This window comes from Psittacula echo (genome assembly GCF_963264785.1).
Source record: "Psittacula echo genome assembly, chromosome: 1".
NCBI classification, from domain to species: Eukaryota; Metazoa; Chordata; class Aves; order Psittaciformes; family Psittacidae; genus Psittacula; species Psittacula echo.
In genome coordinates, this window is record NC_137735.1 from 47,213,548 (window position 1) to 47,274,888 (window position 61,341).

Below are 61,341 nucleotides of genomic sequence, written 5' to 3' on the forward strand. Positions count from 1 at the left end.
GAAAATCAAGGAAAAACAGTTTCATAAGGGTTGCTCTCTGGCACTGAATAAATTTTAATCTGAAGCACAGTTTTTCATCATTAATTTCGGACTCTCTCCACTGTCCAGCCATCTATTTTCAACATTATTTGAGAACTTTCTTTCTCCGTCAAACGTGCCTGAAATGTAGTTATACACTGAAAACACATTTCCTAAACAGGCTACTTAAGTCTTAAAATGTCCTCTGAACTGCAAGATTATAATCTTTTAGGGTTCTTACAAGGTTAATATGGTTGGCATTGTATAATACAGTTCTATTTTCATCACCTCTGAAAAAGCCCAAACTCCTTCCAAGACCCAAATACTAACCTCTGCAGAATACCTTCTGCAGTGCGTTTTCCTTTTTGTACTGCTTTTGGACCTCCCACTGGACAGACAGCAGTAGCTCTGAAGCCATCAAGGTAAGTGGCATTTACCTGATGATAAAGGGATTATGAAATTACATGGGATTCAGCACTGATATGCTATTAATGCTCTCTGACAATCATCCACACATAATGCAGAAGCAGAATAGAAAGGAACCATCAACATCACCACACGAATTTACTCTTATTATCTAAAATTCAGAATTGTATTGCAGGAAGAGTCAAATCTGCAAAACTCTGGAACTTAGAATCACTTCTCATTGTTATCCTTAAATTCTCCTGTGTTTATCACTTTCACTACATAGAACACATTCTAATGTTGAAAAGCTGAATAATCTATGACAGTAAAATAGATAAGATGTAAGTTTCCCAGAAGTATTGAAGTAAATATGGAAAAATATCACATACATATGAACACACAAAAGAACATGCTATGCAGTGCAAACGTTGATCTAACAGGCATCTTACTAGACTTCCAGTGCTATAGCTGCTTAATTGAGCTCTAATACAGTGAAAGTAATAACCATAACGCATGGCCATAAATGGTAAAAAAAAAAAAACAAACCCCAAACATTTTTGAAACTAAACATCTTTTAGGAATGTGCTTATAATTTACTTTTAATTTATTTGTTGTTTCAAACACAACAAAAATGTTATTTTCGGATTAAAAAGACACAGATATTCCCAGATGCAGATAATGCAGACACAGACTCAGAAATGAAATTTACTGTTCCAGCATTATGTAACTTGAACTGTTGGAACTAAAAATTCTGAGGAAATGCAAAGAGCTGACAAGACAATATTGTACTGAAATTGTAGGCTGCCTACCAAAAAAGAACAAAAATCAATGCTTCGTTAGATGACAGTTTAGAAAAACTCACGTTCAGATTACACTCCCACAATACTTTTAAAATAACAAGTCCCTTTTTCATAAAGCTGATACAGAACTGAAAAACTGAGGTCATAAGTAAAGTGACCTGTGGTGTACTACTAAATTCTAAAACTGCTTCGTGAGTATGCTTTAATTACCGAGTCTCTAGAGAGCTCTTCCATTCGGCTTTACAAAACCCAAACCTGCTGTGGTGACATTATTATTTATTTTTTAAACACTGCATCTTTTAAAAACAAACTTATAAAAAAATGGTTTTAAGAGTGTCAGAAATATTTTAAAACTGCAGTGAAAAGTTTCAAAGAAAATTATACTCAGGCACACATTATATTATTTAAACATAAATATTAGCACAGTTTCCTGCTTAGGTGAACTCATTTTTGATATGGCTGTACTAAGCAGTTGATTTCTGATCTCAATCTTGCTTCTGTAAAAGTCAGTTTGACACTAGTTTAAAGAAGAAAAGGACCCAGCCCTACTGGTACTTCACTAGACCTGTATTACTTTATCATTCATTCAGGGAAAGACCACCACTAGAAGACTATAGACTAGAAGACAAACAGACAACTTCACGATTTTACTGGCACTGCAGTTTTCTTTCAACAGAGTATTTCAGGAGATGATCTGTCTCATTCTTAGTTGCTCTCTTGACAGATGTAGTTACTCATCACTGGCCTTTTGAAAACTTGGTAGATAAATTTCACAAGGAAATGGAATAAAATTAACACACCAGTATAAAAATCAACAAGTACAAAGGTGTTACTGGGCTAAGATGTTTTAAAAATTATTATTAGTAGTACAAAAGAACAATCCCAGCCTTCTCAGGAGGTTTGTGGATATGCTTATTATATGAATTAACATTTTTTTTATGTATCAAATAACGTATTTCTTTGGCAAGTGGAAGGATGAGGATTTTAAAGTGGTAACAGTTTATGGTAGAAAATACATAGAATTTTCTCCAAAATACAAAATTTTCTAAATCAAAAATACCTGCCATACAAAGAGATAATACCTTATAAAATGCTGAAGGAGGTGATCCTTTTGCTCCGTGAACTTTCACTGCCCCACCATCAAAACCTACAGTGGTTAAAAAATCAGTATTTAAGCTTCTTCAATATAACTTCAAAGACATTCTTCTGTGATACTTAATAAGCAAATGCACTTAATTAAAAAGCAAATCACTGATAGCTGCACTGCCACAGAAGAGAGAACCTTTCAAAAACAGTCCTCTCTGCCTTAGAAACCCAAACAATAAATTAGTGACCGAATTTGTGACTTCAATGAGGCTTTTAACAGAATGATTGAAATGTTTATTCATGTACTTAAAAAACACTTAACAAAGAAAGCTGCCTTAGAACTTCAGGCCCGACAGTTATTCTCCACTTAAAGTTATTGCATACACAGAGAGCAAACAATTTACTGTAGTTGGTTGGAGTGGAGATTGCAGTCCTTCACTTGGTAAAGAAACAGTACAACAAAGATGAGAAACCAAAAATGACAGCTTATTTGCTGATAGCTTATTAAGTGAAGAGACAACCTTAGCCTTTTTGTCAATAAGGGAAACAGAACAATCTGAATGTAAGTTCCAGGGCAATTACCATGTTCAGCATTAGGAATATTAACGCCAAAAGGGAACCGCAGAAAATTGCCATCATGGCATCAGGTTCAGGCTTGAAGTGGAGAAAATTAATAGATGCAGCTCCTTGAAAATCAGCCGTACAGGATCAGCACCTCATGTCAGACAGACAGCATTACACTATAGTTCACCTGCAGTTAACCTGAGCTTGCAAATATTGAGGAAGCAGTTCAAAGCTTTACATAAATACTCTGAAAAGATCAAATCAGAACTTATCTGAAAAAGTGAATGTGACTAGCAGAAATCTTACACATCACTCAGATAACATCACTCTCTCTGCTAGATTGACATAAAACTAATTTAATTCTCAGTACAGAATGATATCCCTACAGTCAGAGTGAAAAATCTGGAAGAGTTTCACACAGGTGAAGGAGTAATACAGAGTAAAAAAACCCGTACAAAACAAAATGCATAGCATGCATTGACAAAAAGAAAACAGAAGCACCTCTCAGTTCAAACATTGCAAGTAATCCAGCAGGACAATAAAATCAGCAAAGTAAACAGCAAAAACAGATAGCTTGCTTGTTTTTACTGGTGTACGTGTCAAAGCACTTCAAACTAAAAATATTTAAGAAATCTGCCCATTTTCCATCTGTTATATTTCTAAGAGGGCTAACTGAAAGTTCATGTGGAAGTTCATTTTAAGTTCAAACATGTCATATCAGGTCATTTGCAAGCTAAAAGTTCATAGAAAGGTTAGGGTTTCTTTTTTAGTTTTATAATAAAAACTAGTGGCTAAGAGCAGCAAATTGGTCTTATCAGACTGCCATTTGGTTCACAGTGCAATTTTACAGTACTTTTATTATTGATGCAAAACATTTTTGATGTAAAACATTTTTGATGCTACAGTGGTTTGAGTTTTATCACAATAAGTTTTTAATCTAAGATATCAATTTTTCTAAGTTTTATAAAGACACTCAGCATACTGTCACAGGTAATTTCCATTAGAATGAAGGAATACATGATACAGATCCGGTAAAAAACAAACGTCAAATGACCACAGCTAAGCATTTTTTCCAAGCCATCTTATCCAATCAACAGATCTTCAAATCTGTTAAGCCTGGGGTCTTTTTGTTTGTTTTGTTTATAAAGCTAAATGCAGAACATACATATCTACCTTTAGTCTACCAGCTTTTGAGAGTTTCAAGAACAGTAAATGGACTTTTTCGAACTGACATTCTTTGGTGGAAATCCTGTACCTCAGCACTTAAGAAGATGCACCTAAATGCCTCAGAAAAACACTATTACCAAGTAGTACTTTGAAAGACACAACTTTTCCATTGTTACTAACATTTCAAATGCCATATGAGAAAAAAAAAAAAAAATGTACAAAACATTTTTTTTCTTTTTTTTTTCTTTTTTTTTTTTTTTGAGCAAAGAAACTGAGCAGCAGTTTAAAAAGAATACTGAAATTATAGTGGAGCTGTCTCAATGTTGCTTATCCAGAACACAGTTTAAAGACTTGGTAAGTGCAAGGCATGCATTAAGAAGTAAAGGAAAAGGAGCAGTGAGCAAAGATTTAAATTAGCCAGCCAACAAGACAAATTAAGAGCATGCTCAGAATTTCTAAAGAAATTTCTAGCAAAAGTCACTGAAAAAAATCAGTTAAATACATATCAGACTTTAAAGAATCGATTTAATAAGGAATATGCAGAGAAAACATGGAAATTAATTGCTTTAGTTTGATAAAGCATGGAAATTCTAGTAAATGCTTTAGTTTGATAACTCAGTTCACTGACACAGATCTTTTAACATACAAGGGAACTAACCTGGAATTTCAGTGATGGAAACTTTGGAAAAGTCACATGTGACATCTGGTAAGAGATAGCGCTGAGGATCACCCAATTCATACAGCAGCTGTTCAGCTACAGTGCCGAAAGAGATGAGTCCTCCAGTGTCTGGTGGTTTGGAAAGAATAAAGTCTCCTTCAGAGGAACATTCCACAATAGGAAAGCCTATGTTGTGCCTAGAATATGAAAGACATTGAAAAAACCCTATAAATACACAGGGAAAGTGAAAAGAAAAATTAGTAACATACCAGAATTTTACAGTAATGACTAATTAAATAAAACTGATCAAGATTTGTAACATATCTGGTTGTTTCTGCAGAAAAATACGTAAGAAAAAAGCACTGACCAAACTGCTCAACCAAAATAATACGAGGACACATTTATGTCTTGGCAAAGACTGCAGATGTAACAACAGATACCAACAGCAAACAGATAGCAGTGAAACAGGAAATGGAGAAGGACACTAACAAAAATAGTTAAAGTAAAAAGAAACTTAAAGAATTAGAGAACTATGATTAAAGAGGTAAATTCAGAAGAGGCACCACAATTGCTAATTCTAGGCTAGTCTGGCTATGGCAGCACACACAGCATGAAGGTGAAGACATGTAAATATATCCTGCACTCTGGATTTGAAAAAGCCAGTCAAAGCAGGAAGAACAGACTGTGCTGGAAGTCTCAGAGATGAAGGGAAGTAGGAGACAGGAGTAATCACACTTACTACAGGCAATGTCACATGTTAATAATAATTTATACACAGAAAAGTTATAATCAGAAAGCAGAAAGACATACAAAAAATTAAGATCTTCAGCCCAGAACAATAACAATAAAAGAATGAACAGAAAATTATGAGGCATAGCAAAAAGAAAAGCAATAAACCAGAAAGTTATAGATATGTTTGTAAATGAAAATACTCTTTCTCCTCACATTCGCACCAGAGTAATATACAGAAAGTGACCAAGTAACTCATAGCTTGTAAGAGGCACATTTTGGTCATTACAGTAGCGGAGCAGAATTTCATTCAGGGTTACGTGGATGAGATCTAAATATCTGCTTTCCTGGATAAAAGGCTTTTATTTTATTTACAGAGAATCTGAGCGAAAGTAATGACCTAAAAATAATGAGGTGCCTGAAAATTAAGAGAGACTTAATATTCTTCTAAAAAGGCCACCTGGCTCACTCCCCTCTCACAAGAAGCTGGAAATCTGTGCAGGTAAAGTATCCCAGAGACACAAGGAGTTAAGGAGATACAGCCCCTCGCAAAAGCGAAATTGTTCTAAAAAGTTCCTAATAATGAAAGGTGATGAACATCACGATTCTCATAAAAGAATGAGATTAATCAATAACCATCAGGTCCATTGTACACACTTAAAGTTAGCCCATCCCTGAAATTAACTGGTTTTGGGTGCTAGTGGTAACAATGTGCTGAACATACAACCAAATTGGTTATCAGCAAAGGTTAGACGAACATAGTTTGTATAACATAAATCCACAAAGTTCTGAAGGAAGTAAGCAAAGAAACCAGTGAACTCTTCAGTGACATTTGTAAAAGTTCATGGGAGCTTGAACAGATTCCTTATCATTGGGAAGCTTCAAACATAACCCTGTTATTTAAAAAAAGGATTATGAGACAAGCTCTGTTACCAGAGATCAGCAATTTTAATACTGATAGTGTACAAAACTTGCAGAGTATGGTAGCTGGAAGACACCTAGAAAAGCCCATTTCAAATCAGTAACGATTATACTTCATTAGACTGGGCTTTGAAACTATTTAAATGACTAAACTGATAAATGTAAACAAAAAAACCCCAAAACTCTCACCCTGCTGAATACAAAGAATTGAATGGAATTAACAATTCCTTATACTAATTATTCTAGGGTTGGAGGGGGTTTTGAGGGGAAAAGAGCAAGAAAAATGGCTGCAAGAAGTATGTAACATTCAACATTTTAAAAGTCTGACACAGAAAAAAGTAACACCCCAAACCCCCCCTCAATTCCTGGCTCTCAGTATTAATGTTACTGTAGTAACAGACTAACATGTCATTATCTCAATTTTACAGGTAAGGAGACACATACAAGAAGCATCACAATTTGCCCAGTGTTACACAGCAGGATCTGCGAATAAACAGTAATGCTAGAATTAAGAAGCTTTTACTCTGTTGGTGCCATGCCTGTGTGTTTGACCCTACCATCTATCTATCTATCGTGTCTTAAGGCAAGAGCCTCAGGTACCTTGCCAGCAAGCTCAACGAAGCTTATTTGAATCACCCACCCAAAAGTGAAACGACTTCCATAAAGACAGATTACCCCGTGTAGTCTATCCCCCTGCAGTGAAAACTGGTATCCTTGATACAGCCCACTTTGACCCAAGTCACCAGCACATGCAACTCTTATTATACATTCCTGAACCTATGGCCCAGTGATCTTTGTTTCGAAGGAAAAAGAAGTGAACTGTAGACCCTTAACTTTTTACTTTGAACCACTGAGTCTACCAACATCAATTTAACTTCAGTTTGCTCAAGCTCCACTCTCAGAAGACCCAAACCATTAAAAAACAAAAAACAGCAACAGCATAGTGAAGAAAAAAAAAAAAAAAAATTTTCAGTCCCTAAAATGGTTAAAATCTGGCAAACACTTAAGTCATTAAAAGTAGACCAATCATGGAAGGCAAGAGATAAATAGTATCAGTATAAACAATACTATTATTCAGGTCTCTTCATATGCAAAAGGAAGGACAGACTCTGATCGTCCTGTTATCTTAGGACCATCAAAGTCAGAGGATCTTTATGGTAGAATTTTTTATGCTGCCAGAGTTCCTGGAAGGAGACCATATAGGTACAAACATACTGCCTGCAACCACTTCTAAATAACCTCCAAGGCTGAGACATACCTGCTATATAAAAATTAAATGCAGTTCTTAACACTTAGAGCAAAGTCCTGACCCAAAGCTTGTAAGAAAATCACAAGGAGAAAAGCCATTTTAACATAAAAAAAAAAAAAAAACCAAACCCAAACAAAAATCCAAACAAAGCCAAACCCATACCAGCCTTTCCTCCCCCACCCTAAAAAACACCCCAAACAACCAAAACCAAAAGGTGACACCCAAAGTCTTCCTAGGAAAGGCATGCCTACATAGCACATTAGTATGTCCTAGCATAAGAATTTTTATGCTATACTTAAAGCATTCTGAAATCCAAGACCCAGACAGTCAGTGAAAAGAACACTACAATCAGTGACTTACTCTTCGTTCATTTCTCAAAATGTTCATTTACATCATTCATGTTTCAAAAGTTAGCAAAGGTATCGAGGAAGATGTTTTGCTTTTGTCCGAGATAAGCGTGAGGGATATTTCCTCCCCAAGGTACACCATTACCCCATTGAACTTCCTCGAACGTTCAGTTAGTTCAAAGACGTGTGTTCTCCCAGGTCACATCAACCCTGAAAGTTTCCCTCACTTTTTAACAATCCAAAACACAAAGATCAAATGAATTTAGTAAGATGCCCCTGGATTCTATCTGTACTGTAACTGGATGACTGAGAAAATACATACATCCTATACTGCCTTGTAGCAGATGCCAGTAATAACCTACATTAACATATGCATGCCTAAGAGAAAAAGGTCTTTTGTGCATTGTTAAAAGACATTAATTAAAATAAATTTTCAGCTTGGAAACAAACTGGGATAAGTCACTCCTATGGCATGATTCAGTCAAGAGACAGCTACTTAAATTTGTCATTAGAGCTCACCAGCAGCAACAGCTCCCTGGATGAGGTATTCTAGCACATACCAGCAGTACTTTGATCTCACCATCACCTTGATCCACATTTCCACTGAAGGAAGTAACTCTTTGCCCAATTCACTAGTAGGTTTTGCTGGGTAGCGACACACTATAACATGCGAGCTTTATGCTGGCATAACCCACAGCCATGTTGCAATTTTGTACAGTGTAGCAGGGGAGTTAAACCACAGACCTATGAACTTAGCAACAACTACAGTCATGGCATCCAAAGTGGCACAGAGGCCAAGTGGTTTTAATATGAGAATTGCATCAGTTCGGCCATAAAATCCCCTAGTAGAATGGGGCAACATCAAGCAATATAAACAATTCTGAAAGGAAACTACTAAAATGAATTCTAATCAAATTATATGATAGTGTGATTAATAAAATACTAGAGAAAAAAATTATTATTTTTAAAACATTTTGAGTAGCTCTTTTAACACAGAGTTCAAATACAGAAGTAGCATACATCAATTTGTGAAAGGAGACGACAACTACCATTCTTTCATCCAAAACAAGTTTTGGCTTGTGTGTTCGGTATTTAAAGAAACAATAAATTATATGCATTAGTAAACCAGACCACTGAATAAACATAAGCCAAGATTAAACCTCAGAAACCTCCTAACAGTTCATGCAAGTCCTCACTGACTACAGCACACAGATAAAGTTCTAAAATAGGTTTTGTTGCTCAAGCTACCTTTCTCATGGACCACCCACAGCTACTGCCCCACTCTAATACGAATCAGGACTCTGAAACAGAGTCTCCTGTCCTTTCTCTGCCTGCCAATTACTTACTCTTGGATTATTTTTTTCATGTAAAATGCTGGTTTTTCTTCCATTCTGGCTGTTAGAAATGTTACAGTTCATGGGCATGTCACAGGTGATAATGTGAACTGTCTAAGCAAAGATCTGCCTACTCTGCGATAATGCATTATTCAATCTCTGCTAGCTATGAAGACAGCCTTCCTTCTCATTTTGCCACAAATCTTATGCCATCTGTATTACCAAAAAAAGTAAATTCCATTATCAGTATTGGGTCCTGTTTGGCTCAAGGAGAAAGATACTGAGATAAAATGGGTATTTCTTCCCTCATAAGGTGCCAAACCCACAAGTATCTCATTCTGGTCACTACTGACAGACCGAGACTACTGGCAACAAAAGATGGGACAGCTGGTGTAGTACATTAACTTGCAGAGGAAGATGCTGCAAGAAAAAAAAAACAAAAAAGCCACAGCAATGCACATGACATGGAAGTGAACCAGGGTCCAACTAGGCTGTGGTATGAACTTTTAGCTTCACAATTAATGCTGTTTCCTGCGATATGACTCAACGAATGTCATGCTGAGGACAGCTCTAAGCTGACCTTCTCAACTCCCTGGGCTTGTATTTTAACCACTATGCCATTAAGTAAGAAGCAGAAACTGCTACCACTTTAGTGGTGTTTTTACAACCAATTCCAAACTGCTAACATGCATCAGGCAAGATCAGCACAAACTTATAGGTAAGGTATAGGCATCTCTTTACATGTAGGTACCAACATGCTTCCTAACTTCAGCTGCAATTCCAATTTAGGCAAAAACTATTGCATCACTTATCTCCTCTGACTAGGGCATTTCAGAGTACGCATTGTACGTAAACACTTAATGCCCAGGCAATTTCAGGCCAACCAGACTGGATGCCTGGAATAGATGGCATTACATAGGAAAAGGCATTCCACATTGCTGATTGGGACTCACAAGCTTGATTCTGTTCAAGTCCCAAATTAAGCAATCTGGGTCCAGCCCTTAAGAAACTACAACTATTGACTTACCCTTTTGGTCATCCCAGGCCAGAGGATTATGCAGTCTCAACCATTGTACGCTCTTGGCTTAGGGCAAAATGTCAGTGTTTATCATCTCCTCAAAATGATTACTCTACTGATCAGCATTAGTTTATTCTCTCCTGCATTTCAAAACAAAACAAAACAATGTACTAATCACCCACTGGCACTAAATAATAGTAAGAGACAGCAATGTCTTGGGTTAAACGAAATTAAAAACAAAGCTGTGCATTATGAATATAGGTCTGGCATCACGGTTCATTTTTGAACATTACACGACTTCCCTACGGAGTGCTGCACACTAGACAGAAAATAGGGAGCAGTGATGTATTATCACTTCTTCTGGCCATATGCTGACATATATTACTACACAAATAACAGGAGTAAGTGCTTTTTTTTGACAACATTTATTTTAAATCAGTCATTTAAGAATGCACATTAGTCCTCTATAAGCTGTGAACTAATAGTTTCTTGCATTTTCTCTGCTAAACACGAAAGAATTCACACAAGAGGCAAGTCAAGCAGCACTCTTCTCACTGGAAAAGTAAACAGCATCTAGCCCCTCTATCTGTCTGACCATGTTCATGCAAACTGGACAAAACCTTACAGCTTCAAGATCCCTGCCTTTAAGTCAAATACATTAAGGAGATACTGCCAGCACAATTAAAAAATCCCAGTGCCTCAGTTCAGCAGACAGAAACCAATTAAGTTTGGCTTCTATCAACTGAAGTAACTTGGAGAGTCACAAGTTGGAACATATACTTTACTTGTTTTACCTTAAAAGCTTACTTTAACAAGACAAAAAGAAAGAGGTTTTAACAGCTAATCATCCAATGGCCACAATATACCCACATGAACATTACTGAGGCTTAAAGCACCTTTTTGCAGTGGAATTAAGTTCCCAGAAGTGGTATGCATCAAACATTTCAAGAAAATTTAAACAAACAAACTCCCACAAAACTAAAAAACTATGGTGGATGAATGAAGTGGGTCTAATCCAGTGCCTCAGTACTCTTAAAAACATGATAATGTATGCACGGAATATGAGCTCTGACTCTGATTTGCCTAGCTTTACTTAATTTAAAGTGCTCTTGTTTACACAGCTGATTATTTTTGCTTATACATAAACAATAGACAGATAAGGCTTATAAGCCTAAAATTGGATAAATTCTTCCTTTTTTGTTTATGAGTTAAAAGAACTCACACCCATCAGTCCTTCTTTATAGTACACTTACACCTTTTTCAGCAGCCAAACACAGAACAGCAATGTACACTACTGTTCTTGGGGAGAAATAAAAACCAAAAAGAGTCAAAATATGACCTGAGCCTAATCATAACCAAATCTACCCTCTGCAATAAGATGTGACAAAAAGACACATTGACCTCTTGTGTTTAGCCACCAGAGAACAGCAAAAATACTGTGAAAGGTTCTCTTAAGCTCTAGTGTAAAGGTCCAGAAAACATTTGCAGAGCTGAATGCTAAGTAGTCTTGGCTGCGTGAACACACTCACAGCAGTGGGAAATTTATATTTGAAAGGCACTCTAATGACTAACAGAAATTTGACTTTGCTTCTTCCCCCACATTTAATAACTTTGTTGGGCTGATCTGGAATTAACATTATGTATCACAGACACTATGATTTATTAAGATCTAAACTACATACACTTACTTTCAGGAGACTGCTAAAAACGCAGCTTTTCCTAAACGAGGAAGAAATCATTAATAAAGCATACTGAAGTAACTTCTGCAAACTCTGTCAGAGCTCTGCTGACCTATTGGCAATACAACTGATGCTGGTGGCAGCAAGTATTGCATGTTTTGGTCATTAAGACTACGAATTACCATATTATTATTGTGCATTATTATACAATGCATTCTCTGCATGCATTGAAAGAAGATTCAAACTGTCTAATAACAAAAAAAAAAAAACACATGCCATCAAGTTTCTTTAACTTAAGGAGCCAACAGGTTACTATTAAGCTATCAGATGGAAAATGTGGTTTAGTACAGACCAAAAGCCTTCACATTTCCTCTCCATGCATTTGGGCCTAAATACAGTAAACAACTATTTATTGGGGTGGGGGGAGGAGAACAGCAAAGCTCTAATAGATCTCCTCCCCTGCTTCCTTCCTAAATATATGTGCTGGACTACAAGCCCACTTTAGTCAGTCATCTACTCTGCCTCTCCAAATATAAAATTAAAGCTCATGTTACTTTGGTTTTGACTAGATTCAGGAGTTTATCACACAGGCTGACACATAACATGCTTTTATTTCAAGAATTTCATCAACTAAATGCTTAAGACTTACTGAATTTGCAAACAAACCCATTAGTTTTAAAGCACCATGATTAATTCTTTAGTAGACAACCTGAAAGTAAATAAATTACTGTTATATTAGCACAGTTACAATCATGCATAGCTCAGAAGGATGCAATGGGGACAAGGTAACAGAACCGTATTAGGTCCTGACCTTCTATATTATTTAGCAGCAATAGAGCTGACCAGTACTGGCTTCTAAGTCACAAGACTACTATGATTTTAGATACAGTTACATGATTTTTACATATACCCACACAGGTATTAGGTAAGCATATCCAGGGTATGTATACTTGTCTGTAAAATTAGGTACACCCTAATTTTTATGAGCTACACCAGTAGCTCATAGCTTAATAAACTCAAACTTTCTTTTTTTTCTTTTTTTCCCAAACCAGACTGCCATTTCTCAAACAAAAATCCTTAAAAATAAAGAACTACCACACATTTTAATATGAAAAGCAGCATCTTCCAAGTTTCTGTTTCTTCCTTTCATTCTTTTATAAAGCAAGGTCTTTTGGATAATACAGCATAGTTAAGTCATCAAGAAATACATCAGAATAGGAGTAAAATTAGCACTTAGAAACTTCCAAACTGAACACTGTCTTGTTACTACAAACTCTCTCATTTAACTTCCTATTAAATACAATAGTAAGTCCAGTTTGTTCAGGGCTAGTAGCCTGACAATAGGTGAAAAGAAATGGTCTGACCTTTCACCTATACATCAGCAGTGTTCAGGAACTCATGAGAGCAGAACGCACCTTTCAGGATCACACTCAATCTGAAACAGTCACTACAAGGAGAAGAAAAAAGTCTTGGCAGCCCTAGGGAACTACTCAGGAGAGCAGCTCTTCAGATTGAAGGGCCCAGTGTCCTGCTGGTTCATGCACCTGGACTACAGGTTGCTCCCAGTGGCCGTCATCCCAGAGTGACGTTAGAAGCAAGAACACACAGGATTAAAACCACACTTCTCTCCTGCATTTATCCCACTGCTCTTCAGCACTCTCCTCAGTCATGTAACGGCAGCGCTGCCTTTTATGTGACACGGCACAGGACAAGATTCTTCTCTCTCATCCCAAGGACAACAGGGATAAACTGCAGCCAGAATCACTCATCCTACTAAAACATATTCCCTATTTTTAAACTACTCTTAAAAACAAGTTGGTCAAAAGGAGGCTACATTAAGTCCTTCCTCAGCAGGCAGAAGGACCTACCTGTGTGAAAATCCAATTCAGTAAGACTGAACATAAGATACGTAACTTTTTGAAAGGACTTGTGATCTCCACAAATGTGTTGAGCTACCTCATACAGCAAGAGAGGACTGTGGTATACATTCATCTCTACCAAAGCAAATTACATAAAATTTGCGACTGAACAGTAGGCAACTGATCTAGCTGATGACTGATGCATATTGTCTGTCCCATTACAGTAATACATAAAAGCCAATAACAAATCTTTCAAAAGAGCAGATGATAAATGAAAAAAAAAAATTAAAAAAAATAAAAATCAAAGGGATAAATTTTTTTTCAAATCATCTGCTTAAGTTAACAAAGCAAGCCCCCAGTTGGCCAGAAAGGAAAACTGCAACAGGGAGAATAGACCACGGAAGAGTAACATTAAGTTGGAAAAATATCAAGAGGCCCATATTGCTTCCTCCAAAAGAATAAAGTAGAAGCAGTTATCACAACACGTATAGTAGGAAACCTCATCTTTGGTCTCCTACAGACATACATGCTGATGTCACAATTACATACCAGTCTGGTACTGCATGCCAATCAGTGAATATTCCACCTGTACATTGAGCACCACATTCAATGAGATGACCTGCAAGGCTGGGAAAATGACATTCAAATAACTAAGTATTCTGTAAAATCAAGTTCCACAAATCCAGCTTTAAAAGTGTAATAGTAATAACAAGGGATTCTGAAAGATGAGTGTAAGAAGAGTTGAAAGGAATAACTTCTACATGAAGAATCAAATTAACTTCCAAGGAAATATGAACACTTACAAGCTTATCTAAATATGCACAGCCCATTTTTAAATCAAGAGATAAAAGATCTCACTTCAAATGTGAAGGACAGAATGTATTATGATTATGTACTATGATTTTCAAATCTCTGATTGTGATAGTCCACAAACACTCAAGAGAATTAGAGGGAAAATCCCCAATTCAGCGGAGACAAAGTTGCTCTCCACATTTGTTCTCATGCAAAAGGAGACCCAATCATATTATTACTAGGTGTACTCAGGTACCTATGCAGTCACTCATTTCTATGGACTTCAACACAGTCCTATTACACAGAATATTAAATTAGGTGACAGAATTTTACCCTATGCTTTTTGCACCAGATTCCTAACCTGAGGGCTTACAACTAGGGTTTGCAAAGGGAGTACTGACACTGAGCTTCTGCAAAACCATACAGTGATGCTGACCTCTGACTGAATCTCTCGCTACGCATCTTTGAGGATAAGACCTGCTACCATTTCAACCATCAACAGCGATGGGAAACAGAAAAAGCTGGGAATCGCTGATCTACACTGTAAGATTTCACCTCTTGACACAATATGGAGAGGAAGAGAAAGTTAAGCTGTTTAATAAAATCATTAACTCCTTTCCTCATTTTGTATTTTAAGTTGGTTCCAAAATAAAGTTTCTATAATTTCAGTTCCAAGCAATAGTATTAAACAAGCCTTACAAAAGAACCCAAAACCAAACAAAAACATTTAAATAAATGATTTCAATAATAACATTCAAAATCACTGATTAAAAAGTTTTGTTATCCTGACATTATGCTATAAAATATAAATTTACCCGTTTCTTCTTATATCATTTACCTTCCCGCAGCTAGCAAGTCAAATTCATCCCTATTCCAGCCAAACTAGAAGAAAAATACAAAACTGTTAAATATAGAAACATTTCATACAGTACAGCAAACTGCATATAGTATGTTCACTGCTTTGAGTGACAATGCATTGGATATGTTTTTACTTAACTGCAAAGATCTAAAGAACAATAACTGGCAGAGGCTGTAAGTGGATTTGAGTTGCTATACAGTAAGTTTGTAAAAGAGCTCTGATGTATTTCAGTTTTCCTCTTATTAATACACTAATAAAAATTCCCATAGTCACACATTCTTTAAACAAACTGGAAGTGAAATATTATTAAATATTTGCATGACCCAGAATTTTAAAAGTCTAGCATCTATTCTGTGTCATGTAAACAGACCAGTACGTATTTTCAGTTTTTGAAGATTATCACTTCCTGGAGTACTACCACTCATCCTTCACAACTGGAAATATGTTTTCTGTTTAACTAGAAATTATTTTTCCCCAAGTTCAACACAGTGCAAGAAATATATTCATTGTTTCTTATTTAGACTATGGCAGAAGACTCCCTAAAACCTTTCAGTTAGATAAGTCTACTCTGGAGTAGGTAAAACACACTGACAGCTATTTTAAGAATGTGAATAGCTAGGAATAAAATAACCACCCACAATGGCAATTACAAATGGGAAAGTTTAATTCTAGATTAGGTAATGTTGGGACATGGATGAAGTCAGGAGAGTATGAAGTTTTAGAAAGGACATTTGTAATCAGACATTAACATATACCCGCTTTTTTTCTTTTTTTAATGTGCACCAAAAGAAAGCTTGCATATTTCACATTGTGGGGTCACTCACAGAAATGTATAACCTATTCAAAATACTTCAGAAAACCACATATCCTGCTTGTATAACTTAATGAAATTCAAAGAATTTGATAAATGTTGCACTGAAATTCAACTACTTAAAATAATACTGCTTACCCATTAAAAAGAGACCAGTGTTTTAGACCACCTGACGTTCCTCCCCCCAAAAATGAAAGTGAGCTCTACTATCGCCACCTTGTGGTAAAGAAAAACATAGTTTTTCTTAATCTTGTACATCAAATTTTAAAAAGGGGGAAAGGAGTGAAATGCTAGTGAAACATGGTAAGATTCTTAGCTTCACCAAATCCAGCTTCATGATAGTCAAGTTCATGAATATCCCTGCTATAAGTTTATAAGTGAAAACTGGCAACTTTTCATGCATGTAAGGAAAAAAATAATTAAGGTGCTTACTATTTTTAATTTAGTATCTACATTTTAATAAGGGACAAAAACTGGCCGACAATGATTGCTGAATATTCATTCAATTAAGTTCCTTATATGGGAATTGACTTGTACTTACAGAATGAATGAGCGGTCCTAATACAATTCCACTGTTGACACATCTACCTGTCACAACAATATCGGCTCCAAGGTCAAGAGCCCTGCTTATTGGCCTTGCTCTAAAGATGACAAAACACAACAGCAAATACTTCATTTTTTTAATTATTAGTTAAAAAAAAAAAAAAAAAAAAATCTGTTTCCTGCCATATACAGGATAAAAATCACTTAAAAAAAATCCTGTGGGAAATCAGTAAAATCAATTTGTCATTTTGTATATACACCAAGATTATTTTAAAAAGCAAATACCAGAACACCTTATCAAATACAGGCACCTAAATGGCATAATTGAAGCACTTAATGCTCACAGAAACTGTCCTGAACACAGTGCACAGAGGGTCACTTCTATCATCAGTAAAAGAAAATACTATGTGTTTTTCAGAGATTCATTACTCTTACTTCATATGTAGATGAGTATATAAAAAACCCCCAAATATTCTGCACAGAGAAAGCTTGGTGACTTTTCCCCTCCAATTTTAAAACCCTTCAGATGAATTTCCGTAAGTGTTTTTAGAACTTGCAACATCAACCAACTTCAAAGAAGATCACTGTGCAATCATTATTTCTGAAGAAACTCAGACCACAGATTTTCCAGATTCGTCAGGTAGGAGTCAGCGCAGTCACAATTTGTCAGGCTTGAAAATATTCACCCAGGTGAACTGCTCAAGTTTGTATACTTTAGTGAGCAAGCTTTGACCAGAGTGCATGGCTCCTGGCTTCTAAACCCATGATATCTGCTGGACCCTTCTATTCTTCATCAAATAGGCAGCCTGAAGACACAAACCACATAAACCATGTGCCTCGAAGAACAAAACCAAGTGCAATGTTTTTCCAGTTTCTATAAACTTAGCCTTGTTTTTGTCAAGAGGTAATTTAGAAGACACAGAAGTTCTTAGTCATGCAAGCATTAAGTACAGTGGTTTGGTTTTGGATTTGTTTTTCCAATACTACCTGAACCAAAGGATACTAGCTAAAACGACAAGCAAATATACAGTATACAGAAACAATTTATATCTCTGGGCACAGTGTTAAGTAACCCTCATAGGTAAAAAAACCAAGTGGAGTTTCTGCATACATATCAGACACTGACAGAAAAGTTGCATAACTACCTTTAGAAAGCAGTAAATACAGCTGTTTGATTCTTATTGTTAAAAATGCATGTGAGCTTAGTCCACAGAACTCCTAACAGCCCAAATCAGGAGAGACAAAAGAAACCCTTCAGGACTGATACCCATCTGAAAAATTTCATTGGGAGTTTACACACTTGAATCAAGAATCAAACTGTAAACATCATCAGATTCAGGGAATGAAAAGTGAATTATGTACAGAACTTACAGATTTTACCCAATTCACTTGGATGTTGACATGTTTTACAGGTGCCTATATATAAATCTCTCATTTATTTTATGAATAAGCATCCACTGCTGATGCTATCAAATAAAAAATGTAACTTCAGAAACAACCTATTTAAGAGGCTGGTAATAGTGTTATGTGTCAGTGCAACTGATTAAGGTGCCCATAAAGAAATACCGCTTTTATCAGAAAACCAGGACCACAAGTCCACTGTTCTAGAATCTGTTAATGAAGCAGAGGTAGTGGATTTTTAAAATACCTCATCCTCATACTAGCCTGCTTTAGTCCCCTGTGCTTTGATGTGCATTGCTTTTTTAATCTGTAATAAATCATAAACCACCGGGATTGGAATGAACACTTTCTCACAACTGCAAATCTTAAACATTATTTCTTTGATTTCACGTTGTTACCAGGATCTGCAAACGTTGCAGGTCAAAGTTTAACAAACAGAAAATCCAGCTACAACAGAAAACGCTAAAGAAGAATTTTAAAAGACTCATCTACTAAAAGGTTTTATTTTACGAAGAAAAATACAAGCTGTTTTAGGTACAGCCATACCCTGTTACGTACCAGTGATATTTTAAAAATGCAATGATAATAAGAAAAAGAGCATGGCAGTTTTTCCATGAACATTAACGTAAAAGAAGAGGCACTGTGTGCAGACTCTAGAAAAACACCGAACAGAAAAACAGGAGGCATTATATATATGACATGGAGGATGCAAAACCAGGATCACCAGGATCATCAATGGGGAGAGATGCTGGCTTTTGGGAACACCTGACCACCTTTGAGTAGTGCATCACCAGCAAAATCAAAGAAGTCATCATCCCACTTCAAACTTGTCAGGCCACATCTGTAATACTGTGTTCAGTTTTAGTCCCCATTGTACTAAAAAAGAACATGCACAGGCTGAAGAGGGTCCAGAGAAAACTACAAAGACTATGAAAGGACTGGGAAGCCTGCTGTACAAGCAGTGGCCAAGACAGCTGGGTTTGCCCAGCTTAGAGAAAAGGCAGCTCACAACAGACCTTACCACCATGTCCCAGTATTTCAAGAGTGACGACAAAGAAGACAGAGGCTCCCTTTTTACAAGTAGTCATATGTAAAATACAAAGGGTAATGGGCACAAGTTACTGCTGAGGAGATTCTGACTGGGCACAAGAGGAAAAACTTCCACAATGAGAACAATCAGCCATTGGAATAATCTCCCCAGCGAAGTGGTGGATTTCCCAGCTGAACACTTTCAAGATTCAGCTGGAGAGGGTGCTGGGACATCTAGTCTAGGTCATGCTTTGCCTAGAAAGAATGGACCAGAAGACCCCTGAGGTCCCTTCCAAACTGGTATTCTATGATACTAGTGATTGCCCCATTTCTCAGTTCTTTTCAGAACCTGGTAAGGTTCTAAATTAAAAGCTTATTTACAAGTTACAAACAACCTTTTTTTCCAGGTTGCCTTAATAACGCAAAGGTGAACCTCACATACTAAGTGGTTGTAGTCAATGTGTAAAAAGTATTTTTCCAGAATAAAAACAACAACAACAACCTGTGAAATAACTCACCCAAGATATGCATTCATGCTATGAATGCTCTCCGGAAATTGTTTGCCACTCTCTGTATCAGTGATACCAGCTCCTTTTAGGTTCTCCTTCTGTTAGAAAACAAACAGACCACCACATCAACGAGCATTTTGTAGTTATCTGCTCCAAGCCTTTTATTAGTATCAGACAACAGGTCTACTTCATGGCAACTCTAAGCAACGCATAATCATTAAAATTAGCAACAACACGGATCAGCTGAATGGCTAAAAGCCCAAGACACACTTTTAACCACAGTTTTCCAGCACACAGAAAAGTAAGCCAGTCTTTAAAGAATCCTAGTTTATTCACAGACAATCAACTAAAATGAACTGGTATATTCCCTGGGCTTTAAAACTATCTTTAATTGCTGTAGAACTGAATAAATCAAACCCTGAAAATAGAAATTTGTCTGCCATAACAGCAGGGGTGGCGTGGCCAGAAAACAAGACTAATTCTGCAGCTCCAGGTCATACCTGGGATACATTGTGTTTCCAGAGAGGTAGGCAGGAAGGGGAGGTGGGCATTTTTGACCACGTATTGGTAGCTTGGGAAACCAGTGGATCCAGGAGCCAGCGACTGCACAGACTCAGTATCTAACGCTAGTTACAGGGGGAAACTATAGTGTGGAAAAAAAATTTCATGTTGAATTAATTTGGTATTCTACTGAAATCCTCCAAACAACAAGTAACATTTCCTAGTTTTATTTATGATGTCTGGTATCAACAGTAGGAGTTGTCTGTAGACAGTAAATGCTGTCTCTTTTTGTTCCTGTAAGTTATGTACTGACAACAGAAAATCCATCTCAGATCAGAAATGTCTGTGCCAAGCTCAAATAATTACTATCTCACTGTCATACCAGTAATGAAATTCTGGACTGTGAATGCTAAAGTGATTTCACTAGGACAGAAGTTCCTTGAGAGGAAGTCCAAGCACTGCACATAATTGGCAAATACAGAATCTTACTTGACCATCTTCCACATTTAATAGCATGCAAGGAGGAAGAGAGCCTACACAGATAAATAATTTTCCAAGTTAAAAGCAGAGATCTAACCACAGCACAAACCTATCCCCTCTTAACCATTATCAATGTATAAACTGTTTTCACAGTATCTTTTCAGGTACGGCCAATGCTTTCTGCAGAACCAGACTTTATACATAAAGCATCGTCCTTTAGTTCTAAAAAAGCTATATAGTTCATCTTTCAAGTTTTGTTTGTTTGGGTTGTTTTTTTTTTTTTAATGTTAGAATTTCAATACTCCCACTTAATATTATCTTACCAGCCATAAACTAATTACTTGGAAATAGAAATTACTACCTGTAAACAAAATGACATCAGGAAATGCCTGTAAATTACTAAAAACAGCTAGAAGAGATGAACATTTGAATATGTGGTAACTACATCACATTTAAGTCCAAGAGATTTTAACAGTCAGGATTATTAAGTTTAGGCAGAAACAGTAACACCCTAGCTTCTCCTGAAGAGCAAGCAGCCCTTAGATCACATTCAGTTCACTTAAAGATAAACAGCAGACCCAATCATAAAATTCACCCCCTATGCACACTAAACATAGATGTGCCAATAAATGTTTTCATGCATAAAAAAAAAATAAAATGAAGCAACAATTTTTAGATACCTTTAATGGTAGAAGGCTACTGCATAAAGATACACAAAATAAGTTCCTATAGGACAGTAAATGCCACCTTCAAGCTATACAGACTAATTTTCACAGTGCTACTAAGCCTTAAGACAAAGTACAGTACCTCATTCATCAGGTCATCTCCAGCAACAACAGCTATTTTCAAATCAACATCTGCTTTCTTTGCCACCTCCTGAAGGGCAGCTGCACAAGCAAGCGGATTAACTCCACCAGCGTTACTGATGACACGAACACCTAAATAAAAAAGACAAATCAAGTTCAGCAGCATCAACAATCACCTATATTTAAAAAAATTTAAAAAGCATGCTGGAACACAAGCAAGGTATCATCAGACATCTAATGGAGTACTAAAATCATGTTAATGTATGTACCTCACTTAATCTGTCAAAGGATCAGAGTAAGTCAATGCAGAACAGTTTACAGAAAAGTAATACTTACAGATACTTCCCACCTTTCCTTTATACATGGAAGAAAAAAGTGATGAAAACCACATACATGATGAGGCAGACAGCATCAAAACAACTCCTACAGAAACACTATTTGACACCAGTCACTCAAGAACCCATGCTCTTCAAACAACTGCATTTTAGCAGAAATCCGCATCTACCTCTTATAAACTCCAGACTGCGTTAGCAAGGTACCGGGTACTTAGAAGTGATTCCCTTTGTCGTCTCAAGCTCAGAAAGCTGTATAGTCATACTAATGTAAACAGAGGAAAAAGTAATCAGAAAATATATGATATTCTACAATTATATGGAAAGGCTGAAAAACTTTTACACTGCATTGAAAATGTCTAGCTCTGATGTTTTAACAAAGACCTGCAAAGTGATCTTCCATTCACAGATTAAAGCTACAATAAGAAATATATGGAGATGTCTGTACATATTTATAACAAGCATTTCAAATTAATCAAATTTAAACATTGCCATCACACTGCACTTCACAGCTACTATGATGGGGTTTTGCTGATGCTTAAAGTGTTATTCCAGCAAAACACTGGGGTAAAAACCATCTGTTCATAGTAACAGAAATCACACAAAACCCATCTAAACAAGTGAATTTAATTAACATACAAACTCATGTGAAGAGTAGCATACCTTTCCTGTGAATATCTTTTATATAGGGAGCCATGGCAGCAGAGACAAAATCTGGAGTGTAACCTAAAACCTGAAATAATTAAAAGCTGTAACCATCTGTTATGGTTAACTCAACCCAATCCCCTTCCTTGGTTAAGAGAGAAAAGAGGGAAGAACAACTAGTTCTCAAGATGTCTGGATAATGCTATGGAAAAGGATGTGAACACTTCTACTAGGTGAAACTGAATATGTAAAAATAGAGCCCAAGTTTGATGGGGCTTTGAGCAACCTGATCTAGCGGGAGGTGCCCCTGACCATGGCAGGGGGTTTGGATCTAGATTATGTTTAAGGTCCCTTCCAACCCAAACCAGTGTATGATTCTATGAGACGAATACATTTAAGTAACAAGTACGCAAAACCAAACGTGCCCCCACAACCTGACATGTCCTAAGCAAACCCAGAGTATCATCTGGATCGGAGGAGAGCTCGGAGGCACGGGAGCCTCACCCCACCCAGCCCGACCCCTCGCCTGAGTTAAGCCTGACATTCCAGGGCTAAGCCGCAGCTACTTACGGGAGACCGGGCTTGGGCAGCCGCCAGCAACGACATGGTAATCTCGGAGAGATAATCGAAGACGAGGAAATCCAGCTTCCCTCCGTACAGCAGCTGCGGCACTGGCGGGGCAGGGAAGAACCAGCCGTGAGCACCACGGTACCCCGGCCCGGCAGCGGGGCAGAGCTGAGGCGGGGCGCGCCGAGCCGGCCCACCCCTGCTCTCGGCGGCTGCTATGGGGTCAGCCCGCCCCGCCCGGGCGTGCAGCGGCAGCCGCTTACGCAACAGGGCTGTTTGCGGCGCTAGCAGCCGCCGCGCGCCCTGCCGCGGGCCTTTCCAGGCCTCCGTGCCCCACCGACAGCCCCCACTGCCCAACCGGCTCTCCCCGCAACCCCCGCAGGCAGCTGCCTCCCCGGCCCTGTGCCTATGCCTACCTGACATCGCCGTGTCTCCCCAGAAGCCCGAAGCGCAGCCGATGCGCACCGCGGCTCCCGCCGGGGGCTCGCAGCCGGTGCTGCACCGCCTGCCCCAGCGGGGCGGCCGGGCGACGGCCCCCAATAGCCGCGGTCCCCTCAGCCCCAGTAGAGCGGCACAACTCATGGTGGCGGCGGCCAGGCGGGCTCCGGGGCACCGCCCCTGGCTGAGGCCCGGGCCCGCCCCGCAGAGCGGCGCAGCCCGGCCGGCCCAGCCCAACCCGCGGGAGCAGCCTGATGGACTGCTGGGGTCGCACAGAGGGTGATAGGTGAAGGGGAGGAGGCTTATAAACCCGATTTTGCTGGGGAGAATGACAGGAGCTGGGGAGTTCCCGCTCGGCCCTGCCGATGCTGAACGGCTGTGACGGCTCCAGGCAGGATGTGCCTAAACGGGGCATCTGGCTTTTGGTTTTATTCTGTCCCACGCTAGACGTGGATCCATGGCAGGCAGGTTCAGGGTTACCGCATCACGGAGGTGCTCAGGGTTGGCAAGGGCACCTGTGCCAATTCTGGAGCTCCAGCGTGGAGTGTGGGGTTAACCATAAAGTGGAAACCCCATTTAGGGCTATAGTAATGTCAAAGGCATGTCAGTCTGGGTGTGAAATTTTAATGAAGCTGTCTCCTTCCCCTGGAAATAAAAGATGTGTTTATCAAAAAATGAGGCTTTCTGTGGGAGCACATGTCTCAGTTTTGACAGGAAGGGTTTTGCAGGTCCCGGACTGTATTTCTAGTGAGTGGATGTGAGGTAAATGTCACCAAAGCAGCAAATTGCCCAGTATTTGGGGAGGAACAATTTCGCAGTCCTGCGATCTGCATTGGAGGGCTGTCTTTGAACACACTGTATATTATGAGGAAAGGCTTATCATGGAGAGAGACTTTTTAGCAGGTCCTGTTGCAATAGGAGGAGGGGTAATGGTTTAAAAAAGAGGGGAGATTCAGGCTGGATGTGAGGAAGAAATATTTTTACACAGAGGGTGGTAAAACACTGGCCCAGGTTGCCCGGAGAGGTGGTGGATGCACCATCCCTGGAGACAGTCAAGGCCAGGTTGGATGCAGTTCTGAGCAAGCTGATCTAGTTGCAGATGTCCCTGCTCATTGCAAGGGTGTCAAACAGATGACCTTTGAAGGTCCCTTCCAACCCAAGCTGTTCAATGATTCTATGATTCTATCTCCACAAAGGGCTTATCACAGAGGTACTTCACAGTGACTCCGTTTCTACAGAAAATCCACATCATTCATCTGGTATGACAAGGGCTATGATTGAATTGCTCTTACATGCTATTCTAATGTAATAGCTGCTGGCCCTCCCTTAACCCATACACTTTGATATTAATGGGTTTGAATTGTCTCTTGCAAATGAAACAATGATAAAAGTGGGGGTCTTCGCAGGAATGCTGAAAAACACAATGTTCAGTGTGACATTGACAGTGCTAAGTATGTGATGACATGAGGTGGTTTTACCTATATAAAAAGTAGCCATGTTGAAAATACGTGAACAAGTACTTCTGAAAATTGATGTCAAAGTGTCCAGTTAGACTAATTTCTAATTGCAGTTAGAAATAATGCAGTTGAGAGAAGATAGAAAATAGTCATGATGTGGTTTCAGAGTTTGGTTCTTAGGTGCAATGTTTTCCTATTGCAAAAAGGACATAAAGCACCCTTCTAACCTTCTCAGTGCCTAAGAAATGATGAACAGTTACTCTCCCAATTTATTAAACAGGCAGAACCAAGGAGGTAACAGAGAAAAGCTAGTTCCCTACACATAGAGAGGACCTAACTTTTGATTAATAAATTTTTGAAGCATTTAATTATTATGTTGAAAGCTTGCAGGTTTTGAGTCCCTATAAACTAATAAACATCCAAATAAATCACAGTGGGGAAAAAAAAAAAAAAACCAACACAAAAATGTGTTATGTATATATAGCTGACTGCAGATAGCTTTGTCCTAAATATGTTTGTTGTAGCTCCTTCAAATAAACTTTGAAGCAAGAAGCAGAAAGAGCACTGTCTGGTACAACATACACAGCTATCAGTGTAGCCATAAAGACAAATGCTTTCTGCAGTTAAATTATAAGCGGCTTCCATGTGGGTTACAATACACATTGGAATACATTGCAATGTGTATTGAAGATCCAACTTACTGTAACATAGAAGGAAACATGGCTAATCCTTAGCAAGTCTTCAAATGGTCTCAAATCCAATAGTGAAAATAAAATGCCATTTACCTTGGCTGATGCTCCATAACCAACATGCTGCAGTCCTCATTCACTTCTGTGCTTAAACATAGCCAAAATAAATGCCAGTCACGAATGAACATCATAATTTATCACCCATGAATGTAAGTAAAGCTCCTGCTGAAATGGGTTGGGCCAAGATTTCGTGCTGCAAAACTGAGTTTCTTGACACGAGAAGCCAAGGCGACGTAAACAGTGCGGACCAAAGGCCAGTAGGTGGCTGTGTTTCACCGCCAGCCGCACCCGCTTCCCCGGCAAAACCATCCCTTGCCCCACGAAATGTCATCTACTCGCAGCATCTCCTGTGCCGTCTGCACTATGCAGAGAGGCAAATATGACCATTTCGCCCTGGATGAACAAGTGCATTTTATCTATATTAAGATATAAATATTCACATGCATCTGTGTTCACTGGTAGAACAGTTTCAGAATCTAGAGGGTGCTTTATTCTTTTGACTTTCAAATATTTTTGTAGCCTGGTTTGACAGCAACTGCCATTTGTTCTATGAAAGGCTGGGTCTTGCTTTGTCATAAACCATTTTAAGGCCTTAAGGAGCCTTAAATACAATTTTAGAAAGTTTGAAAATTATGTTTACGTGTGTGTGAGAAAATGAATATCTAACGTGTATAAAACACTAGTACACAACTGTCCTTGTTTCAGCTGGGATAGAATTATTTGTTGTGGCTTAAACTGTGCCAACACTTCTTAGTTGATCTACCAAAACCACAAGGAAAGGGTTTATGATTGTTTCCATATTTTTTCCATTATTTGCAATGGTGCACTGAAGAGATGGAGAGGTCAAAGCCTGTATTATGTTGATTCCCCCATCAGTTTGTTTCTTACACAATTTATACTTGTCGATAAGAAGGTTGAGGCTCCAACAAAATAATCCATTTTATTGGCAAAAGTATTTTATACATTTCCTCTATTCCTTCCATTTGATTAGACAAATTATTTTCTTAAAGACTGCGAGTTTTCATCATCATCACCATTCCATTATGGGCATTAATAATTAGCTCAGACCTTATAATTTCATCCGTGAGGTTAGGGTTGTATTGATGAAAACAGAGGCAAATTATTTAGAAGCTCTTTACCAGGTAGGCTCAGGAAACAATGTTCTGTCACAATCAAGTCTTAATTTTGAGATTGTGGGCTTCAGGTAAGACATTTTAGAAACGATTTATTGCGCTTTGAGGACATTAGGTGGCACTGTGTGGTTATTGATGAAACCCTGAAGAAACTACAGTCAATAACAAGCCAATGTGAAATGCATACTCGGAAGTACTAGTAAAACACTTGACTGCATTTGTGGCCTACATAGGGGACATAGGTCAATAATAATGGATGCTGTAATTCTGTCACATAATAGGAATTCATTGTTTAATGTGCAACTTTTGAAAGTAAGCAAGATTCTGAATTCTTCTCCTAAATCTCATAAATTATGGCTTAAATATTCATACTGGAGGAAAAAAAAAGGCTTCAGAGTAGGAAAAAAGCAAAACAGCAAAGAGTATTGTTCAAGGGTCAAATGTAGGTCAGTCCAAGATCCAATTTCCTTCAGTGACTGTAAATACTTCGATTTACTTTTATTATGCTAGTGCCGTTGATGTTTCAAACATAGGCCTGTGCTTCCCTCCCTGTCAACAGATCTGTGCACCAGCATGGAGTACACATGATGTGTAAAAGAAATGTGAAATTCATTCTTCTACTAATATTATCCTGAATTAATAGTGTTCTGAGATAATCCTGGAAGTCAGGGAAGACAACACAGAATACATTTTTCCAAAGCAAATACATTGTGCATAATTTCTCTAGGATTTTTCTGACAGTAAGGCTTCCTCTGATTGCTTAAAAAAAGTACAAGAAAAGTATTTCACATGCCAGGATTTTACTGGCCTGAAATTTCCAAATTTTCTAAGATGGCATTTAAACACTGTGAAATATGTTACAGTTTTGCTGTATTTCCGTTAATGTTACTGTAAATAAGTTCCTGTCCAAACCAACAGTATCAGCAGATACCAACAAGGATTTTAGTTCAGTGAATAGGCTCTGTTTATTGAGGGTCTGTCCTCTCAACTAATTACAAAATATTCAGCAAATATTTGAATTTATTACTTATCTCATTCCCACAAATTAGTGTATCTCTGTTTAACAAATGGAGTTCACTGCTCTTGCCTCAAGGTAAAGTATACATTGCAATCTCTCTTTTGCAGACAGTCTAAAAGCCAACCTTTTCTAAGTGAACCAACAGTTGAAAATGATCTTTGTAAATCAGTAAAGGGAGAGAATTTGCCATGTTGCATCTAATACTCCTATTTAAGGCACAAACAACTCAAAGCTCAATAATGATGTTTAACTCATCACAACACATGGTTTGGGGCTTTATAGTATTTTAGTAGATGTTTAGCATGTTGAAGTTTAACATCCTATCCTCTGGGACTCAGAAAAACCTCAGCTATGACAAATCAACAAAATATGTAATCTTCTGAACTAAATTGATTTTGTTCCTTTATATCCTATTTCTGTTGAGTTTAGAGGTATGTTCTCTCTTAGTTCCTTAAGATTTGGATGAAATATAAATAAAATGTTTGGCGTATGAAAGTAAGCAAGCACTAAATAAAAACACTATATGATTTTTAAAACATAAAATAATAGCTCACCCAAACATCAAACATCTGGCTTATGGACATGTGGTATTTTCAGAAGTACTTTAATGATGAGGTGCCTTGATTTTTGACCTTTTAATTATTAAATATTTTTGGAAATTTGCAATAATATTCAAAATCAAAATAAGAACTGTGTATTAAACTGATGATGCATTAGCTACATAAACACCCCTTGGTTATTCTTTGCAGAAACCCAATGGTCTTTTACGTTCCTATATTATGTTACAAAAAGTGATGGGAAAAATTACCACAAGAACATTAGTAGCAAACTAGATGACTTTCAGCAGTCATGCATCAGTGTAATATCCATGCATAGGTTTAAGAAACTATAGTATCTCATAGTTATGTAAGAATATACTCTGAAGTGAGGGAAAGCATCTCTTCTGCATTCGTGGTTTGCATGCAGCAGAGTATCCCATGAATTCTTTCCAAAATTGAAACCTCTGGCTAAGATGAAATACATAAATTTCTTATTTTTTCCTCACTCAGTTTTCAAAGAATGAAATATTTCCAGCCTATATTTGAACAGAAGTATAGAGAATATCTGTATTGGTGTTACAGGTGAAAAAGAAATTAAAGCATCTCCCACGCAGAGCAACTGATTTTTGCTGACTCACAAATCCTCCAGGCATTTCACTTCAGGAGGGGTGAGAAGGAAATCTCTTGCACAGAATGAACTATTTTGGCCAATTGGCAAGAATGTTGTGATTTCACTTTTGCCCAAGTTTTTAATATTGAAAGAGAAAGAGAAAGATGAGTTACAAAACATTTTTTTTTTCATTTTCACTTTCCTGCAGTTGTTTGTTTAGCACACCAGCAACATAACTTCAACACTAGACTGCTTTTTTGTAGTCTCTGTTTCTCATCCTAATTATCACTCACTCATTGACTGACCTAGCACAGGGAATTTTGCCCACTAGTCTGTATAGCTTATTAGTTGTACAAGCCAGGTGATGCATATTAGTGATAGACTGCAAAGCAGACAATTTTTTCAATATTTACTGTTAGGAATTTTTCAAAATTTACTTTCGGTATTTATTTTTAAATCAGAAAATCAACTTCTGGAGCATCTAGGGAGAAAAAAAAGCGAAGACTTTCAGTTAAAACAATAATAAAATCCAATGGGAAATGTTAAAATGGCTCACTAAAGTATTTCTGAAATGTTGCAACTGAGTTTTCAAATTAGATTGTTAAGGCATATGAGTTATAATTTAAGGAACACTTATTTTTCCAAGACAGACATGATAATACTCTGGAACTAATACTCAGGAACTAAACAAACACAAGCATATTTCTGATGTGTATTTCTGAGGGAAGATTTACTATGAATAACGGGAAGGTGTTGGATAGTCTCCCAGTGGCTGTTTGATAAAAATACTAACTAAAATTGAGTTGGAGAGAGCTCTTTTTAAACAAATAATGGTTCACCTTTGCTACCTGCTCAAAAGTAAGTTGAAAGAAAAAAGTAAACTGACTGAGAACTCTTCTTTTCACCTGTGCTACACGAGTTTTTCCTCATTTGTTACCAAATTAGCAAATAGACTTACTGGAAAGAAAAGCTGTTCAGAAAATCAATGCAGTCAAATTACGCTGGGCACGTCTCAGGGTACAACTAGGTCTCTAGCACATTTGTTTGGTAAATGGGTCAGCTATTTTGCAGCCAGGACAATGCAAGACAAAATTACATGTAATGGAGGAAAAATGCTACATAGCCATTCCACTAAGAATACCTGTTTTTCCAACTTAATGAAAAGCAGGAACAATTTATTTCTAAGTCATGCAAGGTAAAACTTTTGAAGGAAAGGAAGCAAATATAGGAAAAGATTAATTATTCAAGGCTAAATCATGATCATGTAATCAGTAAAGCAAACAAAAATTTCTTAAGGCTTAAATGTTTACATCTTCTGCTAAGAAGTACAAGTGGTTGCAACCAGAAATACAACTATGCAATACTTACAAATGCGGTGTACAGGTATTTTGTACAGTTAGGCAATGTTTTTGCTTCATTCAAAATTTATCGATTCCTTCATGCATGTAAATATATGTAGTGACAATTTTGTGTAGCACAAGCATCTCACTGGAAATTCAGTTTTCCAATTCCTAACCTATTTGCAGGCATAATGATCCTTTTGTTTTACCTGCCCAACTAGCTAATTGTCTAGAATAGTTGAACTTGTTATACATTGAAGTTATTTGATTACAGCCATTTTCATGTTTTAATTGTAAAATGTTAGGCATTTAATGTCAAAATTAACTAAGGTATTACTGCCAGTGTTGAATGTTGTCATCTTTTCTGACTCCTGAAATTCCTGCCTAGGAACGTAAAACAAATTTTTCCCTATTCTGTGACCAGATATTCTTGTGAAATTGTTTCAAGCCTGTACCTACTGCTGTTAGTGACAAAAGGGAAGGGTGTATTCTTTAATCTGTTAAAGGATGAAGGGTACTTGGATTGTGTTATGTGGTTCACCTGTCATATGAACATTATGTGCCTACCTGCACTCTTGAGTCTACATCTGTGTTTGGAGCTTGGCCGGTCAGTATACAAAGTTCATACCAGCAACATACTCATGCTATATTGTCATCTAAGGGAATCCTGGCAGTGGACAGCCACCTTCAGGACTCTCTGGATCCTGTGTCATGACCCACAGCCAGCGAAGCAGCAAAGCAAGCTCAATATATGAGCAGCAGTGGCAAGATTAGCTTGTTAACAGCACTAATGAAACAATAGAAAACACAAGAGCAGGTAGACTTTTAGCCAGTTGTATTTACTTTATTTTCACTCTTTAGGAAACAGGGCTAACCATGTGAAAGGTGGAGCTGTGTCCTATTTGTGTCAGTAAGGACAACAGAAGTAGATTCTGCACATGGCTCTTTGAAGTGGGCAAGTGAATTAATGCCAGATTTGGAAGGACAAACTTCTACCATTGGCCATCCATTGGAAAAGACTTTTGGCAGCGTGGCAGCTAACTCACTGGTCATCAGTAGAGTTACTGGAAAGCTGGCTCTCCCATGAACAGTGCTTCAGCTTCACATAAGTGTCCCATAAATTTGATTTATAAATATTGATTCATAAATGCTCAGGTTTTCTTATAGTAGTATGTGGCTGGATCGTTAAGCATGATGTATTGAACTCAAAAGCCTCATTCAAAATTGTCTCATCACAGATGATACTGTATAGACACAAAATGAGGATTTCTCTGGAGAAGCCACAGCCTAAAGATCAGGTGCAGGGCATAGAGTTAAAGCTATTAATGCTATAATACAGATAGCAAGCAGAAGCACATACATGAAATAATTTATTTGGGATAAAGTCCAAAGCAGAAGAGAGAGCCTGTCACCAGTTTTGTAGGCATATTGCATAAGGCAGATACTGACAACATTAGTTCCCCAGCAAGGAAGCTTTGACCAAAGTCATTCAGATGGACTCTTTGGGTTGAAGGGTAAGGAAGATTCATACATTCACTCTGTGAGATATACCACAGGTTTCTTTTCCAGATGTCCCACTGCCCAACATGACTTCATACCTTTCAGTGCCTCGGTTTTGTCATCTGCAGAATAGGGAAAATAGTGCTGATTCTCTTTGCAAAACACATTGAGATCTGTGTCAGGGAAGTGCTACGTAACCACAAAACTGTATTTATTGTCAGGCTATCAACAGTTGTTACACATAATTCAGGTAACTCCTGTGGCTTTTCCTTGTGCTGTTTAAGTGAAACTTCTACCAGCTCCCATCCCAGTGCCATGTGTGGGTTTCCTTACACTCATATTACTAAAAGTAGCATCTCCATGCCTCATCTCACCTTCCTGCCTCCCCTGAGACCTCCTGGCTAGAGCAGAGATCAAGCAGATAACTGGGAAGCAGGTTCTGAAAATGGGAGGAGTAAGAGATGTGTGCAAATTCTGGGAATCCACCTCAATCCCTACCCCACCTCCTCCCGCCACGTCCTGGTGCCCGCCCCCAGCCCCGGCCTGCTGCCTTAAACTACTGCCGCCCTGTGCTGGGTTGAACATTTTCGGCTGCTGACTGCACCGAGTACACTGAGCAGCTGTCGGCACCCAGTGGGACAGACATGACGGTGCTGAGGTTACAGAACTGGGCTGCCCTGGGGCCTCTCCTCTCCCTGCTCTTTTCTACCAGTGTGGCGGTAAGTGAGGAGACAGTGTTAAAGACTGTGTTGGCACAGAAAGCACTGCTGGTGAAAATTCACTGAAAATGGTCTTCTTTCTTCCCTTCAGTACATTGCTACCAGAGACAACTGCTGCATATTAGACGAACGATTTGTAAGTACCTGAACAATTTTCTTGTATTTTAAAAGCCTAATTAGAATTTTCCTACTCTGATTATTAACTACCATTATCACCTGATCCTCATTTTCAATACCTATTAAATGCTCTGTGCTTAAACCTGTTACTTATTAATAGCGGTATATGCTTGGTAAAAACATACAGGAGGCTGCACCATTGATGAAAGCATATATCTAGAAGACAATACAAGTAATAGCATGCACTGTTTTCTTGCTATGTGTACACACAGTGTGGCAGGAAACCACCTCTGTAAATTCAAATACAGCCGACGAAGTGGCAAATGCCTACCCTATCCACAATTATCTGTATAAGCAATGCCTGAAAGTTCCCCTGCCCAAATACTCTGCTTTCCTTTTGTTGCTCCTGAAACATTGCCTATGATTATTCTTTCCTCTAGGGTAGCTACTGCCCAACGACCTGTGGCATTGCAGATTTCTTTAATAAATACCATCTTACCATGGATAATGAACTGCAGGAAATGGAGAGAATTTTGCGGGAAATTGCTAACTCCTCAATAACAGCAGATCATTTGATTCAACACATTCAAAGCCTCTATCCTCCAGAGAAGCAGACACTACCAAGTGAGAATACAAAAATAACTACACAACTGATGAATATAATTTATGTACTTTTGTTGGATTTTTTATTCGTCTAATTGCAATAATTTTATACCTCTGTTTTACAGATTCAGTTGAAGATTTCACTAAAAAGTCCAAGAAAATAATTGAAGAAATCATCAGATATGAAAACACAATTTTCACTCATGAAAGTACTATACAGTAGGTATCTTTCATTCTATTTTATATCATTTGACAATCCCAATTGTTTTCTTTTTGTTCTTTTATAAAGTGCAGCTAAGGATCCCCCAGAAGGGGTTTTTGTTCTCATGTAGACAATTATGCCCACACTTGCATTAGCAGCTGCCTAGCAAGACACAGAAAGATCATGAAGATCACATATTGCATTCTCTGCTATCTGCATAAGCCATTAATTGTGCAAGAAGTGAAAGATAAGAATGTCAGGAAGCCTGGCGATATTTTTATTTACATTTCTTTTGCTGTGCCAGCTAGTCCTAAAATCTTTTTCATGACCTTTGGAGATTTTATTTCTATGAGTTTGTGCTGTAAAACATAGTGTGTGCAATGCTTATACAATCTGGATAATATCTAGCTAATTTTGCTGCATACGGCCATGAAAATCAGCTCAGTTACACCAATATAAATCATAAGCAGCTATAAACTCAGTGGTAGTCTTTTGTAAATTGACATTGAAAATAGAATAGAAAAGCATCATTAACTTTTCTAAATCTTAAGGATATGTTTTTTTGATCTCAGTGTAGAGAATTCTCCACCTTTTTAACATTATATCAAAGATGATTTAGGTATTCTGACATTTGCAGTAGTTTATTTACAGCATTTATGTTTTACAAATGCAGCTATGATGTGAGCTGGCATTGACTTTTGGAGAACAAAGAAAAACTTTCCATAGCATAATATTCATACATTAATTACTGGTTTGGGTTTTTTCAGATTAGAGTCAGGTTAAATTTAGCTTAAGGTTAAGTGTGTGCTTTCCTCTTTTGGCTAGTTTCCTCAATATTTAATCAGTGCTCATAGAAGTAGACCTTTTTACAAGGCTGTATGTAGCAGCATGCTACATAGGTGAAGCGTGGACTTGTGTATTACTTATTCATAAACAGCTGAAACATTTTTATGTCTCCCTGTCCAGGCAGTTGACAGATGCACATATAATGAACAGCAACAGAATTACGCAGCTGAAACAGAAGATTGCCCAGCTTGAGTCAGAATGTCAGGAGCCATGCAGAGACACAGCCGAAATACAGGAGACAACTGGAAGAGGTACACCAAATGCTTCTTGTATGGTCAAGGGTTTGTTCAGTTACAAGTATCTCCAGCTGGCATAACAGCAATGAGTTATTTGTAACCTTATGGGCCACAGATTTCTGCAAAGATGTATAAACTTGCAAGTTATGAAAACAGTGCTTAGATCAATATAAGCAGCAGGCAGATGCTCTGTAAACAAGGCATTCAGGTGTGACAGAGTTCTTGTTTGGTTTTTTGGCCTTTTTGGCCAAAATGTGACTATCCCCAAATGTATGCTAAACACGAGAGACGTGAGTAGGGTTTTCATGGACATAGGTCAAAGAGAAGATAACCCATTATCACATTTCTACTGAGTCATCTGAAAAAAAAAAATTAATTATTCCATTAGCTCCAAAAGTGCCTTTGTTGTTGCTGTAGAAATTAATGCAGTGACTGTATTTTATATTTGAGTTGCTCAACTTCTACGTGAGACTAAACTCCTCCTCATCTCACACAAGTCCTGTGATATTCAGTAGGATTTCTTATAGAAATGACATTAAAGTATATGGACTAAATAGCTAACTTTGCAACAATGACATTTAGATTAGTTATATTTCTTCTACTAAGAAAGCTACAATATCAAATAAATGTGAGGATAGAGCTGTAGATTAAATAACGATCCTTTGAATATCTTTACTTCAGATTGTCAAGACATTGCAAATAAAGGTGCCAGAAAAAGTGGTCTTTACTTTATCAAGCCTCAAAAAGCCAAGCAGTCATTCCTAGTCTACTGTGAGATTGACTCATATGGCAACGGCTGGACAGTGTTACAGAGGGTATGCCGCTTATGTATTATTACCACAAGCAAGCTTATCGCATCAGCACTGTCTTTAATTACCTACACCAGGTGCACATATTTTTTACTGAGGTTTTTTATTTTGTTTGCTTGTTTGCTTGTTTATTTTCCCAGAGACTGGATGGGAGTGAGGACTTCAAGAGAAACTGGGTTCAGTACAAGGAAGGATTTGGGCACCTGTCTCCAGATGACACCACGGAATTCTGGCTGGGTAATGAAAAGATTCATTTAATAACCACGCAGTCCACTCTGCCATACACCTTACGAATAGAACTGGAGGACTGGAGTGGCAAAAAAAGGTATGTGCTCATGATGCTTCTAAAAATGACAGCTTAAAGCCTACTGCTCCTGTTGCTATGTCCATTTGTACAGCTTTCTGAAAAAATACTGAGCCCTTAGACCTGCTGCCATGCATATGACACTGCTTTGGCTCCTGAACTCACCGCTGTGACAGTAGTCACCATGAGTGACCTGTTGGCAGGCACACATATGTGTCTGAAGGTCATGTGCTGGCAGCCCTAGTTTTTTTGGCAGAAGGAATGTTTCTTTTGTTCAAGTTTCTTCACATGAGACGTGTGCTCCTTCTTCCCACCGAGAATTTCCTCGTGACCTAAGGAAGCCTTAGCATTATGAACCTGGGAGATATATATATGTGGGTGTATATAACATAGATCATTCATACATCACTGAAGACTAGTAGTCAGAAAACATGTCTGATACTGGAGCACAAAAGTTCGTTGGATGTGTGTCATTGACCTGAGGCACATAGTCATGCAAAACCAATTCCTTTCAGATGCTATTATGCCATAAATGCCTTTTCTGCATTTCTAACACGTATTTTTCATTCTTGCATGTACTGGGAATGCAACATTCTCATATTCACCATTCTGCTTTCTAACAGCACTGCTGACTATGCTGTATTCAAAGTGGGAAGTGAAGGAGACAAGTATCGACTGACTTATGCCTACTTTATTGGTGGTGAAGCTGGGGATGCCTTTGATGGCTTTGATTTCGGAGATGATCCAAGTGACAAGTCCTTCACCTATCATAATGGCATGCGGTTCAGTACCTATGATAACGACAATGATAACTTTGCTGGCAACTGTGCTGAGCAAGATGGATCTGGATGGTGGATGAATAGATGTCATGCTGGCCACCTCAATGGCAAATATTATATAGGTAAAGTATCTCCTAAATACCTCTAACCCAGGACACCATGTTTCAGTGACAAAGAAAAATGGGTCACTTTCATTGAGTATGTTTTGTTGTCTGGATTTCCCAATGCTGAGGTAGCCCATTCTTTGCAATAAGTGATAACACTAACAAGAGGAACTCCCGGCTGAGTGGGAGAATCAGTCCTGACAGAAACAAAGAAGGGTAGTGGACAAGGCCTGTTAGCATGCCCAGGGATGCCATGGAGGTGCTAGTACCAGAAAAATGTATGGGCACATTAAATATTCTAGAAAGCAACTAATGGTTTTGCTCCAACTGGTATTTTCAGATGGTGTGTACACATCGAAAGATGCTGGTCCATCTGGATATGACAATGGCATTATCTGGGCAACCTGGCGTGACCGGTGGTACTCCATGAAGAAAACTGCAATGAAAATCATTCCATTCAACAGACTGTCAGTGGATGGACAGCAGCACAACTTGGGCAGTGCCAAACAGGTTAGACCGCAGGGCTAAGGCAATATTTAATATGACAACAGAACATAGTTAATCACTTCAAACACTGAGCGTGGAAAGCTGAAGTGTTAATCCCACTGCATCTTAGAGAAGTTGGCTTTGTTTCCCATTTTGTCACAGAAATATTTGTACTTTGTTTTTATTCTCACTGATTCTTTTAACAGGTAACTAAATGTATAGTCTTATGATCAGAAATAATTCCCTGCTTTCATGCGCTTCAAATATGTATGAATGCTATCAACATGTCATTATAGCTTTATGTACTTTTTTCTTTAGAAGAACATTAAAATGCTCTTTCTTTTTTTTCTGTTGTAGGTTGGAGACTCGTAAAGGGACAATTCCACAAAGACTGGTCTGAACAGGGAGAACAAATCTATTATCTTTTTAGACACTGAACTTACCTGACATTAAAGAAGTCAGTTTTGACTGTAAAACACCGTTGACTGTAAAATGCCCAAGCCTCTTCCCTGAGCAGTGCTTACCTTTGTACATGGTTATTTTTTTCTGTACAAATTCTCAATAAATTTTTGATTATTACAAAAAATATGAACTTCTGTGCTTTACTGTTGGCCAAATAAAGCAAAGTAAAATTTGTGATTGTTGGAGGGTTACTCTGATCAATCATGTAAACTTCATTCAGTCATTTCTGAATTGCATACCAGTAGTTTCTGCTTTTTGTTTAGAGGTCAGTGTTGGAGCTATTTCTCCAGAAAATGGCTGTTTCCAAAAGTTTTCATTCTATTTTCTGATGAAACTGATTTGTGACATAGATCAAAGTACATAGCAACTTGAAAGAGGACTAGTTTGCTGCTAAGCGCTACTTAACTGAGCTTACAATGAAGTAATAAGCATATTTTAAATCAGAATGGGTTAGGAACTATACTATCAATGATCAAGAACAAATATTTTACTCCAAATCTATAAGTTTCTCAAATATTACTGAGAATAAAAGTTTCATTTGCTTTATAGCACATAGTATTACACTACCGACCATTATTTTCAAATGCCCCCTTTTTATGAATAAATATTTAAAAATTAATCTAACATATCTAGTGCCATTATCCAACAACAATAACAAAAATTACAGCAGAAATTCATTGTATTTTATTTGCATTTTCTTTTTTTAGGTCTGGTAATAATTTTCCATGTGATCCACGTAAGCAAACTTGCAGCACAGTTCAAGAACAGCAAAGAATTTGCAATGCTGTCTGAATGTACTCACTCAGGATATCTGACGAGTGCATTTGAGGGGAGCATTAGGAAATCAAATTAGATTTGCGGATAAATTGCTCAACAAAAAATACACTCAGAGCTAGAATCTATATCTCTATATCTATATCTCTGTATCTGTATCTATGTCTACATCTACATATCTGTATCTGTATCTATATAGCTCAATTTGATATATTTAGAAGTGAAATACAAAGTATATCGTGGTCTTTATTTTTAGTTACTAGTAAAAGGCCAGAGATTCACCTGAAATTTCTGAACAGCACATTCAAATTCTTCAAAGACAGGAAGACGTTACTCTTATAACACAGATCTAAAAGGCAGTTTATGCAGCCTCAACACTTTTCAAGGTCTGATGCAAGGCTGATGCTAAGCCTCTTTCCTTGGATCTGAGACTCCATAGCATGATAAATTTCTGTCCCCATGTAATTTTTACTGAGGTTGTTTTGACTTGGGGAAGTTTCACCCTTGAGCCAAAATCTAAGAGGAAGGCAGGTTTCCCAGGACTAGGTGAGTAGAAGCCATTGTGTAACATAGGGTCAGCATGGGGTTAACAACTGTTTGGGATGAGGGACAACCCCTCCACACTACTGAACACAATATTTGCACAGCAATATTGCACTCATGCAACCAGCCATGCTGCTGGCTCACCACCAGCCTTGACATCTAATTCCTCACCAAGCAAAGCAGTTTTTCTGCTTTGGTTCCTTGAAGCAGTATGTGTGGAGAGGCCTGGTGGAAGGATATGAGCTGAGGGTCGGCAACTCCTGTCTGATCCTGGTTCTGCAAACAGCCACTTGAGTGGCATTGCCCAAGTCCCTTCCACTTTCTGTTTTCAGTTTATACCACCTATGACATGACATTAAAGTTGTTTTTATCTACATGTTTGCAACATGGAATTATAAAATACTCCTTTCCCCTCCATTGCTTTGACTTCTGTATCCACACTCTGCTAGGTCTGAATTGTGATTTAGCTCTCCTGATTTATCTTTCGGACACCATGATTTATTAGATGAGAATTTGCTGTGTCTGCACACATTTCAGTGTTGTGAGCTGGCATTTTGTAGGTTGCTCACCAGAACTAAGATTGCCTTATTCTTCTAGTTGATTTGTTGATTGGTGCCCTAAGTTTTTACAACTCATTTTCACGTCTTTGGAGAGGAACATCTGCTCCAGTGGTCAGGAGGGTCAGAGCTATCAAATCCAAGAACTCAAAAAAGTTCTGTGCCAGAGTTCATCAGGGAGTCTGCAGGATCCCAGTCTGCAGTTACATTCTCTGGGTCCTGAAAGAAGACTGGAAACACTCATGCCTTTTGGCACTTCTTTCTATTGTTTCCAACCATCTAACTATCAGAAAGGGGCCTGAAAAGGTCTCATATTTCTTCTGACTCTTAAATAATAATACTCTGGGTATTATTTTTTTGCAAGGAAATATATTTCAGTTTGAATTAATGCCCTTATTCTGTAGCAGTGGTGGAATCACCATCCCTGGAAGTGTTTGAAAACCATGTAGATGAGGCCTTCAGTGACAACCATGTGTCAATATGTGACAATAGTGGTGGTCTTGGCAGTCCTGGGGTAATGGTTGGACTTGATCTTAAAGGTCTTTTCCAACCTAGGTGATTCTATGATTCTATACTGGGAGGCCATATTTCTCTTTTCTAAATCAGTTTTTATCATACATGACCCTTAAACTATTAGCTATATTATCTATAGTGAAAGTTGTCTGTATTTGGGCAAGCCTGCCCCACTCTGAGTTTATCAAAGTTCATTATAGGATTTGGTGGCTATGATGAGTTTGCCTTTCTCTCATACTTTGTGCTTGCAGTCACTCTTCCAAAGACCACTGTAGCACAAAACTGAAGAAAGTGGATGAGGAAAGGGTAGAGGTAGAAAAAAAACAAGTAAGGTGGATGGACTGGAGGACTTGCTGGGTCCCTCAGTCCTTGAGACATTGCATGGAGACAATGTGGAACCAGATGCTGGGACTGGCTAGTGACAAATTCAAGAGTTAAGTAGCCTTAGGAACATATGAAGAGAAAGTGGAGCTGAGAGCTGGAGCTGAAGGAGACTGGAATCTAAGACAAGGTATCTGGAGGAGGGACATGAATTGAGCAGGCAAGAGGAGGAGAAGGCAGTGCTTGGGAACTGATGGTGAGGACTTGTGGTAGTACAGGAGACAGGGGCAGTGCTGGGCAAACAAGGGCTGGCTCACATCTAGGGTGCACAAGCCAGAGTTAAACCCCAGATTCCCAGCTATTACTGTGGCAACCTGCCAAGAGCAGGGCAGCTGAAGTCTCTCCTTTGATGATGAATTAAAGTTAAATCCAAAGTTTATCCAGCTCTTGGCCTTTAGCCTTTCAAACAAACACAGGGAGAAGTGATTGGATGATTGCAACAGGAAAGCAAAGGTACAGGCTGAAGGTCAGGCCTAGATTCAGTCCTCAACTGGAAATCCCAAGGAGATATTCCTTCACCTCAGCTTCACCCAGAAACCCCTTCACATGAAACAGGAAACACCACTTAGTTTACCTAATGGTTATGGTTTGTTATCAGCTTTTTCCAGTCCTTTTAGCCATGGTGGCCAAGGTTTACTTTGACCAGAGCTTTAGTTTTGTGCATTTGAAGGTCACCAGAGAGCTTTGTCCTCCATCAGGGTTTGTGGAGGCCTGGCACATGCTTTGTGTTGTGTCCAGTTTTACACTGGTTGCTGGTATCTGGGTCACCACCTAGCAAATTGTTGCACCCTCTGTGAGCACAGTTGGAAAGGCAGAAAATCTTCTGCTTGGTGTGCTCTGACTACTGTCGATTTTTAAGGCCTACTAAATTACCAAAATAATGTTCAAGCGTTATTGAGGATCACAAAATCAAGCCCTTACAAATTGGAAAAAGCCAGAACTAAGGTGCCATGTCACATCACATCTGAATTATGAAGGATGCTTTAGTTGTTGCGTAGGTTGTAATGCAGGTGGGGAATAAAAGCAGGTGGGACATAGTTGTCTCTTACTTACAGATGTTACCCTGCGAAATCAGGTGCTATTCCTGCCCTCATCACCCAGTTCGTGTGGGATCAGAAGCAAGACACTCAGGTAAAGCACTGCGGTAGCTCGGTGATGAGCACCATAGGAAAATATGTGAAGTTTTAAACAGTCTGCAGAGCATCATCATACAACGAAAAGAATGTACAGCTCTAAGCAGCTGCTTGCTGTCTTTTCCTCCTTTAAGCATTTTATTGTCTGACAAGCTTTTAATAAGTCTTCCACAGAATTGCTGCAACAGAATGAACAGAACTGTGTAGGACTTGGAGTGGGGAAGCATCACCAATTTTATCCCAGCTGAAGTTAGCACCTGAGGGTTTTGGTGTGTAAGAATATTGATTATCTGCTTTGAATTTAGGAGCTGCCTTATGGACATTTATCAACCAAAGAACACAGCAACGGCTGGTTGATCTTCAAATTGAGCAAAGGTAATACGTGGTCTGTTTGGACATTTGTTGCTGAAGTTATTTAGGCTGTCTTGTTGCTGAAATAGAAGTCTGTTGAATCACAGCATTACTAGCACTGCACTAGCAGTGGATTACTAGCACTGAGATTCAACAGAAGACTTTACAGAGCATGTTGCAGGGAGTTTATATGAATGAAACATCTTGTTTCAGAATGCGCTCAGATAAAATAACACTAAGCCTTAAATATAATAGAAACCCTTTTTCATGCAAAACTAGGTCTTGGTGGTGTAGGTGTTAATCAATTTAACACCATCTTAATGAGCTCTTCTGCTACATGAGAATATGACTTGGGTAGATTTAGATTATATATTAGGAAAAAAATCTTCACTGTGAAGGTGATGAGACATTGGCACAGGTTACCCAAAGAAGTTGTGGGTGCCCCATCCTTGGCAGTGTTCAAGGCCAGGTTGAATGGGACTTTGAGCAACCTGGTCTAGTGGAAGGCGTCCCTGCCCATGGCAGGGGGGGAACTAGGTGATCTTTAAGGTCCCTTCCAACCCAAACCATTCTATGGTGCTCTGATATTGGTATGTGTTAGATTTAAGAGGGGTTCCCTAGATAAGAGAAGCATAAAATACAAGGCCAGAATTGGGAGGAAAAAAGGGGTCTCATTCACATCTCTCTAAAGCAGAACACAGTAAGATGTTGCAGCCTGTAGACGATGAGTTTTTCGAATGTCATGTGGTTTTAAAAGGCCAAGAGAGAATTTTGTTCTTTTGACTGATGAGGTCAACATGTGCTCTAAGCAAAGATTTTCTTGCTCATTCCTGATCACTGTGGTGGCAACTTTTGAGATGGGCAGCATCTCTCAAGTGTCTGACAGCCATGTGCATCATCCCCCAGTAATAGTAAGGCTAGTTATAGAGCTCACATTATTATCATCAGTTACCACATACAAACTATACCCATTATGTAAACAGTTAAGGAGGCACGACTCTTTAGGAGTATTTTATTATGCTTAACATCTGTTCTGGGACATTTTCAAGTACCGCTCTACTGTGATACTCTTCATAAATTTTTGTTCATTTCAAACAAATCCTGCTTGATAAAAGTTATAATATACCATTTGTGTAAGAGACAGCATAATGTTGAACACATCATGCATCATACAAATACCAGTAAGGTCCAGCTGTAAAAACTGTTGTAAATTGGGCTCTGGACTCCTCAGGAATTAATTTCACTTGATGACCATGCAGTCACAGGTACACTTTCTTAGACCAGTACTTGCCTTGGAAAGGCCAGTGAATTTTACAGCAGTAGGACAGAGTTACAGAGAAAGGGCAAACCAATGACTTCCTGTTTCAAATATCAGCTCTTAGATTATGCTAACTAAGTTCCCATTGCACAGCGTGTGTCTTCCAGGAGGTAAGTATTGCTGGATCCCACTAGGTCCTGTGTACATCTAAGCTAAACATCCAGTTACAAGAAATCAAGCTTCAGACAGATTTTTATTTTCCTGGAATACACGGTGTTGTCCACATGTTGGTGTTGTACAAACTTACCTGGAGCAAATAACAGCTCAAACTTGTGCAACAGGCCTTAAGTAATCACCTAAGGGGGAGGGGGATATCTGGCATGTTTTGTCTCCAAACAGAAGGGAGCATAATCATTAATCTCAGCTTCACGCTAAGGTTTAAATTGCACCCAGAGATGGGGGAAGAGTATCCTTTCAGTCAAAGTTCTGCTTGCTCTTCTCCTGAAGATGATATCAATGAGGATCCTCTGTGTGTTGCTGTGCCTCTACTTAGCCTGGGTATGAATTTGATTCTTTTCATATCTTTCTGTTTTGAAGAGTGTTTATTAGATAGATAAATTTTGACTGTCATCTAGCTTGTAAAATTCAATGCACACCCATATACACAAGCCTACTGTAACCATTTCACTGCTGGACTTTCATGAACGGTTCTTGAGCATCCAGCTCTCTAGTTTCGCTTAATTTGGTTTTGCTGAGTCTGCCTGGATTCACAAGCAGCATATACATTAAGTTGAATTTATAGATTCATATGTGATGCTGTAAGTCTGTGGATGCCTGTGGCTCCAGCCAGCCAGGAATTTTCATGTTTATTAGGGTGAATTCTGCTCTCATTTGTATGGTACTTCAGCAGTGTTTTACACCTACAAATGATTCGCAATACCTTTATTATAAAATACACATTAAGCCCCAAGGATTCCTGTAGCAGCAATATCAGGTTAAACTAGGGCTAAGTAAGAAACAATGTTTAGATAAGGAAACAGATAGACTTGATTTTCAGCTATGTTAATATAAACTTGTTTTTCTTATTGAGGTCTCAGGCCATAACTTTATGTTAGATTCTTCACATTTCTCTTTATGACTCTCTTTTGAAGAATATGCATATTTTAACAAATGACAGAAATTACAGAAAGCCAATGGGGCAAACCAGAAGCAGTCGTATTGGAGCTGTCAATGCTGAAGGGGCACAAACCACCTAAAAGTAAAGTTTTTATCTGTTGCTTTTAAAAGGCCAGATCCTCAGGATTAATCAAACCAGAGTGAATCTGACAATTTTAATAATGACATTCCAGTTTCCCAGGTCTTAACAACAGTATAATGTAACTATATATAACATACATAAATATAAGTAATACAGTAGAAATCCTTACATTATTTTGGCTTAGAATTAGCTTGTATAGATGCACTTCTCCTCAGGTTTGAAGAAGATCTCAGTGTATTTATTTCTCTTCTTTCCATTAGCACAGTGGAATCCACCCATCACTGACGTTATTATTTTTATTACGATGTTATTAGCTTTCTTGCTCTTTATGCCAGGCAAAACATGGCTACAAGCTTACACGTAGCAACTGCAATTAAAATCAGAAACACTAATGGGAAAACTCTCTTCATATATATATATATATATATATATTTAAGCCAGTTTTGTGTAGACTGAAGGTGGCAGAATGAAAATACAAATATAGCAATATTGCAGCAAGTGAAAATAGAACATAGGATTTTTTAAGTATTTGCTTTAACTTAACCAGTTTCAATCTGATTTCAAGTTAATTTTATATTTACACACAGAACAAAAGATTTTTATGGAATTATATTACCATAATATATCTTGAGCATCACCAGCTCTCTACATAGCAGCATTAATTCTAAGAGATTAAAAGCTTTATTCTGACAAAACAAACAAAATCGTATCTTCCAAGAAATATCAGGAATAAAACAGTGCAAGGGCACTGCTCAGTGTGATGCTTTCCAGATGGCTGTAACTGCCACACGTCAGCTGTGCCACTGAGTGTCTGAGGACATCAACATTGTGTTTCTGTTCTCTTGGCAGCTGTTTGGTTAATCTTGGTTTTGCTTTTGCTGTTTTTCCTCCTGGCAGGCACAAGATGGAGAAAGTACCTTTGAAAAGGAGGGTGGAGGAGTGCGTGGTCCCAGGATTGTGGAGCACATGTCCCAGACCACCTGCCAGTATGAGAAGAACTGGCCCATCTGTGCAGACGATGACTGGGTGAGCAATGAGCTCTGGGGGCAAAAGAGGGCCTATCAATAGAGTGCTCATGGACCTCAGCCAGACTGCTATGATGGGCGCCATGCAGCCAGCGTGCAGATGGGACTTGGGTCTTAGGAAGGATGGGTAATACTTCATGTCAGGGCAGCCTGGAGAGATCTCCTGCAGGAAAGCAAGAAAGGAAATAATTAGGAGAAAGAAAGAGGTGGAAGTTTGCCAGGGTGCAGAATCAGAAGAGAATGTAAGTCTAGAAAAGAAAGATGAAATAAAAGAAGGTTATACCTAGAAAAAAATAAGAAGGATTTTTTTTTATAATTTGGATATTGCAACTTTTGTAGTTGGTAAGAAAAAGGCACCAGAAAGATGTGTGACAAAGAAAATAAATAGCTAGAAATAACTTCATCTTCACTACTTGCTTTTTAGGATGCCAGATGACAAAACATTCAGTAAATGGTTTCATAATGACTGACTGGATGTCTTTGTGTATAAACTGTTCATTTGTCTCTCTTCTGCCTCATACGTCTTAGTCCATCTCTATGCTACATTTATTTGATGAAATCTTGGCTAAGAGCTTTAGTCTGTAAATACATTAAGCTTTTCCAAGGAAAATTTTGCTTATATAAGTTGGCCTCTAACATCCTTGCTCAAACCAGAAAACAGACTTCTTACAGCAGCCTTTTGGGAAATACATACATATATATAAAAATGGACATCTGAAGAAAACTTGCAGAATCTTGCCCTAACTTATTTTTTTTATTTTTAATTTTTTATGTGTTTACAGTGTTGGCCAAAAGTCTGAAAATTTAATGCTAAAAAAAGGTTTACTCATGAAGATTTTAACACAATTATTTCCATCTTCTGATTTTAGGGTACAAAATGTCCATCAGGCTGCAGAATGCAAGGACTGATTGATGAAACAGACCAGGATTATAGTCACAGAATAGATAAAATCAGGAAGCTGCTCTTAGAAAATCAAAACAACTATAAAAAATCAAATCGAATAGTTGTGGAAACTGTAAATGTACTGAAACCAAACCTGGACAGTGCTCAGAGTGAGTATCTTGCACTCAGTTTTATTATCCATTGCTGAATTACTGGGGTTTTTTTGTGCATAAGAAACATGTAGTGAAAATCTATCATAGAATAGTTAGGGTTGGAAAGGATATGCTGCACTGGACCTTATTAACAAGAGCCAGAATAAACATAGTAATTAAGACTCTTAACTGCTAGCTAGTAAAAACGAATGTATTTTTTTACCTGTCGAGTACTGTGAGAAGTATGTGCTTAATTACATGGTTTAATTACTTATTTTAAAAAACACTACCCTTTTAGGAAAGAAAATCACACGTGCATAGCTGACTGTGGTGCATTTCTGTTTCAGAGATTGATGATGATTATGGTCGCGTGTCAGGAGAACTGAGACAGAGAATTGTGACATTAAAGCAGAGAGTTGTCACTCAAGTAAACAGAATTAAAGCTCTGCAGAGCAGCATCCAGGATCAGGTGACAGAGATGAAGCGCTTAGAGGTGGGTAGATGCTATGTAGTTTCCATTCTTTTTAGGCCTTAGCTACAGAAAGAGGGTCTACCCATTACACTGTACATGGTGAGCAGTGTCCCCTCTAGAAGAAAACTTGATGCAACTCTCACAGGACCTGATTTGCTGAAGCAAATCCCCAAATGAGTTGTTTTCTGTGCAGGTAGATGTGGGAACAAGTATGAGCTCAGGAGGACTCCTGGTCCCATTTCTCACTTCACTCAGACAAGTAGCAAAGATCTTATATCTACTGATAACTGGCTCTGCATAAGGTGTTTCTCCTCCTATGAGGAGCTGCTGAGCAGCTAGGATGAGAGGGGTGTACCCTGTCCTTCCCTAGTGCTGCCACTGCTGCCCAAGCCAGTGCTGGAACTAGAGCCCATGTTCCCAAGCTGCAGCCAATCCTTTTGACAATAATGAAAGCAAAAGTCCTGGCACAAACAGTGGTTTTGCTCAAAAGTCTGTTTTGATCCCCAGATCAGAGATCCATCTTTTGGATCATGTAGGAAAGCAGTAGTAGCCTCAGTATGGCAGGCTTCACAGCAGGGCCATGACAGGCTTTGGGACAAGCCCAGTGGCTTTCCCTCTCCTTGGAGGACCCATTTCTGCCCTGGTCCCCAGAGAGTTGCCCAGGTCTACAGCACTCCCTCCAGACCGAGGAAGGCACCCCTATGCACCAAGAACAAAAGGAGCAGAGATTGGGAACCTGCTACAATGTACTTTTCTATGGAGCTCACATGCACTCTGCTGTTGCATGTGTCGTATTTATTGGAAAGGAACTCAGGGATGATTTCAAAACTGAGCTTTGGCAAAGCTCTGCTGTAGGTAGGAGGTGCCAGGACAGCTCTCACCTTTCCCCCAGTCCAATTAAAGAATACACTTGCTTGAGAAAGTCAGGAAAGGTCCCTAACCAAATTATTTCTCTCTGTTTACATAGGTGGATATTGATATTAAGATACGAGCTTGCAAAGGAACCTGTGATAGAAGTTTTGATTACCAGGTGGACAAAGAAAGCTATGACAATATCCAGAAACAGCTTACCCAAGCCAACTCCATCAACTTGCACCCAGAGCTTCAAACAACCACCTTGAGCACACTGAAAATGAGGCCAATTAAGGACTCAAATGTTCCTGAGCATTTTAAGCATAAGCCTCTGCCAGAAATGCAAGCTCTGAATATAATTAATAACATCAAGCAGATGCAAGTGGTATTAGAAAGATCAGAAACAGACACAAAGCCCTCCCGGGGCGACAGTGTGTATCTCGCGGCAGAATCAAGGGGGGATGGACCTTCACACACCAGCAAATTAGTTACTCCTACTCACGGGAGAGAAACTATTAGTCTGGGAGACAAAACCTCCTCCACTGTCCGTAGGTGCACCAAAACTACCACCAAAAGAGTTGTCACTGGCCCCGACGGCCCTAGAGAAGAAGTAGTTGAAAAAACAGTTTCTTCTGATGGCTCAGACTGCTCCTATTTGCAAGGGGCAGGAAATGTTAGAGAGGAAGGGAGCATATACCATGTTGGTGGTACAGATGGCTTTCACAAGCTAGAGAGGTTATTCCCTGAGCTAGAGTCCTTTTTCACTCCTGACTCTGCATCCACTGCTAGTAAGCACTTTGGTGGATCAAGCAGCGTTTCATCTAGCAGCCACACAACTGGTACAGGCAGTAGCCACTTACGTACTGAAGTATCTAGTCATTCAGGGACTTATGGGGGGAAAGGCAAATTTACAGACTTAGGAGAGGAGGAAGAAGATGACTTTGGAGGACTTCACCTTCAGCCATCTGGATTCCCATCTGGCAGCGCAAGTCACTCCAAGACTGTAGTGACCAGCGCCTCTTCTAGTTTCAACAAGGGAGGCTCCACTTTTGAAACCAAATCACTAAAGACCCGTGAAATAACTGAGGAGCTAGGTGGGGTGCAACATGATCAGAGTGCAGAGGATACCCCAGACTTTCAGGCACGCAGCATCAGACCATCAGGAATGAAGCAAAGGAGAGCCAGCACTGGGAAAGGTACACAGGCATCACAGAAGTAGTTAATTGAGGTAGTGGAGCCAAACTCCATCAATAACCAAACTGACGCATTGGTTTCAGATACCATAGTACAACAGTGTGATGTTAAAATATGAACACTGTGTCCATTTATTGCCTCCTTGGAAACAAAAAGGAAAATATTTCATTGATACTCGGGTATTACATAGACAATTCACAATTTAAGATGTATGCAGTTTTCTTTTCTGAATCCTTTTTAATGTTGCCTGTCCCTATACCTAATGTATTTCAAGACACGTTTAACAATTTTCCTCAGAGCTATTGGTACTTGGATTCCTCTGAACCTTTTATTAAATTTTGGTGATAACTCCTGTCAAACCAGATCAACTTTTTTTTTTAGACTGTGATGATATCCGCCAGAAACACACTTTTGGTGCCAAAAGTGGCATTTTCAAAATCAAGCCAGCGGGATCGAATAAGGTTTTGTCAGTTTATTGCGACCAAGAGACAACTTTGGGAGGATGGCTATTGATCCAACAGAGAATGGATGGATCAGTGAATTTTAACCGGACCTGGCAAGACTACAAGAGAGGTTTCGGCAGCGTGGACAGCAAAGGGCAAGGAGAGTTCTGGCTGGGCAATGAAAACATACACTTGCTGACTCAGAACGACACTCTCCTTCGGGTGGAGTTAGAGGACTGGGATGGAAATGCTGAGTATGCAGAGTATATCATACAGGTAGGATCTGAAGCAGAAGGGTATGCGCTTGCCGTGTCCTCCTACGAGGGGACTGCTGGGGATGCGCTGATAGAGGGCTGGCTGGAAGACGGCACCGAATACACATCCCATGCCCAGATGCGGTTTAGCACCTTCGACCGGGACCAGGACCGCTGGGAGGAGAGCTGTGCAGAGATGTACGGTGGTGGCTGGTGGTACAACAGCTGCCAGGCAGCCAACCTCAATGGCATTTACTACCTGGGGGGCCACTATGACCCCAGGTACAACGTTCCTTATGAGATTGAAAATGGTGTGGTCTGGCTGCCATTTAGAGCCTCTGACTATTCCCTCAAAATTGTTAGAATGAAAATCAGGCCCATAGAAACCATGTAGAAAGACAGGCTTTTAATGTATGTTACAACTGTAAGTTGAAAAGATTTTTTTTATATGAATGTGCATGATGTACCTTTACTCTGTGAATTTGAAGGCAACTGGGCACATCTGTGGCTTAAAAAATAAACATTGATTAATAATCAACAAAACAGTTCTTTCATCTTATTTGCAATTGCCAAAACTTTTCAAGGAAATATTGATTTTAAACCCATTTTTATATGAACTTTGTCTCTGTCTTTCACAATAATAGAATCACAGAATAGTTAGGGTTGGAAAGGACCTTAAGATCATCCAGTTCCAACCCCCCTGCCATGGGCAGGGACACCTCACCCTACACAATGTCATCCACGGTTCTGTCTTTGACAGGTCACACCTAAGCTGGAGCTAAAAATATTTATAATTTGAATTATTTATTTTGTTTAAAAGTGTTAAAGAAATAAAATAATTTAGAAGTATGTTCACCACGAAGTCCTGCCTCCACTACCACCAACCGTGAAAGTCTGATCAAGTTCAACAGTCACACTTCTGGGTGTCCCTTTGCATTTCCATTTTGAGGGCAGCATAACAATGTCAGAGGAGTCAGTTCTCAGGCAGAGCCGCAGATGGTTTGGATTCTCGCTTTTGCCACAGACCTAACATGGAGTACACTCCGATAAATGGTGCATCCATTTTAGGACTGACTTTTCAGGATATCCTAAGCTGTGGTTTTACAAATATGGACATAGACCTCCCATCCCTTTGATGAATTTTAGGCAGATTACCATGCATACCATAGCATCAAAGTAAGACAGTTCATGATAAATCACCAAAATACAACTTCTCAGAACAGGCAATTATTTTCTAGTGACCACTAAAAGTTTATGACTATAACCAGCACAAGCAAGATGTGCATCATCTGGATGGCAATAGTATGTAGCCTATAAACCAAGTATTTTTCCTTGGTTTAGAATGTTTCTCGGCACATGTGTCAAGCAAGGATTCTTCTACAGATAAGGTGTTTAAATCAGCAACTTACTGCCAGTGTATGGTAAGGATTTTTTAGCAAAAACTGGTGCATGGAAAAACAATTATATCAATTACACAACTGCACAAGAACATGCTGACATAAAATTATACAAGTATTTACTCTGTTTAATATTTCTGTGCTTCTGTTGAGAAACAAGCATGAGCAAACTTTCTGGCCTCCAACCTCACTGGCCAGCATGTTTCATACCATTTAACAGTATCACTAAATACTGGCAAAACAGCTCACTTTGAGATTTTTCCCAGTGCTTCTCAAACACAGCCTCTGTCTAACATTTTTTGAAGAGTTTGCTGAAGAGCAAAGACATCTTTACAGCCAAGTGCAGAGAAGCATCTGTACTGTTGGAAAATGGGCTTCTGCTTTACGCCTTGTTTTCTTGTTCCCTAACCTCAGTGGAAGCTTGCCTGTAGGAATGCTGCACATTTGCACTCACTTATTGAGATGATGCCATTATATCTCCTCCTTGCCCTCTCGGACTCCATAGATTAACACAAGAGGTTACAGATGGGATCCATCTACTACTAGCGATCTGGGTCACTTCCTCTATGGAGGAAGGCAGTCGCCTCTGAAAGATGTTCGATCCTGCCTACCAGGCTTGGGAAGTCCTGTCTCTGGGACAGCTTTTGCTCCTGGCTACATAGGGAAGCACAGACTACCAACTTCAATGAAACGCACAATCTCCCCTATGACTGGAGTCACTAAGTGCTCTAGTCCCACAAAAGTGGTTGCATGAAAAACATATCAGCCAGGTCTTCTATTGCTGTACTTCATTCTGTGCTAAAAAGAAGTTTAATATCTTCATCAACAACACAGACAGTGGGATTGAGTGCATCGTCAGCAAGTTTGCAGATCACACCAAGGTGAGTTGGTGCGGTTGACACACTCAAGGGACAGGAAGATATCTAGCAGGACTTGGACAGGCTCGAGAGGTGGGCCCATGCGAAACTCATGAGGTTCAACAGGGCCATGTGCAGGGTCCTGAACCTGAGTAGGGGCAACCTCCAGCATCAATACAGGCTGGGGGATGAAGAGGTTGAGAGAATCCCTGAGGAGAAGGCCCTGGGGGTGCTGGTGGATGAAAGATTGGATATGACCTGGCAACGTGTGTTTGCAGCCCAGGAGGCCAATCCTATCTTGGGCTGCATCCAAAGTGTGGCCAGAAGGTCAAGAGAGGTAATTATGCCCCTCAACTCTGCTTTGGTGAGACCTCGCCTAGAGTACTGCATCCAGCTCTGGAGTCCTCAGTCTAGGAAAGACATGGACCTGCTGGAGAAGGTACAGAGGAGGGCCACAAAAATGATCAGAGCTATGGAACAGCTCTCCTATAAGGAACATCTGAGAGAGATGGGCTTGTTCAGCCTGGAGAAGAGAAGGCTCTATGGAGACCTAATTGCAGACTTTCAGTTCTTTAAAGAGGCCTATAAGAAAGATGGGGGAAGGACTTTGTAGTAGGGCTTCTTGCGATAGGACAACGGGTAATGTTTTTAAACTAAAAGAGGGGAGATTCAGGCTGGACATGAGGAAAGAAATTTTTACATGGAGGGTGGTAAAACACTGGCACAGGTTGTCCAGGGAGATGGTGGATGCACCACCCCTGGGGACATTCAAGGCCAGGCTGAAGGTGGCTCTGGGCAACCCAATCTAGTTGAAGATGACCCTGCTCACTGGAAAGGGCTTGGACTAGATGACCTTTGAAGGTCCTTTCTGACCCAAACTATTCTATGATTCTATGATTCTATGATTCTATGGTGTGGGATGGTGGAAGAGATATTGAGAGGCACAGTATGTGAGCCAGGTCCCAGGAAAGGGCATAATTTATCCAGCATACAGGGTCTGAACTAAGTGACTGGTGACCTACCCATTTGTTAGATAATGTCTTTTCACTTTATTCCTTCTCAACTTGTTACACAGGTAGTTGTCATTATCTTTATAATATAAAAGAAAATTACTGTCCCTTATTTAGTGGAATGTGTTCGCTCCTTCCCAGATAATTCATAAATATGTAGGAATCATGTGAATAAAACTTTAGTTTTAAGGCTTTATTTGGTCTTCAGAAAACAGAATAATCCTCTCCCTCTTCAAATGTGGTACAGAAGTCCTTTGTAAAAGAGTGAAACAAGTTGGGATTGTTCTTTTTTTATCAGTGCTATTCTATACTAGCTACCACTGTCTTGTGAACAAGTGAAAAACGGAACAAAATACACTTGAGTTATTTTCATCAGTCAGATTTTGATTTACAGTTGACATTGCTTTTCACTTTAGGTCACAATATGCTCATACATACATATTTGGCTCTCATACATAAAAACAAGCCTGAATACCGTGCCTAAAAAGATAACCATGTACAAATATTAAAAGAAAATCCCTGATTCCGTACATTTTGGTAACGGTTAATGTGGAAAGTACGGCCTGATTTTCATGCTCATCTTTTTCATTGAATACCATGACCCTTTCCAGTTCATCCATACAACACCATCATCTGTACCATGTTTTGCCATATCCCAGCTGTAGGCCCCTCCCCAGTAGTATCTGCCATTGGGGTTGGCTGAGTGGCAGCGGTTGTACCACCATCCACCACCATCTTCTTTGGAGCACTGTTTTCTTGGATCTGTAGTTAACCTGATGAAGTTAAAAATAAAGTGTTAAGAACGACAAATGAACGGGAAGCAAGCAGATCAACAGAGTACATATACCTGCCCCTGCACTGAAATTTTCAAACCGTAATAAATATGTAGTGACAGGACAAGGGGAATGGCTTTGAGATGACAGAGGGGAGATTTAAGATTAGATGTTAGGAAAAAAATCTTCACTATGAGGGTGGTGAGACACCCTCACAAGTTGCCCAAAGAAGCTGGGGATACCCCGTCCCTGGCAGTGTTCAAGGCAGGCTGGATGGGGCTTTGAGCAACTTGGTCTGGTGGAAGGTGTCCCTGCCTGTGGCACGGGGTTGGAACTAGGTGATCTTTAAGGTCCCTTCCAACCCAAAACATTCTATGATTCTATGATTCTATGACCCAGTATATGTTATTGGAGTGAATAACAATATTCCTACTTAAGCAAGATGGTGTCGTCAGCACATAGAACAATATATATACTGCATCCAGATTTGCTGATTTGCCTATGGTAACATCATTCATGGAATCAATAAAATTCAGTGTGCTTGCTTCTTACTTGTTTGTAGAGCAGCACTAACATGTTATATAGTTTTACCTGCCCTTGGCTATGTCAAAAGAACTGCATGGACGTTTGGCTGGTAACTTGCAGAGATAAAGCACATTTTAGTATACTACAAAATCCTGTGAAAACTAACAGCAAACTAGAGAAATATTATATACTCAGCTCTATTTTTATTTTAAACATCTAACACAAGTACATACCATCCATCATTGTCTCTGTCAAAAGTACTGAAGAACATGCCGTTGTGAATTGTCATTGTCCTGTTTTCTCCATGCATCTGTGAAGCTCCTTCCATTAGCGCATTGCCTGCATTGCCTTTGTAGTTACTAACTGAAAGCTGGTACTTGTTTCCTTCATTCTGTATGGTGAAACCTCCATAATGAGCTGACACTTTATTGCCATTCCAGTCTTCCATTTCAATTAAAACTTCAGTGGGACCTATTTTGGTAAGCTGGCTGATTTTGTCATTTCCAAGCCAATATTCACCTGAGAAGCAACAAGTGAGAGATCTGTGAAATAGACTTCAAATATACTTCAAGGCAAATTCATTATTTGCCTATAGGTCTGCCTAAAAGTGGATTAGTTAATTAAAAGAAAAAAAAAATCAAGAGCTTAAAGAAATAAAATAAAACAGTTTCATGCTCGGTGTTTTACCTGGTGTATCACAGTAGTTCTTTCCTCCACTCTTTGCAACATTGCCAAATCCTTTTTTATACTGATCCCATACTCTTCCGAAGTTAACACTGCCATCCTGGCGGTTCTGAATCAAAGTCCAGCCTGCAGGAGCAACAGTTTTTAGATTAAATTGCCATTAAGAAAGGAACATGAAATATTAAGATACAGTCCTTTGATCTTCATCTCAAGACAAGTGGAGCATATTGCAGCAGGTCTGAATTTTCAAGCTCAGCCTTACCATTCTTATTCACACTTAAGTAGTGCCTTGCTTTATAAGGAAAGGTGGGAAAAGCAGAACTTGAAGGACTGCCCTGGTCTTTTGTCTAGCATATAGTAGCAGGGTAAGGCATGAGACAGGCTGTCCTTGTCTGCCCACTCAGATATTGTCTATTCGTCTATTCTAGTCACAGTAAGATACGTTTTTATTCACCAACCCTATACCAACAATTTATCTCCAGTTTCATTATAGAAGTATCCTACTGTGCATCTGAAGAAGATCAAGAAGACTTTTCAGAATGAGTTAATCAGACTTAAATCTCAAGTAATTACAAAAGTGATAACTCCATATTAGTTTTTATAAAATGCAAATTACTCAAATGATTTTTGAAACATCCATATTAATTAACATTTTAACACCACAGTTATTTCACACTAACCTCCGTTATCTGTTTCCATGTCACAGTATACTCTGTATGGTTTGACGAAAGGATCTGGCTGGATGAGGTACATTTCAGATGTCTCGCCTCCTTTTCTGATAATATCCTCACATTCTGAGAGAATAAACCGGAGACTGTTACTGAAAAAGCTATGAACTTCTTCAACAATCTTCTTATCCTTTTGTTTGATGATTATAAGAGAACAATTTTAAATATACATATAATTCTACTTTGCTTTTCATTTCTGTGATACATGACGTGAAAGAGTGAGGGAAAAAAGAACAGCTCACTTGCGTTGTTCTACTTTTCCAAATAGGAATTTCTAAAAGTTCAAACTGAGTGATGGAATACTGTATATTTTCCAACGACTTTTTGAACTAGACAAACTTGTGAAAGAACCTTTCCCGATTAAAAAAAAAATCAAGGGTCACAAATGCATCACCTCCACCTTACAAAACCCTGAAGCACCTATTTCTTTCAAATGCCACTGGCCACTAACAAAGACTGATCTTGGGTAAGAAGATCTTTGGTCTGACCAGTATAGACATCTGTGAAAGATTTTTTGCATTTAGGATCACCTTCCATTTTTTCTGCTATCCTAACCAATGACAAGACTTCAGAGCACATTCAAACCAATTGAATGATACATCTATCTATTCGCACAGTGAAATGGGAGAAGTGAATTATAGTTCATTATAGTTGAATAAGTACCTTTGCCTGAAACCACTGGAATATTGCAGGAAACAACACATGGGGAACGGCAGTAGTCCGTCTGGGTTGCAATGGCATTTTCTAGTTTTTGTATCTTTTTGTGTAAAGTATCCACAACTGAACGAAGGACTCTGAGGCTAGATGGGATGGTATTGTCCAGATTATCCTTTATATAATTATAATGCAATTCCACTTCTGTGTTGTACTGAGAAAGTACATCATCATTGTCTAGAAAAGCAAAGAGATGAAAAGCAGATTAGTTTTCAACATGTTTTCCAGTTATGGAATAATAAAGAGCAATCTGTAACCACAACTTAAGAAGCCACTTCTTTCCTTAGCAGGGAGGAAGGATATGCATTTCTTTTGCTTACATTTCCACAATGCAAAAAAGTATGCAGAGATTCTCAGGAAAGTGGTGCATATGTATTGTTATTTCTTTGCTAGCTAGTAGGTTTATCGGTGGGGCTATATTCTGCCAGAGAACTATAATGAGCTTCTCTCCAGAGAGCCATGGTGCCAAGCCAGGTGCTGGGCATAAAGGGATTGGATGGACATAGGAAAGCAGGTAAGGGAGAACACATGACCTTTATGTTTAGGGGCATCATATGAATCTTGCCTTGGTATGAGATCCATTCCTTTGACTCTCTCAAATGATTCTTCTTTTAAGATTTAAGAGGACATGGTTATGGAACCCTGCTTTGCTAGATATTCCATTGTATTTTTAATTTTTTAAAGAAGTTACATTAACAAGTAACAGCAGCAATATCAATAGAACTGAAATAGCATTTACACTAGTAATTCATAGAAATAACATACCTCTTCTTTGTTTTTGCCTGTTTACCAATTTATCATCTAGAACATTCACGTATTCATAGAAAGTTGCAGAGGTTTCAGACAGCTTGCTCACTTTGTCCTTTAGATCACGAACAACTGATTTCACAGTTTTTTCCTGTTTTACCAGTGTAGTTTGCAGCTCACATCCAGTTGGACATAGCACTCCCTTAAAAACAACAAACAATCAATAAAGTCAATATAAAAAGTTTCTACTTCCATTAGTGTATGACCACACCTTTGAATGCACTGAATAGTTAGCAATGTGAGACCAGATATTTAACCATCTAGATAAGGACTCAAGACGTTAAACTTTTGCAAAGCAGCTGCAGCTGAAGGTCAGGAAGGAGCCCTGAATTCTCCATAAGGTTTCTTTTGTAGAAGATCTTAGGAAAAGCCCTCTCTTTTCATACTTTTTTGGTCCACTATCTGCTTTTCACTTTTCTGCCCTGCTAAATGTTCAGTGTTAGGCCACCTGAACTATGATTAAAGCCTATCAGGAACTACCTAGTGCCTGTGCCATGTTTATACCTACCCCTCCCCTCTTTCTCTATCCTCAGAGAATCAACCATGTTATCCATACCTTGTTATATATATCTCTTGTGAAACAGCCACATGATTCATTTAAAAATTACCATCTCAAGAAACTAGGCACCATTGCTTCTGCAACAAGTGCTGCACCGTCCCGGACAGCAATGTTTTAAAAAGAGGTGGGAAATTCTGAGTTCCTGTGAGAACCAAAATACCCAGGCAGCAGTGTGACTTATCACAACCATGTATTCATTAAGCTTTAACAGACTTCATTTGTTGGCAACCTCCACACTCAAATTTGCTCTCAGACAACAAAGTGTCTCAGCACTGTCACAGCTTGCATTTTCCGGCAGAGAACAGCAGGGACTACTGCAAGGGTGCAAGGAGTATACTAGGTCTCAGCATGCTTGCACACTTCTACATAACTACTGGGGCCGTGACTGAGGGTAGACTAATTAGTTTGACACAAATGGGAGGTTACTTTTTTGGTCCCTAGGTCCCTTGAGATTATCTGAAATTCAAGCCAGTGCTTCTGCAGTGTTTGTTTCTTTTTGTCCTTCTTAACAGTTACCTGTGCAAAATCATATGGAAAGTGCAGGCTAACCCACAGGTACTTCCTTTCCTCATTTGCAGTTCAAATCTCATTGGCTGTCTGACTCTGTGACTAATCCTATGAGCTCTGTGTCACTACTTTTCTGAATGCAGTCCTACCAAACTCAAATAAAATGAAGCAAAATTGGGATGCTTTAAATGGACGACTGTTCCTTGTGTGGCAAAGAAAACTCCATGTTGGGTGCACTAGAAGAAAAGGACAGTCTCTTATCAGCAGGCAGACACCTACCAGCTCTTCTAAAGGATGCTTGCAGCCACCTGCATCGGGGTAGATGATACGTTCTTTCTTGTCTCCTGGCTTCCCCCTTTTTGGGGGCCGGGGCTGGTATCCGATTCCACTGATGGGAGGTGCCACGGGCCGGAGTGTGGGAGCCACTTCCCGCCTTTTGTCCAGGGGTCGGTGGCCTCGAACCCCAAGCTGAGGGCTGTCATCCTGCAAAGCCAAGGGGAGAGGAAACTGAATCTGGGATTGTTGTTGTAAAATGTGATGCACAGGGTAGAGGCATCCATTCAGCACTCTTTAGTATTTTTAACAGCAAGGAGAACCATGGAATGGAATGCAAAAAAAGCAATAATGGAAATATTATGCTGACATTATCTAAAAGTCATTGCTATGCCCTCTCTTGTAAGACTAGTCACACTCTCTCTACCCCAATATAGACAAACTAAAAAGTCTTCAAACCAAAGCAAAACAATATTTCAGTAGCTCATTCTGATCCAGAATAAAGTTTATATAGTTCAGAGCCACTAAGCACCATGAGTCCAGGTAGTAGGATACAAAACCAAACCCCAACACATTCTTGGGCTTAACAAGAATATTCAGCATTATGTTATCAGTGTCCCAATTTTTCATCAGGCTACAGGAAAATTTGTAAGTTTTCAGAAAATCAAACCACAGTCAAATACATCATCAGGTCTCAGGCCACATGCCAGCTATTAACTGATGAAATTAGGAAAAGCATTCAATGCCATCTCTCGGGCTAGGTTTTTAGAGCTTGCTCTGATGCATACGGTCCCCATCTCTGCCAGAAATGGGAAAGTCTAAGAAGCTGGGAAGGAAAACAGGCCCTGAAAAATTGTTGAAATTAAACCATTTGAATTAATAGTTGTTTGAACTACTGAATCAAAATCTTCAACAATCTCAGATTCCACCTCAACTTAGCTACAAATAATAAACATTTGTAGGAAATGAGGATCAGAAACTTCAAGTGGTTTCAAAAGTAGGCAGCATACAAGTCACAAAATTCCTGAATTAGCATTCCTTAGCATGGTAGTGTTATCAGTAGTAAACATACAGACACAAATGTTTAGATTGTATAACAGAAAATCAACACATTTTTGATTACCCTGACCTATGTAATTTTTTGCAGAGATTTTCAAAATATAAAAGAATATACTGAGATTCTAAATTATATTTCCCATTAAACATTTTACTTAAAATTACATACGGGTTAAACTGTTATTTTGGATTGATCCTCACTGCTTGCCTTTTTGTTTAACGATTGCTACCTCTCCATTTCTAATGTAAAGCTATATGAACTGGCAGTTGATTTTTTTTTCCCGATGTCTACTGAATCCATAGGGAAGTTTTTACTGTCTTTGAGACAGGACATGATTAATTACACATTAATTCTACTCATTTGCACCTGATACTACTTGTCTGTAACATCATACATCAACTGCTAAATTAATATCTTTAACTAAATTCAGCTAAATAATTAATCTTACCATTGGACATGTTTCATTCCCTATAGAAGAATAAAATAAATAGGAAGTAAACATCCAAATTGAGAGAAGAACTATCATGCAGTTACATATATATGAAGATATAATACAAAGGTCATTTCTTTTAACACTTCAAGTGGGCATAAAGCATATACACTGGATCAGTTTTTCCTACAGCTTCAAACTTAGTAAACTCATATAAGCTGAGTCATGCATGCAATTAAATTAATTATTATTAATTATCATTATCATAATTATAATTATTATTATTGCTCTTATTATTATTGATGACCAGTATTACAACCTCATCATCATAGTCTGTAGAGGCCTGGGATTTAACAGAGGAAACACAGAGCAGGAACAGCAGGAGCAGTTTCATGGTGCTGGCTTGCTTGAGCAGTTCAGTGATCTTCTCCCACCAGCAGCTCTGACAGGGAGAGGTCCTCTCTGTTCCTATATATATAGGAGGCAATCCTCATTTCCAGCTTCACAGTGATAGGACCAACCCTTCTGAGCAATCACTGTATGTCTGTTAATATTCAACCTTTCTCTTCACTGGGTGCCGGAATGCATTTGCTGTTGAGCAATTTCTTTGGACAAATCTTATCTACATGTCCCAGAGACCTCTGTTGGTGCTGGCATCAAATAGATGTTTAAATCCTTAAAAGTACCTCCTGCTCAGATTACACAAGGTTACAATTCTCTCAAAAATCACAAGTCTTTCAAAACAGCTGAGAAGGTGAACATCAAAATTAAAAAACCCCACATCATCAGATTTCACTGTGATGTCTCCTTTTTTTCTCTCTGCTGAAAATTTGCGCATTTCAGAAATATCATTTAAAGTTGAACTAAACTCACATCCTACAGATTGCTACATTCTTCTAGTGCCTGATAGGTATGCAAGTCTTTAGGTCTCTTTAAGTACAAAAGCAAAAAAGAAGTATATTATGTTTATTACGTAAATAATTTTGAATGAAAACATTAAAGACCAGATGAATATTGTAAGTTATTCCATCACTTTAGTATTGTAAATTAACTACAGTAAATAAATTTTACATATGAATTTGCTGGGTTTATTTTTTTTAATACAAAAAGTGTATCTGTTGAATATTATTTACAGGTTTTTAATAATCTTTTAAAAGAATACAGCATTAAGTTATCTGTAATCATAGTGGAATACTCAAACATGTTTTCTGATGCTTTATACGAATATAACATATCACTGCTCTCATATTAGCAGGCTTTCAACATTTTAGTGTCTTTATATAATGTGATTTTCTCATGCATTATAAATGACCATAGCACACTTTTCAAAAGTAATTCATTTTGGTGTCTGAAGACACAAAGAGATGCAAACCACGGGCTGAGGTTCCATTTCAAAGATCAACTTGATAGAGCGGGA

The 61,341-nt window shown here is 38.8% G+C and overlaps 3 protein-coding genes across 3 annotated transcripts; 2 read left to right on the top strand and 1 right to left on the bottom strand.

Moving 5' to 3' along the window:
• Positions 1 to 32,537: 32,537 nt before the first annotated feature.
• FGG (fibrinogen gamma chain) lies at positions 32,538 to 37,140 on the top strand (the record flags this gene model as incomplete). Its single annotated transcript, XM_080634153.1, has 9 exons — positions 32,538 to 32,612; positions 32,704 to 32,748; positions 33,170 to 33,353; positions 33,458 to 33,551; positions 34,501 to 34,631; positions 35,298 to 35,431; positions 35,566 to 35,750; positions 36,353 to 36,630; positions 36,953 to 37,140. 9 exons carry the CDS (start codon positions 32,538 to 32,540, stop codon positions 37,138 to 37,140), a joined length of 1,314 nt encoding a protein of 437 aa, XP_080490279.1.
• Positions 37,141 to 43,577: 6,437 nt separating this feature from the next.
• On the top strand, positions 43,578 to 49,997 carry FGA (fibrinogen alpha chain; the record flags this gene model as incomplete). Its single annotated transcript, XM_080634276.1, has 6 exons — positions 43,578 to 43,628; positions 45,226 to 45,354; positions 46,223 to 46,406; positions 46,736 to 46,881; positions 47,828 to 48,908; positions 49,288 to 49,997. 6 exons carry the CDS (start codon positions 43,578 to 43,580, stop codon positions 49,995 to 49,997), a joined length of 2,301 nt encoding a protein of 766 aa, XP_080490402.1.
• Positions 49,998 to 53,411: 3,414 nt separating this feature from the next.
• FGB (fibrinogen beta chain) lies at positions 53,412 to 60,333 on the bottom strand (the record flags this gene model as incomplete). The annotated part of the gene is made up of 8 exons (XM_080627082.1): positions 60,244 to 60,333; positions 58,444 to 58,647; positions 57,057 to 57,240; positions 56,241 to 56,468; positions 55,530 to 55,643; positions 54,853 to 54,975; positions 54,399 to 54,684; positions 53,412 to 53,640 (listed from the first exon to the last, which is right to left on the bottom strand). The coding sequence occupies exons 1-8, from the start codon at positions 60,316 to 60,318 to the stop codon at positions 53,412 to 53,414; spliced, it is 1,443 nt and encodes a 480-aa protein (XP_080483208.1). The 5' UTR covers positions 60,319 to 60,333.
• Between the last annotated feature and the right edge of the window lie 1,008 nt (positions 60,334 to 61,341).